We start from the raw sequence: 60,948 nt of genomic DNA on the forward strand, positions 1-60,948 counted from the left end.
GTATGTGTGCATTCTCTACAAACAGTGTGTCTAATGAATGTAGTCATTAATAAAAAATATTCACAAGACAAAGACCAAATCAATAAATGTTATTTTTATTTAGTATTGAATGGATTGTTTGCATTAATATTTTGTTTGTGTTATCAACTCTGGTAATAAGAATAGCTTTTGGTTGCCGTCTGCCACTGCTTTTGGTTGCCGTCTTTGCGGCTTTCCGCTGACGTTATAGATAAATGCCTCCAGCTCTGACTGCGCGTGCACGCTGCGCGTGCCTGTGCTTCTCCGTAGAGCGTGCGGACGTGCGTAATGCAATCTAGGAGCAGTGATTCGCCAAACCTCCCTTATTGCAGTCGCACACATTTCTTCTGATTTTATTTTGGAATAACGAAGATGCTTAGTGGAAATATAACCGAGTAAAAGTATACCCCGTAAAAGTTTTATCTAGGAAATGTAGTGGAGTAAAACTGAAAGTTGACATAAATTTAAATAGCGAAGTAAAGTACAGATACGTGAAATTTCTACTTAAGTACAGTAACGAAGTATTTGTATTCCGTTACAACACTGACCCTGCCATATGAAGAAATCGCCATACTGATGCTCACAATGTGTTAAATTTAAAATTTACTTTCATATTCACTGGGGGTACATACCTGTCCATGCCCTATTTGCTTGCCAACAGTTACTTAGGTTTAGTTTTAGTTTTAGTTTTAGGGATGGTTTTAGTTTTAGACACGGTGGCTTAGTGGTTAGCACGTTCGCCTCACACCTCCAGGGTCGGGGTTCGATTTCCGCCTCCACCTTGTGTGTACTCCGGTTTCCTCCCCTGGTCCAAAGACATGCATGGTAGGTTGATTGGCATCTCTGGAAAATTGTGCATAGTGTGTGATTGAATGAGTGTGTGTGTGTGTGTGTGTGCACGCCCTGCCCTGCGATGGGCTGGCACTCCAGGGTGTATCCTGCCTGAATGCCTGAGATAGGCACAGGCTCCCCGTGACCCGAGGTAGTTCGGATAAGCGAAAGGTAGGAAATGAGTGAGTGAGTGAGTGAGAGTGAAAAAAACGCCGTACCTTATCTGCAGTGCACAGGGTTTAGTCAGCGTTGCAGTGGATTGTCTTGTGCTAAATTCCTGTCCTCAGACGAGCACCAGAACACCAGCGGGGGTCAAGATTTTTTTTCTTTGAGCCCAGTGTTTTGAAGACATTTACCTCAGAAGACGTGTTGATTCGTTACGATGCTTATTAAGGAGAAATATGCCGCTAATCTCTCCCGTGGAGTGAGGAAGAGGTGGACAGTTGAAGTGTCCAATGGAGTTATGAGAGTTGCTCTCAAGCTATTTTCAAGACTTTAGATTAGTTAATAACTTGTAAAAATAACAGACCCACGTGGGGACTGACCAATAGCATCAATATGTGAAAAAATATGAAATTGACCAAATTTGGACATACGAGGTTTCCGCCCGACAGCGACGAAATGTAACTAGTTGCTGGAAGGTTGCAGGAGCATTTCAAAGTCCAAATGGTCTATCTGAGTATAGTAGAAAAACCTCATGTGTGGTGTCAGGAGTATAGATAACATAGCATATGAACATAACATGACATAACAAATCATTTCCAGGGCACCTTAAAAGTAAAGATGACAATGGTGTCATAAACTGTAAAAACAGCTTGGAGAAAAAGATAATTCTATCATCCTAACAACCTTAGGCAAAGTGGTACATTTTTTTTTTGCTTTAAAGTTACCAGCCTTCTTGAAATCGCATTTGAAAAACCTTAGGCAAATGTGAAGAACCACTTAAGATCCACTTAAAAATCCTTAAGACCATTTTATTTAGTTTGATGCTTAAATGTTCTGACCAATGGTGATCATAGGCTACCTAAACATATTGCCTGTAAACAGAAGGTACCAAAATCCGGAAGACACTGTCTAAGTCTTCATCACTGCAAGGTTACCATTTGTGCATAAGAACAACCTTTTCTACAAAAAATGGTACCTGTTTTTTCACCACCTCTTCAACATTAGACACAGATGAAAAATGTTTCCATAGGCTAGAGTCAGACTGTTGAGTTTCAATGACTTGCTTATGATCAACACATAGCTCACAAATCTTTAGGGTAGGAGAAAACACCACAGGCTCTGACAATGAGTCTGACAAATCAAGCACATCTTCCAAAAGATGTATTATAATGCATGGTGGGGTAATCATGACAGTTCATCTGTCAATAAAGAGTAAGCAGGGCTCTCCAGAATTCTTGGGAAAATTTCACTGACAGCTGTGTCATTCCCCAGAATAAATGTAATGATTCCACAGGTAAAGACTGCTATACAGCTATTTTATTATCACTGTAGCTAGACCTATATTTTAGGTCACCTGGTTCACAGGACATCTGGTACAGAGGAACCTTAATATTAATGCATAGCAATCAGTTTTGAAATGACACATTCCACAGCTAGTAAATCTCCAGCCAAAAAAATGGCCCAGTATCACAAGGCATTTTAAAGGTGCCCTTCCACACAAACCCGTTTTTACTTGGATTTTTTGATATGTGTTAGGTCCATACAGTATGTGTTTGTGTTGTGTCGTGAATTTGAAAACTAACTGCCCCGGTCAGTTCTAGCCACTTAAAAGAAATAAGGGGAGAAATCAGGTCAGTTGGAAAAGCTGCTCAGTGTGACGTAGTAATGATTGAGCTCATTACTATTCATGAGCTCTCCCACTTGAGACCGCGCCCCCAGAATTCGTGTAGCTCAGTGAGTTTCCTATACAGCAAGGATAGCTGAACGTCAACGGGCCTGTGAAGAAGCCATTCTGCCGCAATTCAAGGTGATTGTAAACAAATTTCCTCTAGCCTAGGCTACTTATTGCGCTGGGTGAATGAATAGTCATGCTCTCATATCCTAGCGGTTAGCCAATCGGAGCCAAGCAGCATTGCTCATTTGAATATTCATGAGAACTGGCGCAAATCGCTAGAATGGCTTGAAACAAGGTAACCAAGGCATTTTTTCCACAAAAAAAAGTTACAGAGTCCATGGTAAACATCAGACATTACCACAAAAGTAATGAAATACGTGTGGCAGGGCACCTTTAACAGTAACTGGGGTCTACCCCTTCTTGTTACCATTTTATATTTGTACAATTTGCAAATACATGGCCAGGCTTTTGGCATTGGAAACATACTAAGGAGGTAGGAAGCAATTTTGACTTGGTCTTAGACTACTGATCAGTCAGTAAAGGTGGTTCTACCTTTGTCTACCTTTGTTTGTACACTTGTTTGTACACTTGTTTGTGCATATTGTGTGTCAGCACAAATATATCAGCTAACAGAACAGCCAGGGATGAAAGCTCGGACAGGGATGAAATCTCTTTCTCATTCAGCTCTTGTAATGAGTAAATGTCTTTAGCATACTCAGGTATGTCCCATTTCCATCCTCTAGACTACTTGTTCTGAGCAGGTGTTGTCAGTGAACAGGCTGTAAAACTGGCTAAGCTGATTATCTGGGAAACATTCTCCAACAGCAGTCAAAATGTCATTGTCTGTGTCAAACAAGTTGTGAATTTGTTGTAACATTACAACAGGAGATCATGACTGTGCTCAAAGTGATGCTCGCAACTCCAGTGGTTTTCTCTGTGGGTGAACGAGGATGATGCTGAACAATTCCAGGATATGCTTTTTTTTTTCATTGGTTGTTGCGTTAAATCTTGCCCAGATACAATAGTGCTATTTTCTGAATGGCTATTGTCTAGCCTCCTTTTTTGATTGGCTGATAAGTGGCAGGTTGAACTAAGAACTCCAGGGGAGACGCGCTTGACTCTGTGTGAGAAATACAATGTGTGGTGAGAAAGTGTGACTGTGCATGATACTTGAGAGCCTTGAAAGGATTTTTTTTACATTATTTACATTCACATTATTTACTGTCCAGTGTCAGCCAAATAAGGATGGGTTCCCTTCTGAGCTTAGTTCCTCTCAAGGTTTCTAACTTATATCATCTCAGGGAGATTTTGCTTGCCACCATCCCCTCTGGTTTGCTCATTAGGGATAGATGTTAGAGATATATAGTAACTTAAATTTAACTTTAACATTTTTTATTCTGTTTCTTTACTTCTGTAAAGCTGCTTTGAGATAGTATTCATTGTTCAAAGCGTTATACAAATAAATTGAATTGAATTGAATTTGATGTCTGCTTCGGACATTCAAAGCTACTAATGACATGCAAGCCTACTAAGCTCACCAATCTTTATTGATAATGTAACTTATGATGGGAGCACCAGAATGATCCTGTTGACATTTTGTCTGACAATTTATAGAGAAATGGAGTAAAATGTATCATACATACAGCAAGGTGTGTGTATTTTTTAGACTAAAGGTTTTAGACTTGGCAAGTAAATCACCTGACTGTAACCCTAACTTAACATGCATTTTACCTGCTAAAGTGGGAACTGCAGAGTGAAAACTCAACAACAAACAAACAACAACTGAAAACATCACAAAAGAAGAAAATAACAATTTGGTGATGCCAGTGAGTCACAGGCTTGATGCAGTTATTGCTAGCAAGGGATATTCATTTATTCCTATACTTATGCTGGCCTAAACATTGGGTGGGATGATACAAAATGTTGTTTTATATTGTTTAACACACCTAGATGCTGGCCTAGTGGTTAAGGTGTTGGGCTATCAATCGGAAGGTTGTGAGTTTGATTCCTACGTCCACCAGGTTCCCACTGCTGGGCCCTTCAGCAAAGCCCTTAACCCTCAATTGCTCAGTTGTATAAAAATGAGATAAAATGTAAGTCACTCTGGATAAGGGTGTCTGCTATATAATGTAAATGTTTAGAATTAAACAATCTGTATTATATTGCAGCTATTTTTGTAAATAAATCTGTGCCCCAATAGGGTAGGATTGATTGTCATGTGGGGTGATTTTTTTTTTTAGAAAATATTTCACTCTGCTGAGGAATTTGACACCAATTTTATGAACCTAGGCCAAAAATCTAATTGCAAAAATATATTTATCAGGTTTTCATAAAATTGAATGGGGTGTTGAGAAATTTCCCCATTGTGGGACGAATAAAGTTATATCTTAAATGACATAAATAAAAGACATATTTTATGATTATGGATTTTAAGAATTACGAGGAGACATTTAGGATTATTTTACTAATAAACTTGATTTTCAAAAGGTTTTCTTTTGTTTGAAAAACCATGAGCCATCAGTGCCCAAGTTGAATAAGCTGCATGGCTTATTAGTGCTTTAGACCTTTGAGTTGCATCAGAGTAGGTTGGTGTTAACATTGTTAAAGGCTTGCAGAAATGCAACTTACACAAATCAAAATTTGTACATGATCGCAGTATCTGGTCTTTGATATGACTTTCAAGTTTCATGCAAATCTGTGACAATAATTTGAATTGGAGAAAATCTTTACATGTAAACAGTGCCATTGTTTAATTTTCCTGTTTTCATAGAGGTCAAATTACACTGTGGACAATAAAAATAACATAAAAATAAAATGTTTTAATAAAAAAGAAAAAGAAAAATCAAAATAGAAATAAATGTAGGAACCTAACCGATAGGGGGCAGTAATATTCTACAGCCTAATAAGCCTTATACAGTCGACGAAGAAAACGATTACGGTTATTACTGCTCTCGCTTTAGTGAACTGAAGGAATAAACAAACATGGCTCTCTTGTAATTTTCTTTTAGTCAATTCTTTAGATTTCGTAATTTTTTGTTCTGATAAATCACTCTTCGTTACATTTACTGGCCACCAGGACCTCTTTGATATAACTTACGGTAACAGTTTTCTCTCTAGACCGCAGCTGGTTGTTTGATTGCGAAGAGAACATATTTAAATATACCGTAAAAGGCGTCCCGAAGGATCGCAATTAACTTATTTTTTTATTGAGCCAAATGACATGCGCGTCACGCAAGTAAGTAATTAAAGTGTAATGACTGCACCCCTGTTTACTTGTGACCACGTAGTGAAGTTTGGAACCAAACTGATTTGTGTTTGGGAAGGTAACTGCTACCACCACCAGGTTGTTTCTTTAGCCTCGCACGTGTAATTACATCGGAAAGAGGTTGAACTTCTTTAACTTTAAAACGATTGTCTAGCGCTTGAACACAACACGGAACGTTGTACCTTTCAAACCACGGATGTTAACCTGTACCTTTATCATGTTTGACACCGCAAGTGCTCTCTCGAATATCATAAAGCAGGTTAATCCTCTGTGACAGGTGCGTGTGATTCTGCACACAACTGGAAACAATTCTAGGCCACTTGTGTTCATCGTGATCAATACGAGCTGAAGAAGCTCCTCTTCGTGATGGCCTGGGCTCTTAAACTGCCGCTCGCCGACGAGGTGATCGAGTCCGGCTTGGTGCAGGATTTCGACGCCAGTCTGTCTGGAATTGGGCAGGAGCTTGGAGCTGGAGCCTACAGTATGAGGTATAGTTTAACAACGAATGCTTAATTGAATTGCTAATTCTATTGATGGTGAAAGAAAAGCGAAATCAGCATCATAAATCAGCATCATAAATAAAGCACTAGATCCATTACCCATAGACTCAGTCATGCAAGATCACCTTCGATATTTAAGGGTTTTTTCACTCTTTCTCTTTTATTTTGATCTCTCTCTGCCATTCTACAGTGATGTGCTGGCACTGCCCATCTTTAAGCAGGAAGAGTCCAATCTGCCACCTGATAATGACAACAAGATCCTTCCCTTTCAATATGTTCTTTGTGCTGCCACATCACCAGCTGTCAAACTACACGATGAGACACTCACTTATCTCAACCAAGGTCTGTTTCTTCTGAAATACCACATAAGAGCATGTTTTTTGTAACATGACGACATGGCTTGGTTTGGGACTGCAACAATTAGTTAACATAACTGTTAATGTTGAATTTTAATAAACTACTTTTACTGCTTTTTGTCACTGATTGTTTTGCTGAAATATAAAAGCATGGTAAAGCACCTTGCTGATGTATACACATTTAAAAGTATTTGAAAGCTTTATATTTAAATATACTAAACAGTTACTATTATACAATCATATTATGTTTTATGGATGGGGAATTATATTTTTGCCAGTGTAGTAGTAGGATATCTATATCAGTTTCATGGTTTAATGATGCTGTTGTCTGATGAATTTTTGTTTATTAAGATTATTGATGAGGCAGTATTTGTGAATTAAAACAGTTTATGTAAATGTAAAGTGAAGTATATGTTAATTCACAATTATTGTATACTGTTTATGAAACAAATTTCTCATGCTATTTAAATTGGTATTATGTCATTTGATTGGCCCTAATGAAAAGTCAATACAATAACAAAACTTTAGGTAAATTGTTACAGTTCATTATATTACTTAAAAACCAATAAACAAAATTTTAAAATGGTATTTGTAAAAGCTGCCCTCATTTATAAGAAGCCTATAAGTTGATTAATTTGTTGATTTGCATTAACTTAATAAACCTTTTAGCCTTAGGTTTTTACCCATACTTGTGATTTACCATCATATAAATTTAGCTAAAATATTCTATTACCCAGAACAGATAAACAACTAAAAAAGACAAAAGACTGCTACAGTGAAGAGCTTTTCAGGTCATGGAGACAATGGGAGTGTATAATAATATTCTTAGCTTAGGTAATATAATCAAAGTAAATGTCCCTGGACTTCATTGTGACATTGTACACTGTCAGTTTAATATGATAAAATCCTTATATTGTGTAAGTCATTTTATATATATATATATATATATATATATATATATATATATATATATATATATATATATATATATATATATATATATATATATATATTTTTTTTTTTTTTTTTTGGTGGTCTTAGATTCTTATCTCTGCTGTCTACACAGTGGATATGTATGTTAACATTTTCCTCAACAGTTTCCATAATATTAGATTCCCCAGTAATGATGTGTCTTTGAAATAAGATGTCTTAAGTTGTATAAGTTGTATTTGCAGGGCAGTCTTATGAAATTCGAATGCTGGACAATCGGAAAATGGGTGAGCTTCCGGAGATCACAGGCAAAATGGTGAAGGTACGAATTTACTTTGATTTTTGTGACCTAGGAAGGTGTCATTGTGGTGGTGGTTTACTTCCTGTTGTCGTGGTTTTGCTCAATGCAGAGCATCATTCGTGTGGTTTTCCATGATCGGCGACTGCAGTACACTGAGCACCAGCAGTTGGAGGGCTGGCGCTGGAACAGACCAGGCGACCGGATCCTTGACCTAGGTGAGTACTATGATCATAAATTTGTGATGTATAGATTCATTTTGCACATGACAATAAACATCAATGGAGTATCGGTGGTACCTTCGACAATAAGGGTTTTTGGTGCTGAGTCAAAAATGCGGGCGTTTTCAGGCTTTTTTATATCAATTTGATATTGTACCGTTTCTCCTCTGTTTACATGTGATTTGTTACACAAATATTAGCATTAATTAAATGTTTCTGTTGACATTCTTAAAAGATATTCCTATGTCTGTTGGCATCGTGGATCCTAGAGCAAACCCCACACAGCTTAACACAGTTGAGTTCTTATGGGATCCATCAAAGCGGACTTCAGTGTTCATCCAGGTTTCTTATTTCCTTACAGTTTTTATTAGACGTTGTTGTACAAATGAGGCTATAACAAATGAAATCAGCATGTACAGTACTGTAAAAATGCTGTTTGCTTATTTTTAGGTTCATTGCATCAGCACCGAGTTTACAATGCGCAAGCATGGTGGTGAGAAGGGAGTGCCTTTTCGCGTCCAAATTGATACATTTAAAGAGAATGAAGCAGGAGACTACACAGAACATCTGCACTCAGCAAGCTGCCAAATCAAAGTCTTCAAGGTAGGAACAAAAATTGCACTTGTGTATTTACCCTTGGTACTTGTGCAAGTCTAATTAATTCAACACTAACTTTTAACTGGCTAAAACGTTTATGTACCAAAGCTGGCTAAATGTAGATTGTTTTGTTTGTAGCCCAAAGGCGCTGATAGAAAGCAGAAGACTGACAGAGAAAAGATGGAGAAGAGGGCACCACAAGAAAAGGAGAAATACCAGCCATCATATGAAACCACCATCCTTACTGAGGTTTGTGCTTTGGAATTAAGTAATATTTTGAACAATATTTTAGAGTTTGCGTAAGAAAATTTTTTGTACTTCTGTTATTCTAGGCCTGCAGTTACTGGTGATATCAACAGCAATAACTCAGCTACAGCAGTCATTCACAAAAATTAAAAATGAACACAGTTAAATTCAAAGTGTAAATAAGGTATTTCCAGACATTAAATTGAGGTAAATTGAGGTAAGTTTCAGGATGAGCTATCTTTTAGTAAATGAAGCTGTACCATTTCACAGTAGGTATGGTTGAGCAAGTGGCACCTACTGTATAAGTGTTTTAGGCTTATGCGTGATCAGCGAAAACCGAACATTGAAGTGTTAAAATCTGTAATATAAAATCCAATATGCTGAACAATCTAAGGGGGCACACGGGCAAGACCCCTTTGTTTCAGCCAAAGGATTACAATGAAACAATTTAAATAACATGCTTTTGTTTGAAAACCCATGAATAGTGATTTTCGTAGAATTAGACCTCTACATACCCTAACAAACTACACTTTGTGGACAACAAGTAGGTAAAGGTATGCTGAATCGTTATAAAACTGATTAATGTCCTTGCGATTAAATTTTCCCCATTTTTAATTTGAGAAGGTTAGCTGAAGCTCTTGATCTTAATCTGCATGTTTTTTTCCTTTGCAATGCTGCAGTGGAGCCAAATGTGATCATCTGCTCTTGTAACCCATCCACCTTTAGGTTTGATGTTTTGTGCATGATTTTCTGCTCAGCAAGGTTGTAAAGAATGATTTTCTGAGTTATTATATCCTCAAACCTATCTGGCCATTTTTCTCCAACCTCTATTCAGCAGTGTGAAATGTAAGGATAGTAAAGCTTATATTAAACTAAATATGAATTACTGAAATGGGTTTCTTCTCTAGTGCTCACCATGGCCTGAGGCTACATATGTCAACAACTCTCCATCACCAGGCTTCAGCAGCACCCACAACAGCTTCTCTACTGAAGGGTAAGCTCATGTGTTCCTGTGGTTTCTATGGTTATGCTATTACATGATGGATTTTATGTACATTGAAGACAGTGAATTTGTTATTATTTAAGCACCCGTGGCTTTTAAGAACCGAAGTTGAATGTTGTATAAACGACTCTACCTCTGGCATTAGTCACATGACATCAAATGTCCTTTTTATAGCCTCAAAGATATGCCACTAATTTCTAAAATCTTCTCAACACTGTTTTAGCAGAAGTATGGATGCTTCATGATATTTTAGTTTTTAGAAATTGTCAATACCTTTCTAAAAAAAAATCTCTTGGGCATGTGGATTCACAGCATCGTATTGAAGACCTCCAGTTGTGAAATAGCCTCTGGGAGAGACCTCTGGCCATATAGAGATGCCACCTGCAGCTTTCTTGCAAAGCCATCTGCCCTTCAGCAGCCTTTGTGCCCTTCTTCAAAGTGGTTATTGGGCACATGTGGCTATTCATGAACTGATAAAGATTCAATACTGCACCTTTGATTTACATTTGCAAATTAGCATATTAAATTGCATTATCAACATATTACCACAAGCTTCTTGCAATTAGGATATTAGTACTATAGTATACTTTCCATAATTACTGACAGTGTTGACAGGTTTTAAAGTTAAGGTAGTTCTCGGGTTGCTAATATTGCCACACTTTAACTCAATAAAAGGGAAATTGGGTTGAATTTGTGCTATAGTTTTGTTGTAGCTGTCATCTGACAGTTTGTCTCTCCTGTCTTTTTCTTTCATAAAAATGGGTTTCATTTGTGTCTAGGAATGGCTCGCCGAATCACCAGCCAGAGCCAGTGGCACAGGTAGCAGATGTGAGTGCCTTTCTGTTTCTCTATTCTTACTGTTTTTGGGGTCCATTTTAGTTCTTTGCTTTGCTATACATGTCTTAAGAATTTATTGTAATTTTTCCACAAGTTGGTTAGAAATTACACAATCACTTGTGTTTTAAGTACTATATCACATAGGTGTATTTGGTTTATGACTACACTCTACAGCAAGTGTGGGCAATTCATTTTTCCAAGTGGCCACATGAGAAACTGGGACTGTTTTGAGGGCTGGACTTAATTTACTCTATCATTTTTTTAATTATAAAATATAATTTTGGTTTATGTTAAGCATTAAATTATATGGTTTTGATTAACTGCTACTGGTTAGATTGCATTACAATAAGGTTATGAAAATGTAGAGTAGGTCAAATATAGCAATAAAAAATAGTAGAAATGCCACTTTCATTTTATTTTTAATATAACAACATACATTTAAACTTCACAAAAACATTTCTGAAAAGAAGTATGTAAAAAAAAAAAACAGCAATTCATTTATAGGATAAAAGTGTTTTTGAAGTTGTTGTTCAATCACACATCCAATTTGTCTTGGGCTTGAACATGTGCACTGAAGTCTGGTTGAATTACATGGATATGTGAATGTAATATGTAAAAATTAGGGCTGGTAAGCGATTTAAAAATTTTAATCTAATTAATTACATGATGTGGCGATTAATTAATATAATTAATCACATTTAATTGCACATAAATATTAGTTGAGAATTTCTTGCAAAATGTCATTTAAAATGATTGTGTTTGAGGAAGATTGAACCAATATAAGAAAAAGCAGTTTTTTTTATTAAACACAAGCCTATCACTTAGGCTACAATGGTCATAACATTCTTTTATTATTGAACACAAGCCTATCGCTTAGGCTACAATGGCCGTAACATTTTTTTATTATTGAACACAAGCCTATCACTTAGGCTACAATGGCCGTAACATTTTTTTTATTATTGAACACAAGCCTATCACTTAGGCTACAATGTCCTATCACTTAGGCTACAAACAGTAATTTAACAAGAAACCCTAATTTCTTATTTCTCCTTCAACCAGTTGCTAAGACAAATTAATTTGTTTACATTTTCTGAGTTTAAAGATGACCTCTTCTTTTGCACAATGTTGCCCGCCAGTGAGAAAAGTCTTTTCCATGGTACAGTGGTTGCAGGCTTGGCCAAATATTTGTGAGCTGAGGAAGACAGTTTAATATGGGCCTCTGCATTAACTGACCACCACTCTAAAGGACACTTATCCATCTCAATAGTGGGTTGAGCTCTGTAGTTTTGTAGCGCATTGCTAACATGATTGCTAACAGAGTCTGACTCTGAACCCAGCAGAAGGATTCTCCTTTTCTTAGCTGGCTCAAACCCACTGTCCGGAAGGCTAACAGTAATGGTCCTCTGCAATATGTGCGGCACAGGGGTTGTGATCAAACGGAAGTTTTCTTGCTGCTGCAACCATATTTCAAGCGCTGTCCATTCCGATAGTGGTCACTTTTTCTGTAATGTTCCACTTGTCTGCCACCGTTAGGAACTGTTCGGCACATGCATCAGAATAATGCCGCGTCTCTGTTTTAAGTACCGTTAACACGAAGGACTGAAGTGTCCAGTTACGATCGATGAAGTGAGTAGTAACACCTAGATAGTTGTGATTACTGATTGAAGTCCAGTGGTCTCCGGTCAGAGCAACATATTTTGCTTGAGTCAATTTTTCCTGTTTTGATAGTTTTTCGGTGTCATACAGCTGATTTATTCTCGAAAGTACTGTACGTCTCGCTGGTAGTGTGTAGCTTGTATCGGAAGATGCAATTCGAAAAGCATCCATTAACCCCTTGTCTTCCACAATATTAACAGGCCTACAGTCCATTGCAATCCATTTAGATATTGCATTTGTTAGTGTTTCTGAGGACGACTTACTTAATTTGCGGCGATTTTCAGTCAGCGTGGTTTGGTGGAGCTTGCCTGCAGCATCCGGGGTTCTGCAAACTGCAGAGCTCGCAGTATGTTTTGAGTTCAGGTGGTATTTCATGCTAAAACTACTTCGATGGTAGGCAAATTCCTTATTGCAGAGAATGCAAAGGACTTTGGTTTTATCAGTGGCTCCATTGGAAAGAGTTTTGAATTTAAATTTGCCCTTCAGAAAGCCAGGCAGATCTGTGTCGTTTGGCATCATGCTTGACTAACTCGCCACTACAGCTTATTGCAAGATGTGTAGTTGTTGGTACAGGTGTGGGGAGGGGCGGGGTGGGTTAAATGCGTTAAAAATATGAATGCGTTATTTTTTCTCATAATTAATTAATGTGTTAAATTACCAGCCCTAGTAAAAATGCAAAATTACTGATTGACTTAACATGGGCCAGGCAGAAACAAAGATGCTGCCTGGGGGCCGTAAATTGCCATGGTCTGCTCTACAGGGTGTCCCAAATGTCTTCATACATAGGGGAATATTAAAACTTTGTGAAGTGTATCTTTACAAAAAAAAAAAAAAAACAGCAATCATTAAAAAGCTTTATTGTAAATAAACACACTCATGATGACCTTGTGTTCACAGACCTGGTGCTATGCCTGTAATTGTAGGCCCATTGCAACAGCATCCTAGTCAAGCTATGAGAATGATTTTAATATGTTCTTTTGTTTCACTAAGGCATTCTTGGTGAAATAAACAATGGATAAGATTTGTAAGACATTTTGCTAAGAATTTCATTTCTCTTATATATGGAGACTTTGGGACACAAGGTACACTACATTCTCAAAAACAGCAACCGATTTATTCGGATATCTTACACTAACCAAGACACATGGGCAGTTTCAAGTACTTAAAATGAGTGTACAATTCTGTACAATTGCAGATATAGGTTTGGTAGAAGGTGGAGTTTCATCAATGAATATATCAAGTGCAGATTTTTAAATTGTATTCGTCACATGATACACATTATGATATGCAGTGAAGTGCATTGTATGACTGTCCTAAAAAAAAAAAGTAGAGAAAAGAACAAAAAAGGAATAAAGATAAGACACGTGACTACAATACATACTTAAATATATGTATTTATTTTTTATCAACTTTCTTTATCTCTCTATATATGTGTACTGCTTTTTTATAGCAGTATTCCCTTTACATAGTAATATTTCTTGTAAATCTCAACTTAAACAGTAATGTAATAAAATTACATATAAAGCCAAAGCTATTTGCGACTGTCTAGTTTGTTATAGAAAAAAGTTATGTTAAGAGTCCAGAGTCTCGATCCATAACATTGTAACAGGCACCTTCTGAGCAACAGCAAGTTAATATAAATCGTTTTAATTAAAAATAGTTATTTTTTTTGTTCTCTCTTTTTTTGAACAGGTACCAGCAGAAACATTCTGGAAGTGATTTAACATAAAAATGTACATTTAAGAGTTTGGTAGCTTTCTCTATTTTTCTGTCCCTATTAGTTTTTTTCTGTTCCGTTTCATGCCCACCCAAATGCTCTTATTGACAGAAGCGCATGATTATGCCTGTCCCTAGCCAGTACTGATCAACATCCCACCCCTCCTGTGACCCAGTTTGTCTATATGTATATTCATAGAGCCAGTGAGCAATGGACTTTAAAAATAATAATAATATTAATAAAAAAACTGTGTTAATGCATGAAAATAATTGTCAGGATTAATTAATGTTAACACAATAATAAAGCTCAGCCCTAATTAAAACATATAAAATATAATCAGAAAAAATATAATCAGAATAAAGTTAATGTAATTAGGCATGTAGACCCAGTGCTAGCGCCCCAATTTCTCACCCCTAGCATGGCTCAGAAAAGAGGTAGTGTGACGCAGTGATTTGCATACGGACATAAAAGGAAACAGTATATGGACATATATGTTAAAGTGCGTGTAGTGCAAATGTGTACCAATTTCTAATGTTGTTAGTGCTGTTAACTGCAGCTTTGAATGAGCGTAGAAAATGTTTATCTGCCAGAGAAGAGTCCACATTCACAAATCTGGAGGATAGTGTTTTGTAGACCGTTATAGTTCTTAGCCCCTGATAAATTCCAGAGGAAGGTAGAAAGTGTGACATTTGATAGTCAAGAGCTCACGTTTGGGTGAGCAGGAACGTGAAAGAGGTACAATGTTGTTTACCATCAGACACTCCACCACCCCTTGAATTCCCTGACTCAATTGTAATGTCAATGGGGTAAACTGAGAAGAACTCTGGTAAAAGGCTGGTTGGATGGTGTGGTTAGGTACTGCTGGGTTCAGCCATGTCTCTGTGAAGCAGAGGAGGTTGCAGTTACCCTGGCCCTGAGGTTGTCTTGTTCTCCAGTGAATGGACATTGGTTAACAGGATGCTAGGCAGGGGTGCCCAGTGGGCAAGTGCCCTCAATCTGTTCCTGATGCCGGCTTGTTTCCCACGCAGCCTTTTCTTTGGGTTGGGTAGTTTGTTGCTCCTCTGGATTTCACTCGGCCAGCTGGTACCGGGTTTAAAAACTGCGGAAAATGAGCGGATTTGAGATTTGAGAAGCACTAATAAATTAATCTGTAATCACAATGGCACTTGCTTATCAGAGTTGCATATGGACAAATCTGATTGTAATTTGAAAGCAAATTCCTCATTATCATATAACTGGATCCTCTCAAAGTGGAGGATCATTGGCTCTACTTTGAATCTAGTCACCCTGCAAAGAAATATCATTAATATAGTCTGCCCAGGCTCAGCCAGAAAAGCCAATGCGGCTGGGCTATGTGTGCATATACCTGAAAGGTCCAGAGAAGGGGACAGGTATGATGCTTGCTAGGTGGCAGATTAAAGTGGCGACAGTGTGACTAAATGGACTTTACTTTAATTTGTATACTGACAAGACCAGAGGGGATAGCACAGGTCCCTGAGGGGCACGGATGTTGAGTCTGCGACAGCTGAATGTGAACTTCCCCTCCTGCTCCCTATTGATACAGAAGTTTCTGATTTGATGTGGCTGCATGTATTTGAGAGGGTCCACAGCACAAATAGCAAAGAACATAAAACAAACAAAGCATGTAGGAGTATTAAGTCGCCATCCTCTGTGCCATCTTAGAGACAATTGAGAGTTTTTATATATAATTACTTAATTTTAAGTAACTGACAATTTTGGACAAAGTATAATAATATAATTAGTTTATTTTGCTCTGTGAAAGGTAATGGATACCAAAGTCACTCTCACTGATGGCCTGTGCAGTAGATAGTTAAATAGTTAAAAGTTGCAACTGGTAAAATTGCTTTCCTTTTAGTCTACATTTTAAAATCTTCATTTTTATGAGCTTTCATATTCTAAGCCAGAAGTTATATTCATGAATAAAATAGTTTGCCATGATTGCTGTTTGTGGCATGGTAAACAATCCCCCTGTGGTCATGAAGACCAGAGTGCTATGTCTGAAAGAAAAGCAGGTTTTGGGCATAGCCAGTACAACCATTTGGAACATACTGTAAAAGCAATAAACCAGTGGTGTACATCCAGGCATCAAACAAGTTGGCATCTAAAGCAAGAGCAGGTGATTTAAAATAACGGGGGATCTGTGAAGAAAACCCCCAAACTAGAGTCAGTGACTATAGCCCTATTCGGACGGGACTAGTTTTCCAAACGACGTTTGAGTTAGAATTTTTTTCAGCCGATGTCTGTCATTTCATGTATGGATTCGGACGGGACTAACATCTGTGTTTATTACGGAGGTAGGAGTGTCTGTGTTTTACATGTGGGCGTTGCACAAGACATGTCCAGGATGCGTGGATTGCGTATGGTCATATGACCAATCAATAGTTTATTAACATCATATGGTTTTATATAGAACTTCTTATAAACCCACTGGAATAAATACATTTTTATATAATTTTCACGTTATGTAATTGACTAGAAATGAAAGTACTCTTACCTGAAACTGATATTACAGTAGCCAGTCTTAACAATTTACGTGATTTGTCTCTTCTTGTTGATTTCATTTTTTTATTTCTTCACAGGGTAGCAGACACATTTACATCCATTATTGGTGTGCAGAAAGCAGAAACTTGAATACCGGTGCGCTAGGGTTAATACGGTAGTTCACGGTGACCAAAACAGACAAGAAAAGTTGTTTTGAAAAAAACATTTTCGGCAATCACAGACATTCGCATTCAGACGGGATTAGATTTCTCAGAGGAGCGCCGATTTTGCTGAAAAACAGTAGGTAATTTGCTCTGGAATTTGTACACAGGTCGTGTGAGAAAAAGACAAACATGGCAGATTCGGACGGGATTAAAATCACAAAATACGTCTGTGAAACTGAAATTTCTCTAACGACCCCCTGTAAAACTAGTCCCGTCCGAATAGGGCTTATGTCTGCCGTATTACAGTGAAGTGGCATTTAAAGTGAATGAGGCAAGACAAGTGGTTGAACTTAAACTGCTGTCCAGAAGAGAGGACGGAGAAATGTATGTGGGTGGTGACTGGAGTCCTTAATCATGTCTAGCATGCTTTTGTGAGGCAGTGTGTGGTTTAAATGTTCAACAGTACAATGTTTTTCCTGTATTTGTTCTATACAAATATAGTCTCCTATGATTAATCTATACAAATTAATTTCATATTTGTACTTACAAAAAAAATTATACATAAAATAATCTATTACTTTTGACTTTCTTTAGTGTACACTTTGTCTCTGGTACACATTTATAAAGAGATTTCTGGAGTCTCTCTCATTTATGATTTTGCAGGTAAAACCCTTCATTGTGTTTTGGTCATAAAAGTGGTGTATTTTGTATTTTAAATTCATTACTGGCATACAAACCTTTAACATTTCTGTAGCATTAAAATTTTTGGTAGGACAAGTAGCATTGAGAAATCTAAAATGTATTTATACTGACTTGGTAATGTAAAAATCATAAACATCTATAACAAGATTTTATGCTGGATGAATGTTGTATAAGATGAATGAATTTAACATTTAAATTAAACTAGTTTTAAAATCTAATTTTTAATGGGCTTGCTTCTTTTGGAAGTTTAAGTATTTGCTTAATAAAGGGAGAACAAGATTTAATTGGCTGTTAACAGGAACAGAAACATTCACTTTAATTAGCTTTGTGAGATTGGCTCTGAGATCTCGTTAAATATCTAAGAGGCAGCAGCCTCTTCTATATGCATAGGGGAAAGGGCTGTTGAATGAAATAAACTCCTAATGACGTTAAAACCCTAAGATGTTCCTGTTTTCATTCTGTCTGTCCTACACAAACAGAATCTGGTGCCCACAGCAACTCCGCAAGAAGCACAGCAATGGCTCCATAGAAACCGCTTTTCACCATTCAGTCGTCTCTTCACAAACTTCTCAGGTAACTCTAAATACTGGCTTCATAACTCACTACATGGCTCTTGTATCTTTGCTATTTTCTCTCAGTAACCTTAAGGTATTGTACATCAATACCGTTAAATTGGGTTTATTCTTTGTTTACAGAAATGTTACATGCTTAACAATAACCTGAATCTTATTATCACTTAGCTAATTATTTTTAGAACAAAATAATGTATCTATCTTAAGCCATTTATTGAGGTATATTGCTGAAATGTATGCATTCTCTTGGGATGTTGTCAGGGGCAGATCTGCTGAAATTAACTAGAGAGGATGTCATTCAGATCTGTGGCCCAGCTGATGGCATACGACTGTTCAACTCACTAAAAGGAAGGTGGAGATGTTTTCTATATAGAAACATTGCCACAGTATTTTTGTGAGAATATGTGTATTATATTCATGTATAACTATCATCTAGTTATACAGGGTGCTAATTATTAAGGTTAGGCTGTCACTACACAGGCAAAATTTTTCATGCTGCCGTTTTTGTAGCTGTGCAGTGACATTCATGTATGTGTTAATATTTGTGTGTGCCTGGCTGACTGTCTCTTTTTGTTTCTGCATGTTAAAGGGTGGTTCGCCCAAGACTCACTATCTATGTGTGTCAGGAGTCTCAGCAGGTCCGAGACCAACAACAAAAACATGAGAATGGAGATGGTGCTAGCAATACATTTTTTGGTGTGTCTTTGATTATGGGGAAATCTTGTGGGTGGCTGTACAACTTCATCACACCAAACTCAAATGAATTTTTTCCTGTGTTTAATCTCTATAGTGTACCATGCTATTTACCTGGAGGACTTAACAGCCATTGAGCTGACTGAGAAATTAGCTCAGCTTTTCAACATCTCTCCACGCCAGATCAGTCAGATCTTCAAACAGGGACCCACAGGCATTCATGTGCTTGTCAGCGATGAGGTACAGTTTATCATGTTGTTATACAGTCCCTATGAAAGTATTAGAAAGGCAAGGCTATTATTTTAATAATTTTTTTGCTACACACTGAAGACATTTGGATTTGAGATCAAAAGATGAATGAGATGATGGATCAGAATTTCTTTTTTTTTTTCTTTTTTTTTTTTTTTTAATATTTGAACATCTGACTGTCAGGTGTTCCTTGTTGCCCAGTTGCACCCTGTTAGAAAGATTGTTTATATCAGTAGTTATCAAACTGTGGTACACTCACCTACTGTTGGTACTGTTAGAGGTATTTGGAAAAAAATTATATTTTTAATTCATTAGAGTGCTAGCAATCAAAGCAAAGCCATAATATAAAGTATTACATGAGGATTTTTTTATTTCTAAGCCTCTGTCTTCAAGAACAGCAAGGAAACACGTGAGCTTCTGAATAGTTTTAAGAAAGAAAATCAGTTTACTGGAAGAAATGCTGTGAAGTTTGTACAGATGGCGCCAGGGCAATGACTGGTCAGCACAGCGGTGCAATTGCCCTAATTAAAGAAGTTGCCCAAGATGTTAAGTGGACACATTGCAGCATCCATTGTGAGGCCTCAGCAGTTAAAAAATGCCTATGGATTATATAAGTTCACAAATTTGGCACGTGTATGTATGTGTTATAGATATCTAAATATATATACAGTCATAAATGATTTTAATTTATAAATATTTGGGTGTTTGGATCAGCAATTTCATTTTGATCCATCAAATAACTGAAGGACACAGTAATATTTCAGTAGTGAAATGAGGTTTATTGGATTAACAGAAAATGCACAATATGCATCAAAACGAAATTAGACAGGTGCATATAAATTTAGGCACCCCAACAGAAAAATCACATCAATATTTAGTAGAGCCTCCTTTGGCAGAAATAACAGCCTCTAGATGCTTCCTGTAGCCTGTAATTAGTGTCTTTCCTCCTTACAAAACATCGTCAGTTCAGTTAGGTTTGATGGATGCCGAGCATGGACAACCCGCTTCTAATCACCCCACAGATGTTCAATGATATTCAGGTCTGGGGACTGGGATGGCCATTCCAGAACATTGTACTTGTTCTTCTGCATAAATGCCTGAGTAGATTTTGAGCAGTGTTTTGGGTCATTGTCTTGTTTAAATATCCAGCCCCAGCATAACTTCAACTTTGTGACTGATTCCTCAACATTATTCTCAAGAATCTGCTGATATTGAGTGGAATCCATGCGGCCCTCAACTTTAACCAGATTCCCTGTACCGGCACTGACCACACAGCCCCACAGCATGATGGAACCTCCACCAAATTTTACTGTGGGTAGCAAGTGTTTTTCTTGGAATGCTGTGTTCTTTTGCAGCCATGCATAACACCCCTTGTTATGACCAAATAACTCAATCTTTGTTTCATCACTCCATAGCACCTTATTCCAAAATGAAGCCTTATGGCCTTAACAAGAACTGTGCCTGTGGTCTTCCCTTTCCTCACTATGTTCCTCACAGTGGACACTGACAGCTTATATCTCTCCGATAACTTTTTGTAGCCTTCCCCTAAACCATAATGTTGAACAATCTTTGTTTTCAGGTTATCTGAGTTGTTTTGAGGCCTCCATGTTGCCACTCTTCAGAAGAGAGTCAAAGAGAATAACAACTTGCAAATGGCCACCTTAAATACCTTTTCTCATGATTGGCTGCACCTGTCTATGAAGTTCAAGGCTTAATGAGTTCACCAAACCAATTGTGTGTTCCAATTAATAAGTGCTAAGTAGTTACAGGAGTAGTTAACAGTAGTTTTATTCAAATCAACAAAATCAACAAGGGTGCCCAAATTTATGCACCTGTCTAATTTTGCTTTGATGCATATTGCATATTTTCTGTTAATCCAATAAACCTCATTTCACTACTGAAATATTACTGTGTCCTTCAGTTATTTGATAGATCAAAATGAAATTGCTGATCCAAACAGCCAAATATTTATAAATGAAAATCTTGGAAATTGTCATTGGTTCCTAAACTTTTGCATACGAGTGTGTGTGTATATCTATGTATGTATGTATGTATGTATGTGTGTATGTGTATATGTGTATATATATATATATATATATATACATATATATATATATATATATAATATAATTTTAACAATATTGGACTATTCAAGTAATACAACTAATCAAATAAAAGCAAAGAAAGCTCTGTTGATATGTTAGTAGCAGGAAAAATGGGCAGGCATAAGGATTTGAGTTTGACAACAGCCAAATTGTGATGGCTAGATGACTGGGTCAGAGCATCTCTAAACCTGCAGCGCTTTTGGCGTGTTCCCGGCCTACAGTGGTCAGTATTTATCAAAAGGTTGTTCAAGGAAGGAAGAGTGGTGACCCAGCGACGGGGTTGTGGGCAGGCATTGAGGTATTCCCTTATGGCAGTGGCCTCTTTCAACAGGACAATGCACCCTGCCACAAAGCAAAAATGGTTCAGGAATAGTTTGAGGAGCACAGCAAAGAGTTTAAGGTGTTGACTTGGCCTCCAGATTGAGCATCTGGGGATCATTGTACAACTTAAGGGGTTTAGTGGAGTCCATTCCTCAATGGGTCAGGGCTCTATTTGCAGCAAAAGGGGAACCAAGGAAGGTGGTCATAATGTTACACCTGATCTGTATGTGTATATGTAGTATGTATGTGTATATATAAATTTAAAACCTCTACTCTCATTTCAGCAACTCTACAAAATCAGATTTGGATGTACAGTCTATTTTAAATGTAAACATAGAAAAACATGTACATAAAGTTAATTTATCATGTTTGCCTACATATACACTACCAGAAAGAAGTCTTTGGACACCCCATTTTTTTATATATTACAAAATTGTGCAAATATTGTAATAATTAATGTCTTGCCACATTCAAAGACAGAAAACCTTTTTGCCTTTGCCATCAGGAGATCATTACAGTGTGACTGCCTGAAAGACAGTGACATGCAAGTCATATTTTTTTTGCAGATTTAAACTTTTTAAGACTATGGTCCAGCTAATGAACAGCCTGTTTGAGTTTAAATACAGCTTTCAATAAATTGCCTACTCTCTATTTCTCTTTCTCCTGCATGAAATGCGAATACTTGTAATGTTTCCTTCGTCTTAAGATTTTGTTCAGGAGTGTATGTATATGTATAGAAAATACTTGCATTTCTTGTGCGTGTGTTTGTGTGTATTCACATATAATGTATGTATATACAGACTAGAAATACAAGTATTTTCAAGTATACAAGTATTTTTATACGTGTTGGATTGGATGAGACTGTACATCCAAATCTGAAGTTGCAGAGTTAATGATACGAGAGTAGAGGTTTTACATTTTTTGGTGGTCTTTGAATCCATTGCATTCATTACTATTACTGGATGTATATAGTAACATATCAGAGAAAGAGATCAATTTGTGCCTTCTAAGCACTGAGAAATGTCTACTAATTTGTCTGTAGTATGACCTCACTTTCATTTTCTCCCATGCAGATGATTCAGAACTTTCAGGACGAAATGTGTTTTGTGTTGGACACAATGAAAGGTACTGCAAACCTGTAATTAATCACATATGTAAAGGTAATTGTTCCAGATTTCATAACATCTATTATATCTTTTTTTTTTCTCTCTTCCTGATTTCACAGCTGAGACTAACGATGGCTATCACATCATCTTGAAGTGAGAATGCAAAATCGGCTGAAGAGAGTTTATACCCATTTTCCAGCAGATTAATCTTGCTCAATATGCTTCCCAACAGACCCTGCCTTTACTCTTTCTGGATGTTATGATTACAATTGTTTTTTACAATTGTATTGCTCAGGCAATAGAGGCCACTGTGGTTATGTGTGAATGCATATGGCCTGTTCTGATACTTTACTATCTTACTCTCCACAGAGTGTCTGTACTGCCAGTACCGTCAGACAGATGATTTTATTATGTTGCATTTTAATGCTTTACTTAGACTTAAAATATTTTCTTTGTTGTCTATGCATCAAAGTATAAAGTTGTAAGCACTGGTGTGCCAGAGTCAGCTACCTGAGAATGACTGAATGCGCTGTTGTAGAATTAGCATAAAGTCTTTTTGTATCCTGTGCCTATATCGCACATTTCATCAGCATTTCAAGTTATTTTCCACCATGAGAGGCAAAAGTCATAATAAAATTGTAATCAGTAATTCCAACTGAGAAACCCCAGAATCGATGCCACACTGAAAAAATAGCTTCACCATAATCAGTATGTAAACTAATTTATAATGAGTGTTAAGTTTGTTATCAAAAAAAATCACTAACTTACCCCGGCTTGCTTAAGGAAAGTAGAAGTGCTGCATGAAGTTGGTTTATTATTCTGTAGCTCATTCATTAACAAGTATTTTCTGCAGAGTAACAAATCCTTTCTTTGTAAGTGTAGTTTTACTTCTAAATTGGCATAAAATCTAAATCTGAGAAACCTGAATCAGTTTCAGATTCACAACAGTACGTTCACACTACATTTTGTTGTATGATGTTCCATTACATTTTTCAGACAGTGGGATTACATGGCAACACCAGTCCATTACCTCCTCCAGATTATTTGTGCTTAATGTACTTTTTCTTCTTAAATACAGGATCATTCATTTATGTAAGAAAAACAACAGCTTTGTGTTGGTTATGATCATTGTTAGTCTGTTTTTTTTTTTTTTCTTCCTCTTGTGATCATTGTCATGCAAATCCATTTGGTGTGAAAAGCAACATGTTTTAGGATCTTGTGAAGGTCAAGCGGGTTAGCTGTGTTGGATGTATACATGAAAGCAAAGTCCCCATTTTCTTAAGTCAGTGCAACAATTAAAATAATTTTCCCATAAAAATAAATTTTTTTGGTGTGTCGGCCATGCTCAAACCACAGTTTGCAATAACTCATTTTATGCTAATATTTTGTACTGAGTGAATTACAAATGGATTTTAATTTTATCCAGATGATAAGTATAAGTATAAGTATAAGTATAAGATTATAAGTATATTCACATAAAACAATATTCACATAAAAAGGAACATTACTATTAACAAATCACATGATGTGTTCAAATGTTTGGGCAAAATTCTTTCCATTTTCCATTCCATTTTGGGAACATTTTCTAAATTAAATGCTTTTAAACACACACCCCACTCTCCCACTTTGAATTTAAATACTTGTTAATGGAAAGCATGTCTAGGGCGATGGTATACCTACCATTAAATTAAGTATTACAAAGATGCATGAATAATATCAAATTTATGACATTCAGGGCTTACACAAGGCAAAGGGATTCACAATAGTACTATGAGCTCAAGCCATACTAAATGTCTTAAGTGGAAGCTACTTAATATCAATGGCAATAAAAGCACATGAATGGAGCAATGCACATGCTGCATCCTGATAAGCCATTCTGACATGGTGATAATCATGTGGCGAAATGGCAAAACTTTTGACTTCAGTCATCCTGAGCTCTGGGAGGCATCGTACCAAAATCTGACTCCGGACAAATCTTTCTCTGCTCAGCCGTTTATTGATATTTTTTCCCAAAACAGTTAGCATAAAGAACCTACATGGAAGCCTTTTCTAAATTTAAATTATTAATCAGAAATTTGTTATTTTGCATAAAAGGTGCAAAAACCTGGCACGTCCAGAAGCATAAATGAGTGTAGTGCTGCCTGAACAGTGCTGTTTACATTTTTTAGTAAAGGCTTGTGTACGTTTAATGATTTGTGACTAAACAAAGGGGGCCAATGTGAGTGTGCACACTGATTCGTAAAACGGCAGGTATACAAGGAAAAACAGTTTGACTCACCATGTTAAAAACTTGCCTTCCATTGAGATTGGCACTTATGTTCGCGTGCCTAGAGCTGCTGAAGTTTAGAGTAAAACACGACTTGGTGGCGCTCATGGTGTTTTGTTGTAAAGTACTGTTATACTTTCCATTGCAGATACACAAGTATTTTATCAAAATTAATATTAAATCGCATATAATCTTAATTTTTATATCTAAATTTTTTCATGAAAGTACATGCTTTATATAGCGTTCTCATAAACAATACACTATATTCCCATACATTATGGGTGTCCAATCTTAAGCAGAACGGCCTTAACCAGACGTTTTTTCCTTCAAATCAAGCAACTTGATTTCACAAGTTTATTCAGTTGACCTTAGCTTTAAAAATACTGTGAGTTGCTTAGGTGGTGTGGCTTTTGCATGGTTGGAGTGAAAACTTGCTTCCACACCAGCACTTTCTGGATAAGACTGTACACACATACCATACATTAAAATGCAAGGCAATGTTTGCAGTGTTACAGCAGGACTGTAGATGATGTACTACTATGATCTACAGAAACCTCAAATTCTTTTTCTGAACTCATTATTATTTTGCAACACATTAGGGCCCAAAAAGCTTTGTCATGTTTTTAATCAGATTTTTTCCCCCTTTAATTTTTAATTTTTTTCTTGTATATCTAATGAGCCTACAATTGAACTAATGGAAACAATTACTCTGGGGACGGAGCTGAAAAAATTGTTGCCATGTTACTTCTTGTAAATTATAAACATGTAAATTGTTGCCAGGAAGCGATAAAGATTGATGAATCCATGCAGTGGTTTAATACAAATTTTTTGAAAGACACTCAACATTTATGTTGCTGACATTGTTATGCAGGAAAAGCATTGGACTTCAGCTACAATAGGAAACACCAGGGGTGAGCATAATTTTCACACTGGTTATGTTATGCCCCTGAAATAGTATTTTCTGTAGTACAAAAAACTGAGGTTTATTTTGGCCATTTAAGGGTTAATCCACACTGATGTGACTAATAATTCGGTTTTGCCTTTTTTTCTGGGAGAATGCCATCTACAGCTCTTTGTAATGCTGCAAAGGTTTAATTACCTCATATAATAAAATATAAAAGAAAATGTTTAAGATTATATCCACATTTGTATTTTTCAATGACATTCAAGTGCAATTGGAGGAGTAAAGAAAGAGATAGATAGATAAATAAATAGGTACATACATACATACCTTTGGGAAATTAACAAATTCCGGCAGTATCCACAAACCTGGGAGATAAGGCATAAAATAAATTCTAAAAATATCTAAAAAGTAATACAATTAAATTTAAGCTCATCCAGATGATAGGTGTCCTTCTTCTTGATGCTCTCTCCACACTGCTGCATTGAGGGCACTCACCACAACAGTCTGATAGAACATCTGCAGCAGCTTTTTGCAGATGTTGAAGGATGCCAGCATTCTGAGGAAGTACATCAAAGGCTTTGGTTGAGGTCTGGGCCTCCTGAAGTCCACCACCTTCTCCCTGGTCTTTGAGGTGTTGAGGTGCAGGCAAATTAAAAGTTTACTTTTAAGTCTTGTGTTCTGGTGGAGACAAGTCATCATCTGAAACTCTCTTTTGGGTGAGTGTGAGTTATGACAATACCAGGGTATTTAAACATTACTAATGTGCATACTTCTTTCCAATTACAGGGTAAGGGCTGATACACGTTTTTACCGCAGTCCCAGTACAATAGTCACCCCTGCTAACTTCAGACTGATGAATAAGGGAGCACTCTGCCGGTGGGCAGGTCCCATCCTCTGAATATGGGTAATATAAGTGAGTGCATCTGCTGATTGTTACATTTCCTAGAGTTATGTTCCCTGTTCCTTCAAAGCAAAGTGTATATGTGTATTTTAGTTAGTTCTCTGATGGAGAAAGTCTTAGCTTTAGAGGTGCGCATCCAAACACTAGAGAGGGATAGTGATAGTAGTGTAGTTTCTTTAGGGAAAATCTGGATGTCTTAAACAGAGTTAGTAACGAATCCGCAACAAAGTGGCAAAGCCTCTCCGCTTCACGTGTCTCACAGATTTGCTCTCCTCAGTGAAGCACCCGTTGAAAAACCTGAAAGAGCTCTGGTTATAGGAGCCATCTTAAGGCATGTGAAATTAGCCAGGCCTTTAGGGGCTTCAGCAGCACTGGTTAGGTGTATTCCAGAGCCAGGGCACTGGAAATAGCAGGTAATCTTAGGGTCTTACAAAAGCATAGGTACTCGAAGATAGTTTTCCAAGTAGGAGCTAATGAAATACAACTTCATCAGTCAGAGATTACTAAGAGTAATTTTGTAGAGGTGTTAGCGAAGGCGATGTCTGATGCTGTAGTATGCTCTGGCCCCATCCCAATGTGGCATGGCGATGTAGCTCACAGCAGGTTATGGTGGATGTCCAGGTGGTGCTCTGAAAAGGATGTGGGCTTCATAGATAATTGGAGCACTATTTAGGGCAAGGCCGGCCTGAGTTTGTCCATCCCACTCGGGAAGGTGCTTCTCTCATTTCTTGCGGCATAGCACATAGTTTAAGAACACGCTTAGTTAATTGGTGACAATCTGGAGCCAGGGCCAGGGAGCAGATAAGCAGGCTAATCTGACTGTCTGCTAGCTGCACTGAGTCGTCAACCAGGGTTCAGAATATAGAGACTGTGTCTGTTTTCCGAGATAAACAAAAACTATAAACACTCAGAAAATTTGTTTTAGTAACCTTATTAGCATAAAATTAGATCATAGTGAATGCACAGCCAGCACCTTTGATCTGAAGCTAGGACTGTTAAATATAAGATTCAAATCATATAGCTCTGATGGCTAATGAAATGATTACTGATCAGAGGTTTAGTGTTCTGTGTTTAACAGAAACATAGGTCAAAACAAATGAGCTTGTCACATTAAACAAAGCTTGTCTACCTGGTTATAGTTATATCAGCCATGCCTAACAGGCAGGGGAGGAGGTGTCGCAGTTATTCATGATTTAAAAGCTAGGCATCAAGCAAGACATATGTTTATATATCTAGACATTTATAGACTGTTTAACTCATTCGAAGTTCTTCATACTGACATAAAATATATAGCCACAAACCTCCTGGACCATATTCGGAATTCCTCTGTGAATTTGCAGATTTTATTTCAAACCTAGTTGTTTCTTTAGACAAAACCATAATTGTTGGAGACTTTAATATTCATTTTGATAAGTTAGGAGATCCTCTGAGAACATCAGTTATTTCCATCTTAGATTCAGTAGGGGTTAACCAGAATTAATAATAGGACCCACTCATAATGGATGCCACACTCTTGATCTTGTTCTAACCTTCGGATTAAATATAGAAAATATAGTCACAGTGCCTCAATCAGAAGCTATCTCTGACCATTATCTCATTTCATAAAATTTTGCTTCGGAAATGATATTTGCAATTTGCCACATCATCCGGTGTTAAACGTACATTTAATTTATCTTAACTTTATATAACATCAGCTAGGGAATTAGAACGTAAATGGCATCAAACTAAATGATCAGTTTTCCGATTAGCATGAAAGCAAAGCCTTCATGGCTACAAAAAAATCTCTTAGTGCTGCTAGATCGGTGTATTTCTCCAGCCTTATTGAAGATAAAGATAATCCTAAATTTTTATTTGATACTGTAGCAAAATTAACTATGAATAAAAACACTGTCGAAATGTGCACACCATCTATTTGTAACAGTAATACATTCATTCATTCATTCATTCATTCATCTTCTACCGCTTATCCGAATTACCTCGGGTCACGGGGAGCCTGTGCCTATCTCAGGCGTCATCGGGCATCAAGGCAGGATACACCCTGGACGGAGTGTCAACCCATCGCAGGGCACACACACACACACACACACTCTCATTCACTCACGCAATCACACACTAGGGACAATTTTCCAGAGATGCCAATCAACCTACCATGCATGTCTTTGGACCGGGGGAGGAAACCGGAGTACCCGGAGGAAACCCCCGAGGCACGGGGAGAACATGCAAACTCCACACACACAAGGTGGAGGCGGGAATCGAACCCCGACCCTGGAGGTGTGAGGCGAACGTGCTAACCACTAAGCCACCGTACCCCCCTATAACAGTAATAATGTTTATGAATTATTTTAATGGAAAAATTGATAACATCAGGCAGAAAATTCAGACCATTAATTTAATACCAAAAAATTTGATAGATAATGTCATAGATAATATTTGTGTTTTTGATCAGTATTTAGACCATTTTAATCCCTTTCGAGAGACTGACTTATTTTCACTGATTTCTTCTTCAAAATGATCAATCTGCACACTGGATCCCTTACACACATGTTTCTTTAAACAGGTGCTACCAGTAGCTATCCAACCCATTCTAAAGATAATAAATTCTTACCTTTGCACTGGCTATGTGCTGAAATTTTTTTTTCAGGCTAGTGGTTATCAAACTTTTGATTAAAAACCTGACCTCGACCCAACCCAGCTGTCCAACTATAGGCCAATATCAAACCTCCCTTTTATCTCCAAGATCCTAGAAAAAGTTATAGCTCAGCAGTTATGCTCATACCTACATAGGAATAATATTTATGAAATGTATCAGTCAGGATTTAGGCCTCATCATAGAGGAGAGACAGTGCTGGTTAAAGTTGTAAATGACCTGTTACTGGCATCTGATTAGGGTTGTGTCTACTTGCTGGTATTGCTTGATCTTAGTGCAGCTTTTGATACCATTGACCATGCTATTCTCCTTGATCGGATAGAACATGTTGGTGTTAACGGGACAGGCTTCTCCTCTATCAGGTATTATTTGAGGAATCAATATCAGTTCGTAGATCTGTAGTAGGTTCTGTTTTAGGCCCATTGCTTTTCTCTCTATATATGCTACCCCTTGGTAGAATTTTTGATAAACATGGTATTGGCTTCCAGTGTTATGCTGATGACACGCAGCTTATTTCAGCTACAGTAAGTCAGATGTGTTTCCATACTTCTGCAAAGCTGCTTTGAGAATATTGGAATTGTTAAAAGCGGTATGCAAATAAATTGAATTTGACTTGGACGGAGGCTGTGCAAGTGTTGACCTGTGTTTGATTTATGTGCCTCAACAAATGCATTAGACTGTGTTGACACACTGTGGCATTGGTCAGGTTAGTTTTCCCAAGACCGCTATTTTTGCAATAAGGGAAGCTGGTGTATTCATCACCAGATTTATGTGTGTACCATTTGCTACTTCAGAAGCATTCTGCTCTGGATTATGGCCTGCAGCCCGCTACCATTTCTCTTCATCGGGATAATTGAAGGTAGGTCACAGCCATGGGAACTATGTTACACACATACTATTACTATGACTAATTTGTAATCATAATGGCAGTATAGTTAGCAAATTGCCAGGATGTGTTTTCATACACATCTCTTTGAGATTTTCTGCATTCTTGTCTGTTAATAGGCAGATCAACACAATTAAAACACCCACACTAAGACCATCCAAATGACTTTGGGGTGATAATCAAAAGGGTTCCTCATTCTAACAACAGGATTAGCTTTGTTCCTAACTTGTCTATGATATTCAGATCTGTCTGAATGAGAGTGTATTGTAGTCAGTATGTTGTACTATGTAGTAGTCTGTTTACGTATTTGTCTGTCTGCAGGTGTTTACTTTACACATGCTCATACGTGGGTTATGTGGGAATCGCCGAAGTCGACTCTCAAATGCAGAATCCTGCCGACATTACACCAACTTGCTGTGGAAGTTTTTTGAAAAATTAGCACACCGGTATGCACAATGCCTGATCATCTCCAGATCAGGATAACCTTACCAAGGTCATTAGCCTGAGACTTGCCATATCGTCTCCAGCTCCTTCTGAAACTCTACTATTTTACACAATCTCTGGTAATAACAGTTTCTATCCACAAACAACTTCTATTCTCATACACACACGGACAGACCCTTACAGTACAAACAACTTCCCAAACAGTCCCTAAATACCAGTCCATCACCAAGAAAGCCCAGCATAGTTTCTACTTTCTACTGAGGCTGAGGAAAGCCCACCTCCCTCCCCTTATCCTGACTATGCTCTACAGAGGGACCATCAAGAGCATCCTGAGCAGCTGCATCACTGCATGTTTAGGCAATTGCACCAGTTTACAACCAAAGCATGTTTACTTACACTTTATAAGATGGAATATTGATAAGTGTTGCTCTCTGTGCACCATTTTTTTGTAGTGGATTGTCCATCTCATAGTATTTTGTGCTGCCTGTTGTCTTTGCACAGTCTGCACAAGTTTACACACATGCACTTTATATGGAATTGTCTGATTGTACCGAGTTCCTTGATGTTTAATTTAGCTTTATGTCTTTCTATTGCCCCAAAGCCCTGGAGGAATGATGTTTCATTTCACTACAGACTGCAACAGCTTTTATATGATTTAAATGACAATACAAAACATGACATACTGTAGGTACACATTCACATGTATGAGTGAAACCTTAAAGATTAAACAATCACCCTCTGAAATCTCTTTTGACATTTTTTGTTGTTGCTGTGCACATAATTGGGCACTGTTTTTTAAATAGTGGTCCTATTATACACCTAACAATTGAGTTTGCAGAAACATTAGCTCATGATAAATAAATGATCAAATAGGATGGTTACACAAAATAATGTGTCAAATACAAGACACATTTTAGCTTGGCTACTAGGTATTTCAGCTGTAAAACCTTTGAAGACATAATGCAGCTCTAGACACACCTCGTGGGTAGAAATATTTCTGAACCTACACAGCTTTTTAACTAAATTAATTTTAGTAATTAGCAGTCATATAGTCAATAAGCTACAGTTGACTTAATAGACATCCAACATTTTTAATCCAAAGCCCTATGATAATGTTTTGGTTTGTTTAATATGGGGCATTGTATTTCAAATCACCCTCATACTACAACCCTACAAGAAGTTCAATATTGACTTTTTTAAAATGACATATTTTGAAATTGCCTGACATACTACCAAAATGACAAAGCTTAGTGTTACACTAGCTGCCACTGAAATTATGAATGCATGAGATCAATTATCCATAAAACCATCAAATAATATTAAATATATGCACCCAAAATGTAGGGACTGTCATAAAGGTAAAGTGCTATGATGAGATAATGTGATAATTGCATGTGCAATTGCCTTCTCTTGAACAGTAGGGCTACATACATTCACTTCTCACTTGAAAAATATGCAATTTTTTTCTCAGCACCTTTTGCTCATCATTGGTCAGTTTCTGGTTACATGACGCAATATCTCGTGTCACCCAACTGAGGATGGCTTCCCTTTTAAGGGGTCCTTTGGTTTTTCGTAAAATCGTAAAAGGTAGCACAGGCACAATAATCCAAAAACTAAACAGACAGACTAGCAAAATGGTGAGTTTCCTCTCTTTCTCCTTGAGGGTGATGAGTGTGGAACGCCACTCTGATTGGTCTCAGAATTCTTGGCAGGCTTTTTGTCACCATGCTCTGCTACCGCATGCTCTCTGGCTATCCATAACAATCATGGTGCTGAACTGACACTGTCCTTTCTGCACTTCTGTGGTAGTAGCGGAAGGAGCGATAGAATGCTCCCTGAGATGATATGAGGAAGAAACCTTAAGTGAAACCAGGCTCAGACAGGAACCCATCCTCATTTGGGTGATAATGGACAGTAAATATTGTAAATGTAAATAATGTCCTTTCTACAACAGTTTAGAATAATGCAACTGAGAGCTCCTAACGAACTAATGGGTCAGCACAACTCTGAGTTCACCACTGACCTAACACCAGTGCTGTTAAGTGTCACGCATTGAGAGTGACAGTCACTCATTTGGGTTTTTTGTCACGCTCTCCCTCCACACATCGTATTTCTCACGCAGAAAAACTTTTTGACTATTTATCATATATTTAATATGCCGCAGCGGCCAAAATGTATCTGTCCGCACCGCTTAGTCGACCCTGACACTTATCAGCCAATCAAAAAAAAGAGGCTTGTGAAAAAGAGGCTATGTTCAGTGAAGGTACCTTTGTTAGTGAAGTGAGCAAAACAACACTATGTGGAGAGGAATATGTGATGTATGCACTCAATGTTTTCAGTGCTCTAGAGGGCACTATAGCTTATTTCCATTATTTTGATTTGTTGTACATGAGGAGACAGTTCTCAGTAAAAGGCTATAGGCTAAAATGAGTTAGCATGGCAATTGTCTCTGTGTATCATTGTGTTATATAAACCCTAAAATATAACAGAATGTACAGTGTGAACGTTGGATAATAAACACCCAGGATTAACTGCAAACCCCGGGTAAATGATATGCAGTGTAAAGTATGATAAAAGACAATCCCAGAATTGATTTTAGAATCGTCTATACTGCAAAAGGACTTCAGTTCCCAGCAGTCTCCAAGGCAGCGTACCCGTGACGTCACAGTAGGTATATAATGCTATCGAGTAGCGTTTCATTCTCTATTGTTACGTTATAACGAACTGGAGTAATGCGCAGCAGTGCCGGTCCTCTGGCATAAAAGGAACGACTTATTGTTTTTAAACTACACCTTTCGTGCTGGCTAAAGATTTTAATGTTTGCTCCGGTCACCGGTTGTTAAAACGCCCATTTAAAAAAGAAAATGGACTCGAACCGGCCTGTTCTCGGTTTGATCTATTTTAACACAGCTAGCTGTTTGCTAAAGCCACCTTCTTCGTCATTTGTTTACTGCATGTTCTCGTAAAGTATTACCTTTTTAATTTAGCTGACCGAGATTATTGTCTGACGTTCTTTTCCATGTTAAAAAACTCCACCTACTGCCTGCACCATTTAAGTCATAGCCTTCCATTCCTGTATCACAAACTAAGTAAAATACAAACTAAACAAAACCAAGTGCTGCATTATGTTCGCTTTGTTCATAGCCTAATATGCCTACATGTTGCTGCATAGAGAACCGTGGCTCAGCAAATCGGTCTTTCTCTTCTGACAAGACCACTTTCTCTGGGCATAAGTCGCCTTTGTCTCTCATCTGCTAACCCTGTGGACCACCGGTGAATTTTGCTAATACCGACGGACCGGACAACGATTTCACTGTCTGGAAGGCTTTCTGTTTGTAATTCAAGGTAAGGACTCACCCTGGCTTGGCTTCCTATAGCATAGGAAAAAAATCACCTATACGACGGCCATCAGCCTGACTGTTCTGCTCGCGAATAAATATTTGCCTTGTCATAGCCTGCTGCGCTCATGTCTTTCAGACCGCTGTAATATGGGGTTAAAGCAAAATGCAGCAGATAGATGGCAAGGCATGCTGACATTTTCAGCTATTGTAAAGCCATTGCCGCTTGCCACCATGTTGAACCCTGTTCAGATCTCACCTGTAGTGATTTTTTTAAACACAGTTCCACAAATGCGTACGATTGAGAAACGTGGATGAATTTTGCGAAGTTGTTCGACGTCACGTCACCACATCGCGGCCGGTTGGCTGGGAGAAAGCGTGACGTGTTCATGCACAGGACACATAACATAATGGCATAATTATCGGTCTTATTACTTCTTATTACTCCGCACGGTTTGCAATGTGCTCCAAGAATATGAACATATTGCAGCTTATCTCTGTCGAAGTGTAGTATAATAAAAGTATGATGCCCTGGACCTGAGTAAAGCTTTTAACAGATTTCATGAAATTATTTTGTTCACAGTTACTCTAATTTCTTGAAGTCGGTTTATTGAATTTAGGAAAAACACTACATCTAATATAGTATTATTATTATTATTATTATTATTATTATTATTATTACTATTATTATAAGATATTGTCATTTTCAGCATGTGCAGAACCAACCACAGAGGACAGACTTGCCCAACAGACAAAAAGGTTAAAGAACCAGAAAAATAAAATAAACCAGAATTCCCACTGAGCTTTTCAAAACGAAAGATTTTTGTTTACGATTATACTACACAGTTTCTTTTAATGTGAATTTATACACTGTAGTGTAGTGATGCACAGCTATATTTTGTGAGCTGTAAATGTATACATACGATTGGTGAGGCTTCCCATGCTGCTGATTCTAATTGGCTATTGTGTTTATTCTGTTGGAACCAAACACGATTGTTATTTAAGATTTCTGAAAGGGGAGGCTCCAACTTGAATCCAGGCTTGTTGCAACTGACTTTGGTTAAATAATCCTCAAGTGTGTGGTGTCAATGTGGTTATTTTACTGCTCCTGATTCAGGTGGAGCATCCCATGATCACAGGAGGGAGCATATTATACCCAGAATCATGTGTAGGCAGCCTATTCCAGCTTAAGAAATTGGAGTCAGACATGATACAGTGCACCTGGAGCAGAGAGGTTTAAGCGCCTTGCTCAAGGGACCAACAGCGGCAGTTTGGTGGTGCTTGGGCTTGACCAACAACCTTCAGAACAACAACCCAGCGACTTAACCGCTTGAGCCACTGAGTTGGCCCATGCCTTGCCATTTTGATCACCTCCATGCATCTGGGAAGGCTTTTGTATCTTTAGTAAAATATGTTGATTTTTTTTTTTTTTATTTAAAATGTTTACAAATTAAATTGCACAATGTGGGATCATCGAAAACACGAGTGTGTCGTTGGCCAGTCTGAAAAGTTTTTTCTCATCCAGTGTCTGTGCCTAATATCCCCTCATCTCTTTCACTACATAAGCAAAGCTGCAACCACTGAGTGCATGAAGTGTAGACATTAGGGACTTCAACTAAAATGTTTTAAGAGAAAGAGTGTTTTAAACCATAAACTGCACACCAGAGCTGAAGGTGCTGTAGGATCACCATCTGTCTCCTAAACATGAAAAAGCTCCTGAGCTTTGGGTAAAATTTTTGATTCTAAAGAAACCACTAAAGTGATAGTGCATTTTCTTTTTCATTTTGTTGACAAAATCCCTGCAAAGGATCTTTTCGAAGCTCCAGTGAAAACTCCAAACTCTAGTGAACTCTCATTTCTAAGTTGAGCTGTTGGAGAACAAAGTTAAATGTTACTGATAATATCTGTCTGTTCAAAATAGTAGCTGATTCAAATAGCTGTGCTCATGGTTCACATATAGTTGCTAATAAAACTGAATTTAGCTAAATGTTTTCTATAAACATTTCTGATTGATTTAAAGTGTAGATGTGCTTGAAAATGAAAGCACTTAGTTATTGCAGATCATTTCAATTAAAGATGTCTGAATGTCAGCAGACAGGAGTTCATGTCTTTCTTCCCACAGACTTGTACCAGAAATCATGCACAAAAGAGGAAATCCGCAGCATTACTTACAAGTTGCAAATTACGGTTACATTCATATATAATATTACATATTTTTTGTAATGTTAAATTAATCAGTGTTTGTTCTTTGTTTAGAGAACCAAGGTTCATCTCATTAAAGAAGCTTGACTGGTGATCCTGCTGGTTCTTTCTCAAACCCTATCTGATTTATTGACGTTAGAGTTCGGAACAGACTCCCTGCAGTGATTTGATCTAGCCTGAATCAGCAGCTTACAGACATATTTTCAGCGTGTGCCTTAATCATGAATCTGTTTTTAAAAAGTTTCAGTATTTGGAAGCTGAAAACCTATGCACTATGCATTAGGGACACATTTCTATCTGATACAAAATCAGACTGGCTATTGGGGGCTTCATCCTCTTTGCTTACATAACCATATCTCTTAGAGATGGGGAATAATATTGATTATCATGTTAAAATGGCACCTGTCAAAGAATGGGATAAATTAGACAGCAAGGAAATGGTCATTCCACAGTTGTTAATGTGTTAAAAATGGGAAAATGTAAGAATCTGTGCCAAATTGTGATGGCTAGATGGCAGATGCATATGCGTTGCTTACAGGGCTGTGAAAATGTTTTGTTTTTTTTTGTTTTTTTTTAATAGGTCACACTTAATTGATTGAAATCATCAAAGAAATTTAAATTTTATACAGATACTTGACTTGAGATAACCTGAGTAAATACAAAAGGTAGTTTTTAAATGATAATTTCATTTCTTAAGGGAAAAAAGCTGTCCAAACCGGCCTACTATAGCCTCTACTCACAGAGCATTTCATAAAAAGAATATCATACCAACAGTCAAAAATAGTGGTAGTAGTGTGATGGTCAGCTTCCAGACCTGGGAAACTTGACATAATTGATTGAACCACGAATTCTGCGCCCTACCAGAAATTCCTGAAGGAGAATGTCTTTCCATCAGTTCATGATTTCAAGCTCAAGCACGCTTGGGTTATGCAGCAGAGCAACGGTCTTAAACACACAATCAAGTCCACCTCTGAATGGCAAACAAAATAATTGAGGTTTTAGAGTGGTCAAGTCAATCTCCTGAATTAAATTCAATTGAGATGATGTGGTGTGACCTTAAACAGGCTGTTCTTGCTAGTAAAACCTCCAGTGTGGCTGAATTGAAACAATTTTCCAAAGAAGAGTGGGCTAAAATTCCTTCAGTGATAAGAACGTCACATTGCCAGTTATCACATATGTTTGATTGCAGTCATTAGGTTTTGGGGCAATTACTTTTTTAATTAATAAATGAAATGATCATTTCAAAAGAGCATTATGTATTAACTTGGGTTATCTTTGTATAATATTAAAATTTGCTTGATCTAAATCATTTAAGTGTCAATTATGTAAAAAAAAAATCTCGGAAGAGGGCAAATACTTTCTCAGCACTGAACCTATGGAACCTTGGGTTTTGGCATTCATCTGGATGTACCGTTGATGCATACCACCTACATTAACATTGTTGCAGACCAAGTGAGTTTGGGTTTGCTTATAAGTGAAAGTGATTCAAATGAGGGCAGTTCAACCAGGTAAAAGAGATTTGTCTTAGCTTCAATGATTACAGTCACTATTGTGTACTATCCCAGTGGACCTATTGCCTGGTGGCCAACATTTATTTAGTTCATACTAAACCCCTTGCTGATGCCAGGGATGTGAATTCAACTTATTTGATTAATATATGGTCTTTGATAAGACAATATATTTTTGAGTGTGTAAAGCAGTTCCATTATTGTTGGATCATTGGGATGGGTGCTTTAATGTATAGGTTCCCTTTCGATACTCCACTCATACTGCGTATGGGGAAAAGCTCCTTTTTTCCTCAATACTGAAGCCTTTTTTCAATAACGCAGTGCAACTGCACTGTCATTGGTTTAATATGAAACTTTTTTTAAAACCAATGACGGCGCTGCGTAGCTGCGCGAGCCTGTGGCGATGCAGCGCGCCAAAGCCCGCTAAAAAAGGGGGCGGGGCGTATAGCTATATAAGCAGGCAAATCGCCAGAGGAAATCAGATCTTACTCCTTCAGCGACGACTTCTCTTCGCTGAATTTCCTCTGAACGCCTTCGCTGGCTTTTCGCCGTTGAATAGGCACCGCAGCGGACCAGCTGAGACCGCCGACCGCTTGCAGCGCCGGCGCTCTTTAGACAGCCGCGTCTCGCGCCGTTCTCGGGCTGCCGGCTTCCTGCTTGCAGCCGCTTCTCAGCGATCTCCTGCCGCCATCCGGCGATCACAAAAAGAGCTTTCCAGCGGTTTTCACCGCTCTAAAAGAGCATTTCCAAACAAACGCCGTTTTAACGGCGGCGGCCATGCCGCGTCACAACTGTGGCACATGCAGAGTCCCTCTGCATGACAATGACGGCCATGAGGAGTGCGTTTCCTGCCTGGGTAAATCCCACGCTGAAACTGCACTCACTGAGTCCTCATGCTGCTTCTGTGAGAGCATGAGTCTCGCCTCTCTGCGCTCGCGGATCGCTTTCTTTCATGAAAGTGACTCCGCCCCTCACGCCCCCCCGTCTTCTTCCTCCCGCGAGCCGGCCAGGAAGCGACAGCGGGGAAGAGGGGCTCAGCGCCCGGGTTTGGGTGAGCTCACGCCGGCTCTTCGCCCGCGTGCCTCACTCTCTCCAACGAGAGAGCCGTCCCCCGTCCTCTTCTCACGCCCAGAGCAGCGTCCCTCAGCTGAAATGAGTGACCTCGTCTCATTTGGCGGATCGGAGGACGAGCCGCTTGACGACTCCATGTCACTCGCGGCTTCTGAAACGGAAGATTGGGCCGGTGATCCTAACCCCGCCCACTTGCCGTCGCGAGAGCCCATCGACACCAAAGCTGGGATGGATGCCGAGCTTCTCCGCATCCTCTCCAGAGCTGTCGAAGATCTCCATCTGGAGTGGGCCGCCCCTGAGGAGCCGACGCGCAGCAGGCTGGACGAGTGGTTCTTGCCGGGAAGCCGCCAAGCCCCCTGCCAGCGTTCTGCCCCGTTCTTCCCTGAGGTGCACGACGAGCTCACAAAGTCGTGGCGCGCCCCCTACTCGGCCCGCCTACGCACTTCTGCAGCTCTCGGTGCAGTAGATGGCTCTCAGGAGAAGGGCTATGAGCAATTGCCGCCCCTGGACGATGCCGTGGCTGCTCATCTCTGCCCCCCCGCGGCTGTGGGGTGGAAAAGCAAGAGAGCCCTTCCTTCCAAGCCCTGCAGAATGACATCTGCCATGGCTGGCAGAGCTTACACTTCTGCGGGCCAAGCCGCTTCAGCACTACACACCATGGCCATTTTACAGGTGTTCCAGGCAAAGCTTCTCCGTTCCCTGGATGAGTCGAGCCCTAGTGAACCTGCTTTTTGCGACCTCCGCAGCGCCACAGATCTGGCCCTGCGCGCCACAAAAACCACGGCCCAAGCCATTGGACGATCCATGGCCAACCTGATTGTGCTGGAGCGCCACCTCTGGCTCAACCTCACTGAGATTAAGGAGAGCGACAAGGTGGCCTTTCTAGATGCCCCAGTCTCTCCATCCGGTCTCTTCGGGCCGGCCGTAGAAGGGTTTACGGAGCGCTTCACCGCAGCACAGAAGTCGTCCCAGGCTATGCGGCACTTCCTGCCCAAGCGCTCCACCTCTGCCCCGAGTCGCCCCAGGATTGCGCCGACTCAGCGCCAGAGCAAACCTGTCCCTTCTGCCCCCCAGGTGGCGCCCCCTAGGGAGCAGCGCCCAGCTCGCCCCACTAAGCGCGCTAAACCGCCTGGACGTCAGGGCCCCCGGCAGAGGATTGTGCTGGACCCGACGCCCTCTAAATCCTCCTGATCGTTGGGGAAGGAAGAGGAAAGAGCAAAGTCCCGCCACGGCCGGACCACCCCAGAAGCTCTCTCGCCTGCCAGCTATGCGACCTGGGCCCACCGTCGTTGCGTCCACGCAAAGTGCTGTTATGGCAAACACAATAAAGATTACACATTTTCTAAAAGAGAGCACTTTTCCTCTTCCACACTTGTCAGTGTTCAGGCCCCTAATCGGTGGCCTGCCATCCGACACTATCCAGCCCCTTGTCACACGGGCCGATGCCTGGCAGGCCATCCCCGGAGTGTCCAAGTGGGTGTTGGGGATAATAAAATACGGCTACTCACTGCAGTTCGCCCGGAGACCCCCGCGTTTTCGCGGGGTGATTCCCACTTTGGTAGAGCCGGACGACGCCCAGGTCCTCCGCACCGAAGTGCTGACGCTGTTGAGGAAAGGAGCCATAGAGATGGTTCCTCCCTCAGAAAGCGGGTCGGGGTTCTACAGCCGTTATTTCCTTGTCCCCAAGAAAGATGCCGGTCTCAGACCCATCTTAGACCTCAGACTCCTGAACCTCTCCCTCATGAAACGGAAGTTCAGGATGTTGACACTAAAGCAGATCCTCACGCAGATTTGCCCCGAGGACTGGTTCTTCTCGCTGGATCTGAAAGACGCTTACTTTCACATCCAGGTAGCCCCACATCACAGACGATTCTTGAGATTCGCGTTCGAGGGTGTGGCTTACCAATATGCAGTCCTTCCCTTTGGGCTGTCTCTAGCTCCACGCACTTTCACGAAGTGCATGAACGAGGCACTTTCCCCTCTGAGACAGATGGGAATCCGCATTCTGAATTATCTCGACGACTGGCTCATTCTAGCCCAGTCGCGAACCGAGCTAGACCGCCACAGATCCGTGCTCCTGAGCCACTTAGAGTGCCTAGGACTCAGGGTCAATTTTGCCAAGAGCTCACTGCTCCCCAGCCAACGTGTTGTGTTCCTGGGAGTGGTTTTCGACTCGGTCCGCATGAGGGCAGTCATATCACCAGAGCGCGCTCTGGTACTTCAGCAGCTCGCGGCCTCTGTCAGGAACAAAGCCTGTTTCCCTCTGAAGTTCTTTCAGAGGATGCTAGGGCTGATGGCTTCCGCCTCTCCAGTTTTGCAGCTTGGCCTCCTACGAATGCGGCCCCTGCAATACTGGCTGAAACTCCGGGTCCCACCTCACGCTTGGCGGCACGGCCGCTTTCAGAGTCAACCAGGCCTGTCTAGCAGCCCTGGAGCCTTGGATGAACCCTGTTTGGTTCAGCCGTGGAGTGCCCCTACAGGCGGTTTCCAGAAGGACGGTGGTCTCAACAGATGCGTCCAACCTGGGTTGGGGCGCTCTGTGCGAGGGCAGACCAGCCTTCGGCTCGTGGTCGCACGAGGACAGCCATCTTCATATCAACTGCCTCGAAATGCTGGCAGTGGAACGAGCCCTTCGATCTTTTCAGGCGATCCTGGAAGGGCGCCATGTCCTAGTCCAGTCGGACAGCATGACAGTGGTGTCCTACATAAATCACCAAGGTGGCCTTTCGTCCAGCCGCCTCTACATGCTGGCAAAGCGCCTCTTGGAATGGGCATTACCCAGGTTGCGAACGCTCAAGGCGACACACATACCTGGCAAGTTGAATCTGGGAGCAGACATGCTTTCACGGAGCAACGTCCCCTCGGACGAGTGGATGCTCCATCCCCAGACGGTTCTCAAAATCTGGGAGATTTTCGGGAAGGCAGAGGTCGACCTCTTCGCCTCAGAAAGCAACTCTCATTGCCCAATTTATTTTTCAAAGGACACAGATGCGCTGGCCCACGACTGGCCCAGCCTCCTCCTTTATGCTTTTCCCCCGATCGCTCTGGTCCCTCAGGTCATCAGACGAGTCAGGGAGGACAGGCACAGAGTCCTCCTGGTGGCCCCACTCTGGAGGAGCCAAGTTTGGTCCTCGGAGCTATTCAGGCTTTCCATGAAAGCCCCATGGCCAATCCCCCTGAGGCGGGATCTCCTCTCTCAGGCGAACAGGACAATCTGGCACCCGCAGCCAGAACTCTGGGCTCTGCACGTATGGTCCCTCGATGGGAGCCTCTGAGCCTCCCCGAGGACGTGCTGCATACCATTGCTCAGGCTAGGGCCCCGTCTACGAGACGCCTCTACGCCCAGAAATGGTCAATCTTCGTTGACTGGTGCTCCGCACGGAACGAAGACCCTGTTGAGTGTGACGTATCTCCGATACTGTCATTTCTCCAAGAGCGTCTGGACAAAGGTCTCACCCCTTCCACGCTCAAGGTGTACGTAGCAGCCATCGCAGCATTTCATGCTCCTATTGCTGGCCAATCGGTGGGTCGAAACGGCCTCATTGTGCGTTTCCTGAGAGGTGCTAGGCGGTTGAAGCCCCCTCGTCCTCTCACCGCTCCCACTTGGGACCTTCACACGGTCCTTGAAGCGCTCAAGGGACCTCCCTTTGAACCGCTGCGGTCGGCTGGCCTTCGGCCCCTAACGCTGAAAACCGCTCTGCTACTTGCTCTAGCATCGGTCAAGCGTGTTGGCGATTTGCAGGCCCTCTCGGTGAGCCCTGCATGCCTTGAGTTTGGGCCCAATGACTCAAAGGTCATTTTAAAACCCAGGCACGGCTACGTACCTAAAGTGCTCTCAACGCCATTTAGAGCGCAGGTAGTTTCTCTCTCGGCTCTGCCTCTGTTGTCAGGTGAGCAGGAGCTGAATTTACTCTGCCCAGTGAGGGCTTTGAGGGTATACACTGAGCGGTCACAGCCGTTCAGGCAATCTGACCAGCTTTTTGTCTGCTTTGGTGGCCGCACCAAGGGGTCTTCGGTCTCAAAGCAACGCCTCTCGTGTTGGATAGTCGACGCTATCGCTCTATGTTACTCTTCTATGGGTCTTGAGTGCCCCATGGGAGTAAGAGCCCACTCCACTAGAGGGATGGCCTCTTCTTGGGCCTGGTCTAGTGGTGTCTCTATCAAGGACATCTGTGAGGCGGCCAGTTGGTCCTCGCCGTCCACTTTTGTCAGATTCTATAACCTGGACATCCCGACTTTGCACGCTCGGGTTCTTTCGGTTTGATACGACGGCCTCTTCAGACTCCGTCATCATACCACCTCCAGGGAGCTTGCTCCCTCTTAGCAGTGTTGCGTCAAGGGTTCGACGGCTCCGGCCCTCTCACTTATCCTCTGGGCCCCAAGGTGTTCAAGATAAGTCTTGTCGTTCTCTACCGTGGCACGGCGCGGTTGAATTCGTTCCCCATACGCTTTTAATAGCTTGAAATCCACTTCTTTCCTGTTCATTGTACAGAGGTCTTTCAATGTTTCCAAGAATTAAATGATTTTTTTCCTTCTAGAATTTAGTACATAACTATGGCAAAATTATCTGAGAGTGTACAGTAGCTGGGCTTATTTCATAAAATTACCAGTTCCTTAAACTGAAGAAATGATTCTTTACTTTGGGTAGCTGTATGTGCTTCAGTACATTGGAGAGTCTATTTTTTTTTTTTAGCTATGCCTTTAATAGAGTTTTTTGGGTCATCACTAAATGCAAATCACCTCTGCTATGCACAGGCCCTTTAATGTATGAGTGAGTTATCAGCTTCATGCCAATACAAAAGAAAGTCAAGGTTGTTTTCAAAACCTTTTAGGCATTATGCTGATTTGCTAAATCCAGCAGTCCCATTTGTTTTTTCCCCACCTATTCATTACAATTACTTTTAATAGTCAGTGTCTGTACTAATTATAGCCTTATATAATGCCTTTGTGAGTGAATATATGAGGATATTAGTTTGCCCAAGTGTTTTAAATCATATTGTGTATCACAAAAGAAAACATTTAATTGGATCATGGATAGTTGGACCTCTTGCTGACTAAAAGTTATTTATATCTGCTTAACTCCCTCAGTGAAGTGTTAAAAGGTGCAAACCTGTGCTGTTATTAAAGGGAATTGCTATTTATTTGTCTGTGTCTATATCATTCATCCTCCAGTACATGTGAAGTTTAATCCACGTTGTCATGTAATTATTTCATTCTACCTGATTACATGATGTAACATTTAAATTATACTTCTCACCCTTGGAACACCATTTAAGATATCATGTTTTTCACCAGATTACAGTTTTAGCAAAAACAAATACCTCAAACCTGCAATAATAATAATCATAGAAAGAATTAAAACAGATGCAAGCAGCAATGACGGAGTCAATAACCTCAGGGCCATCATGCAGACATCTATGTACATGGACACATGGATGTTTAAACTTGTTTTTTTAACACCTGAAAGTGGCAAAGAAAGTGAATATAACTCTAGAATATTTTAATATATGGTTTGGACAAAATCAAAGATGAATGAAACACAAAATGGCTTACAGATGTCCTTAATTTTGATGAATAAGAAATTTAGTTGAAATATCTGCTTTGGTGCCAGAGTAATGGAGAAGTGACAGTTTTTAAAATGGTTTAGTGCCTCCAAGTGGCCAACGTTTGTGAAATGTGGTGCATACCCACACTTGCTAATACCAACAAAGTGTTTGGCATCAGTCAAACAAAGCGCTCTTGAGGTAGGACTGTAGCAATATCATTTGAACTAAAAACTTTTTTGCTTAAATTGTGATCAGAGCCATCTTTTGACATGTAACAAAATTGGTGGTAACAGGATGAACTGTCTAGGACTAGTTTGCAAAAGTTACATTTTGAAAAATTAAACATTTCCAATCCCATGAATCCAATACAATGTATGAGTCTATTCCGTCCATTGTGACCCATTGATTCAGCAGAAAACTCTAGGACGAACATTTTAAAAGTTGTAATCTGAAATGTACTCTGAAATTTGGCCTGTTGGAAATACAGAGATTGCTGGATTGACTACAGTGGATACCAGATTCCACCAACACCCATCTAGGGCTTCTATGAATCATTGAATAAACAATAATACCAAAATGGCTGAAAAACGCAGGTTTCATACTTTTTCTAGCTCTCATTCTTTACTGTCATTATACACAATATGTTTGGTTGAAACACCTGCTTTGGTTCCAAAGTTATAGGCATTTTTTTTCTAGTACAGTACACCCATGTAGCCAAATTTCATGAAACTTGGTGGGTACCCAATATTCCCACTAGTAATAAAGTACACCAAATTGGGCATGACTCAAATGAAGCATTGCTGACATGTAGCTCACTTCCTGTTTTGATGCCTTAGCTGTGGCATTTCATTGGCTGACAGTGGCCAAATAGTTCGACCCAGTAAATTTATTTGAATAACTTTAGTAGGAACACTCTGAAGCTGATACAAACAAATTTGGTGTTAATAGGATCAACAGCTCATAAAAGTAGTTTTTAAATTTTTTTATTCTTTTTTTTTTTTCAAAATGGCAGAAAATCCAATATGGCAGATTTTAACCGAAACCGGTGCATTGAGATTGCCTGACCCGTGGATTCTGCTGGAGAAAAAACACTGGGATGCCTTCTCTGGGATGCCATAGACTACCAGAGGAGAAAGTGTAGTAATAAAAATAGTAAAAATTATAACAATTACACTAGGTGCCTAGCACTTTTATTTGGCTAGCCTCATGTGCCTTTGGCAAGAAAGAGTTGCCTGATGGGTGAGAAAAAAATATTAAATGAATACGTATATTTGTAACTAACAGAAGCAATAGGCCCTTTCACACCTTTGGTGCTTGGGCTGTAAACATAGCAAGCAGCAATCTGCAGGCCTCTTAACAAATATCACCTCCTGTGGTTAGTACTTGCCAGGTTACAGAACTATAAACCATAGATAAACATACTTATCAAGTTTTGTGATGATAGCACAATGTTAACGCTGTAAAATGCCTGCTAAAATCTGATTATCTAAAGGCAGCCATGTTTTTGAAGTAATTCAATGAATTATCATTCTGTTATTAAATAAGTTACAGATGTGCACACTGATGCCACCCCAAATTTCATCCTATAAGACTCGGTGGTCTGGCCTTATCTCCACCTCCTATTGATGACCATGCGCCAACCACTTCAGACTTCTCAGAACCTTGTCCTGGACCTGCCTTTCAGGTTTTGTGCAAACTCATTCAACCATTCCTATGTTACAGCTGTCTGAGTAAACCAAGCTCCACCCTACTAAGATTGATTGGTGTGTGTTTATTACATTGTTTTTGTAAAAATATATAGATAAAATTGTTGGACTAGATTGAAAAACTAGGTTTGGTCTTTTAATCAGCTTAACTCAAAATATAAGTATCAATTCATGAGCTTAAAACTAAGACATAAATCCTTGTGCTTGGATCCCTAATAATTATATTTACTTTCATGGCAACTTTTGACTTTTGATGACATGCTTTACTTAAACCTCAGAACAAGTTAAACAAGTAAGCAAAAACAAACTTTAAAAAACGCACTGCAACCATTTGAGGGCAATGTATTAAAATAATCTATGAGATGATTATTAATCTTATTTTGGTGTCACAGATTTGATGAAGTACTGTTATCTAACATTTAGTTGGAGTACTTATGTTATTATTGTTACTATGATTCAGAGATAAATGGACTTCTGCTGCATTTATTTATCTGCTGTGAATCACGGGTTAAGTATGTATGTCATGTCCTCAGAACATCAAGTTTCCATGGAGACGGTATCAGGTCTTGGCCTAAAGCGCAGATTTGAGGAGGTGGACAGCGGCTCACCATGCTCGATGCTCAAAGTATCAGATGATGATGTCTCAAGCAGTGACAGTGTGGATAGCTGTGATAGCCTCAATGCCCCCTCCAGCTCCCTCACACGTAAGAGCCACAAAGGGTTATAGTGTCATTGCAACATTAATGCACACAGACCTTGATATTTGCTTAGTAGAATGAGATTATTGGTCAAGTCATCTGAATTAAATGTAAATGTAAAATATGTAAAAAATGTAAAAAATGTAAATAAAATATATATATATATATACAAATACACATATTTATATAAATATGTATACAGTATAAAAGTAGTTTTAGGCAGATGTGAGGAAATATTTCTGAAAACATTCTTACTTTAAAGCGTATTTTAATTGTTTATTTTTATCAATTTACAAAGTACAAAGTGAGAGAACAGAAGAAAACAAACACCAGTGTAGGAGGCTTAAAACTGGGTGAGGAGCAGCAAATCTCTGCCACTAAGGTGAGGTTGTGGAAGACCGTTTCATGTCACAGGTTTTTGGCAAGACCTGTGATGGCAAGACTGAGCACAGCAACAAGACACAAGTTAGTTATACTGCATCAGCAAGGTCTCTCCCAAGTAAAGATTTTAAAGCAGACTGTGGTTTCAAGCTGTGCTGTTCAAGCTACAGTGCCATCAGCAAAGAACTGGTGGAAACCAGTGGGAGCCAGGTACACACACTTTCTTCTGTCCAGAGAAGTCTGGCCAAAAGTGGTAGAATGGAAGAATTTCAGCCAAAAAGCCATATCTCTGACATAGAAATAATTCTACGTGACTCAACTATGCACGGAAATATTCTAACCAATGTGCAGAAAAATGACAGCTTTGGACTAATAAGTCAAAATGTTAAATATTTGGAAGTAGCAGGAAGCAGGCTATTTGCTGAAGGGCTGGAGTGTGGTACAATAATGAGTGTCTGCAGACAACAGTGAAGCATGGTGGAGGTTCCTTGCAAGTTTGGGGCTGTATTTCTACAAATGTAGTTGGGGATTTGTTCAGGATTAATGGTTTCCTCAATGTTGAGAAATACATGAAGATATTTTTCCATCATGTAATACCAACAAGGTCTGATTGGCCCTCTGTTTATTCTGCAGCAGGACAGTTCAAGAGGTTTATTGTCATCTGCACAGTGAAAACACAATGATTTAGACCATACAATGAAATTTTTACTTTGCACGTCTCACTTACAAAAAGAAAAAAAAACAGCATATACATATTCAGACTTAAGTAAGGTGCTCAGTGTGTTGTGTGGCAGCAGTCAGTGTGGGGTTTTGGGGTGTGTGGTGGTGTTAAGCGTTGTTCAGGAGTCTAACGGCTTGTGAATAGAAGCTGTTTGTGAGACTTTTTGTCCTTGATCTCACACTCCTGTAGAGTTTCCCAGATGGCAGAAGTGTTAAGAGGTTGTGTTGTGGATGTGTATTGTCCTGATGATTTTATGGGCCCTCCTTATGATCCTAATGTTATAAGTGGCCTGGAGTGATGGGAAGACCAATCCACAGATGAACTGTGCAGTTTTTATGACATTCTGGAGAGGTCACTGAAATAACTTGAATATGACAAACGTAATAATAAATAAATATTTACTGAAATTATTTATTGACCAATCAGACATTGCTTTTGAATTGTGGTTCACAGAAGCATAAAAAACAAACTAATGAAATTAGTGAAAAATTATTACACTTAACTTAATATTTTGTTGCACAACCTTTTTAGGCAATCACTGCCATCAAGTGATTACTTTAATTCTCAATGAGACTTCTCTAGACTTTGGACAGATGTTTAATAAGATTAAGGCCACTTCAGAATAGTCCAATATTTTATTCTTAGCCATTCTTGGTTGTTTTTAACTGTATGCTTTGAGCTGTGACTGAGACTAAGACCAAGATTTCTGACACAGGGCAGCACATTTCGCTAAAGAATGCCTTGATAGTCTTGATATTTGTACCCTGCTCAGATTCAAGTCACCCTGTGCCAGATGCAGCAATGCAGCCCCAGAACATAACCAAGCCTCCTCCATGTTCCACAGTAGGTACAGTGTTCTTTTTTGTGGCTGCTCAGCATGCATTTTTGCAAATTCCAGTCTTGCTTTTAAAGATTTGCTTTCAATATTGGAGGAGTCCTGTCATCTTTCATTAAGTCCACTTTGTCTCAGACAGTGACAGATGGTTCGACTGATGTATCTTGACTTTGAAGTTCACCTCTAATCTAGTCTCTTCTATTTGTCACCAGTTTTCCTCTTTCAGCCATGTCAAGGGAGGTACCTGGTATTCATCCGTCCTTTCGAAACTACAGACATGACTGCTACCCCACTTAACTTGTCTGATCATCACCTGGTATCCATCACTCTCCCTATCCTACCCAAAACCAACTTTCAGCATCTCTCTTTTACCTGTCCTAACCTCCACTCTATCTCCCCTTCTACTGTAGCTTCTGGCACTCTTTCATCTCTTAGTGATCCTGACTTCTCTTTACTACCCTTGGACTCAGCCACAGACACTTTCCTCTACTCTCTTTCTTCAAACATGGACCATCTCTGTCCTCTGACTGCTAAACCCAAGAAGACTTCTTGTTCTGCTCCTTGGCTATCAGATGTGTTGCACAGCAATCAAAGAGAACTAAGATCAGCAGTGAGAAAGTGGAAGAAATTACAACTTGATGCAGATCTTGCCATGTGCTCCTGGCCAAGTTCTCTTTAGACCTGACCTCTGCCAAGGCTTCCTTCTACAAGAAAAATCTTAAAGCTTCTGCACAAGACCCTCGTAAGCTCCACAACATCATCTGGTCTCTACTCAACCCCCCAGCACCACCTGCTTCATCCACCCTGACTGCTGAAGTCTTTACCTCCTTGTACAATGAGAAGATTGTGAAAATCTGCCAGACCTTTCTTTCTGATCAACTGTACCTACATTTCACAGCCGGGATTTCCATATTCCTCTATTGTCACATTTGTTAACCGTAGCAGCAGAAGAAATTCTACAACTCATCCAGTTTTTTAATTCTACCACCTGCTCATTGGATCCGCTCCCGTCCACTATGCTCCAGACCATCTCATCAATGGATCCTAACATCTGTTCATGTACCAACTACCTTCAAGAAAGCAAGGGTTATTCCCATCCTGAAGAAACCTGCTCTGGATCCATCAGACATCAAAAACTACAGACAGTATCACTTCGCTCTTTCCTTTCAAATCTTTTCGAATGCATTGGGTATAATCAAATGTCTGTCTGTCTCTTGAAGATCAACCTTCAAGATTCCAACCAGTCTGGCTTTAAACCAGCTTTAGACCAGGCCTCCAGTCCTCGGTGTCACCTGATACCGGAGACCAGGGGAGGGGACGGCAAAAGCGGTGCGCGCGGTAAGTGGGCGGGTGTCCGTGCTAGGCTAAAAACAAACCCTAGACGGCCGGCTCTACCGTCCATTCTACTAGCCAATGTTTGCTCTCTGGACAATAAACTGGACTACATCCGACCTGAACGCTCTACACGGCGAGAGATTGGTAACTGCTGCGTGTTTGTTTTCACGGAGACGTGGCTTAGTGACAGAGTTCTGGATCCCGCCATTCAGCTGGACGGGCTAACTTCGTTTAGAGCCGACAGAAATGCAGCTCTGTGCGGTAAGACTCGCGGTGGTGGTGTGTGTGTTTATATCAACACGGAATGGTGTAAGAACTCTGTGCTTATTTCTACTTACTGCTCATTGTCAGTGGCATTTGTGACTGTTAGATGCAGGCCATTTTATTTACCATGGGAATTTACTGCTGTTTATATTGTCAGAGTTTATAAGTGAGCTATACGGAGCTATTAGCGACCTGCAGAATGTTCACCCCGACGGACTGTTTATCATCGCCTGAGATTTCAGCCATGCAAGTCAGTGCTCCCTAAATTCCATCAACATGTGGACTTTGCTACTAGAGGTGAAAACACGCTGCATCTTGTTTACACAAACATGCAGGAGCCACCTCTGCTCTTCAGGACTGCTTTGAGTGCACTGACTGGAACATCTTCAGGGAGGCTGCAACCAACGGCGACTTCATCAACTTGGAGGAGTACACGTCAACAGTGACCAGTTACATCGGCAAGTGCATTGATGACGTGACCGTCTCCAAGACCATCACCACACGCTCCAACCAGAAGTTGTGGATGACTGCTAACGTTCGTGCGCCGCTGAAGACTAGAGACCTAGCCTTCAGAAAAGGGGACAGGGCGGCCCTAAGAACAGCAAGGGCCAAACTGTCCTGAGCCATCAAAGAGGCAAAGCGCACACACGCCAAGACAATCCACAGCCACTTCCAAGACAGTGGGGACACCCGGCGCATGTGACAGGGCATACAGGCGATCACGAACTACGAGACAGCTTCACCTGCTTGTGATAGCGACACCTCCCTCCCAGATGTGCTCAACGACTTCTTCACTCAGTTTGAGGTGCAGAACGTAGCGGCAAGGAAGACCATCCCTCCCCCCGATGACAGGGTACTCTGTCTATCCACGGTCGACGTGAGGAGAACTCTATGCAGAGTTAACCCACGGAAGGCTGCTGGACCAGACAACATTCCTGGCAAGGTGCTCAGGGAATGTGCAGAACAGCTAGCGGATGTCTTTACTTACATCTTCAACAGGTCAGGATCTTGCAATATCCCTGTACAACGATCTGATCTCCCCTTTGGTCACAGCTCGCAACCTTGGGGTAACCATGGACAATCAACTGTCCTTTTCCACGCATGTTGCTAATGTGACACGCCCATGTCAGTTTCATTTCTACAGCATCAGAAGCATTTGGCCATTTTTGTTCACACATGCTGCCCAGGTACTTGTTCAGTCTCTTGTTATTTCAAGACTGGACTACTGCATCTTACTGCTGGCAGATCTACCTATGAACACAATTCATCCTCTGCATCTTACTGCTGGCAGATCTACCTATGAACACAATTCATCCTCAAAATGCAGCTGCACGACTTACTTTCAACCTGCCTAAGTTCATACCTACCACTTCACTGCTTCACTCCCTCCAATGGCTTCTGGTAGCTGCACGCATCACATTCAAAACACTTATGCCTGCCTACAAAACCAAAAACGGACCAGCTCCCTCTTATCTCAAAGCTTTTATCACTTTGCACACTGCAGCTCACTCCTTCAGATCTACCGGCATTGCTTGACTGGTCCCACCATCTTTCAGGGTAAGAGGTAAGTATACAGCAAATATTTGAACTAGCACTTTTCCCTGTTTGTTGTATGTGTATATAAAAAACCCTGAACAGATATTTAAGTTCATGGTATCCTAAGTCTGTAACCTAGTGAACCAGTGTTAATATATTCATTGAGACTTAAAAGCACTGTTGTAAGCTGCTCTGGAAAAAGGCATCTGCCAAATCCTGTAAATGTAAGTTCCTTCAAAACCTGTGTGCAAGAGTACCTAGAAGAATTGATGCTGTTTTGCAGTCTAAGGGTGGTCTCACCAATTTTTATTTTTATTTGGATTTCTTTTCTGTTCATTTGCATTCCATTTCGTTTCTTGATAAACTATTAATACTTCTATTTTTGAAAGCATTCATATTTTTCAGCATTTTTTTACACCTGCCTAAAGCTATTACACAGTTCTTTATGTGTGTGTTTATATATTTATAATATAATATAAACAAATAGCAAATAGTGTTCTTATGCAACTCTTTATAATCACTTTTCTTCAATTTCTCCTCTTAGCCACTTCCATTCTTAGACGACAGAAAACCTCTCTGGGCCATAAGCGGGTGCGTTTTGATGCTGTGACAGTTTACTATTTCTCCAGAAGGCAAGGCTTCACCAGTGTCCCTAGCCAAGGTGGAAGTTCATTGGGCATGGCACGGCATCACTGTGCCATACGTCAGTACACGCTGGGAGAGTTCGCCCGAGAGCAGGAAAGCAGCCACCGCAATATCCTACGCCAGCACCTGCGCCAAGAGAAGCTGAATGCTCGCAAGATGAAGGTTCAGACTTCTTACTCTTTAATACAAATTTGTGGTGGTTTATTTTATGTTTTATATATGCTGCATTATATTTCAGGAAAGTTAAAAAAATTATTTTACAAAATTTTGCGAATTTTGCTAACAAAAAAGGTGTTTTGGGGTGTTTCACAATTTAATCAAATGTGTGTATGGTTTAGAAGCTTTTTTCCACCTGTTGATTCTAATGTGAATTAGGCAGTAAGCGATATTGTTGTAATACATTAGATCACTGTGCCTGACCATTTCTGCTGTGCCATGTAGTAGGGCTGGGCGATATGGCCGAAAACTGTACCACGATATCGGTGTTTCATATCGGTCGATATAGATAATTATTGAACTTTTTTATGGCCCATTTAAAATAAGGACCAGGAGAAAAATATTACATTTAAACATTTTTATTTTAAGCTAAACCTTCCTCTTATCGTAATCCCTTCAGTTATTAAGACAGAAATGTCAACAACCAGGAAAACTCAAATAATTATAATGTAAACATAAGTCTAAAGTCACAATGAACACTTAACAATTATCTCTTAACATTTAAGGTGCAAAATGAAAGAAAATGTAAGAAATGCTTAATAAAGTGTAATAAAATAGTGCAAAGTGTTAAATATAAACATAGAGAAACCTAAGAATTTAGTGCAAGTTTAGTGCTAGGAAGTTCACTAGCTGTTCACCTTCTGGTGAATAAAGTCTTTTAAAATTTGTGCAGTGTTTTGTAAACATAAATAAAACTGAGGTAGGCTGAGATACATCTGTAATATAAAAAACAAACCTGATACAGTACAATAACATTGTTTGAAATATAAAACCTGCAGAAATATGAAAAAGTAACTCAAGCTATTCTTACTCTAATCATACTTGAAGTTGAACTATTCAAGTATATTTTCGTAGACTTATAATTAGGGCTGCAGCTATTGAATATTTTAGTAATGAGTATTCTACCAAATATTTCACCGATTACTCGAGTAATCTGATAAAATGTATTTTTGCTTAATTAAAGAGCAATATAAAATATACAAGAGAAAATAAGACGGGTCTCTTAAAATGAATAACTAATTGGTTTCCTTTTTTTGAAAAATTAACTTTTATTTTTTAAATGTATAGTTTGCAATGCATACAACATTTTCTATCAAAAATAAACATTTAGATATTACCCATTGTTTCTCTGTCTACTTGTACTGTGAACAATGACAAAGTTGACTGAGAAGAATTAAGTACATTTAAGTGCCAAACATTCTGGGTTTTAAATGAACCCTTTTCTGAGATGCAAAAACAAAAAAATAAATTATAAATTATATACATTAAAATAAATAGCAATAATAATGCAAAAATACTGCCTTTAAGTCATGCAACTTAACTTTCAGAACTATAAGATTCAAAATCTACAGCTCAGGCATAACAAACCTTTACTGTCTAATTTGGAATGCTTTGTGGTAATTAAGAGGCAAAAACCATGGACTGGAACTTGGACCTAGAGACCATGCATGGTTTCACACTGAGTGCTTTAAGCATACTCTCAACGTGTGTGCTTTAAAAGTCTTTAAAGGAGCATGTGATTGCAACGAAAAAAGGTACTTTTTAGAAAAAACAGGAGAAAACGACAGAAAATGTCCAAGTTTTGGGACACTATCAGAGCGTCCTGCTGCTGAAAACGGACGCTCTGGTAGTGTCCCAAAACGTGGACATTTTCTGTCGTTTTCTCCTGTTTTTTCTTCTCTAACCCTAACCCTTACATTTTGCAGCCCACACGCGCCCTCAAATCAAAAGACTGCTAACTCCTTGCGTCTCCTTCCGCTTTTACGTAAGCGCGTTGTCACACACACACGCGCGCGCGCGCTTACATACACACACAAAATAATTGCACAAGAACGTGACGTGAGCTTTAAAATGAATTAAAAGAGGCTTCGAGGCAGAGGAATTAGCACATTTTATATCGCTATCGATCACGTGTCTATCGCGATACATATCGTTATCGTTTTATCGCCCAGCCCTACCATGTAGCCACCCCAAGACAGTTGAATCAGTAAAAGTCACGTTTGGAAGAAGAAGGGGCTAAAAAGTGAATATGAAAGAGATTTTCCGAAGACTAAAGTGATTAAAAAAAGTAGATCTTTGTTAAAATAGATAAAATAGATCTGTGTTATGACTGAGTTTAACATCAATTCCCAGTTAACACGGAATGGCACAGTGCATTGTGCTCAAGCAGACCTGCTGACACTGGATGACGTGTCTGATGAGGATCTGAATGTGGAGGGCGTCGAGGTGGATGATTGTTTCTTCCTACAGCCACTGCCTACCAAGAGGCGACGGGCACTATTGCGTGCATCCGGTATTGCTCGCATTGATGCCCGAGAGAAAATGGAGCTCCGTGCCATCCGGCTGTCACGTGAGGAATGTGGCTGTGACTGCCGCTTCTACTGTGACCCACACCAGTGTGGCTGCAGCAGAGCAGGCATTAAATGCCAGGTCAGAGTTTTGCTCTCCGTTTGTGTGTAAGAAATTAATGTTCTTTGCCCAAGAACAATATGTGAGCTACTAGCGTTGCATTAATGAATAAGCAAGGCATGTAGTTTATAAATTGGTCAAATAATTTTATAACACTTTTTCATAATATTCCTGTCATGAAATGCTTCTTAAAAAGAATAGGTGGCATAAAAGAAACATATTTTTGATTTTCTAAAGAACATTTCTGTTGATGGATCTAGTATTTTTGTGCCACAGAGAACTTAAAAAGAAAACAGGAGCATCTAGGTTTCTAGATACATTGTGTTGGAGTCTTGATATGGCAACTTTACCAAGTAACCAAGTATTAGCATTACAATTTAACATTGACAAGTCAATTAAAATAGACTGCATGGTTAATATTCTGAGCAAATCTTCCAAATTTGATATAATTTGTATAGGTGCTCCACATTTTAACATGTGCCTCAACAGATTATTCTGTTTTCTGCAGATGATCTGGTCGACATATCTTGTATAATTGACAACTGGTCAATTCCTGAGTTCTGTTACACCACTAATTCTGAACTATGTGCATAGCTATTTGATTGTGCATACTACTGTTATAAAAAATGTTTACTTTAGGAATATTGGACATCACTGGGTTATCAAACAATTAGCTAAACTCATATGTTTGTTCACATGCACTATATATTAATAGGCTGATATCTTCTTGACAAGATGCCATCTCCAAGGAAAAAACACTTCAGTGTATATACAGTATTACTAATCCACAGGGATTCACTTCACAAAGCAAAAAAGCAAATGTATGGTAAATTTCTGGGTTTTTCTTTTTCTTATTTTATTTAAAACTGAAAGTGTTTTTATTTGCAGGAGGCAGATAGAGATAATATGGTAGCTAACCTCCACATTCAGCTCTGGTGGATAGTTTATCACCTGCTCTAAGAAAATTCTTCATTTATGGCAAACCATAATAAAACAAAATGTCAGCTAAATAGTTCACTGGAATACTGAAAAAAGAGTGTATATAAATGTACTGTTTTTTAAACAGTTTACTTGGGTTGGCAAGTCTGTCTGTTGTTTCTCCATTTTTCTATTCGCCATATCTCCGTGCCAGGTGAAATGGATGCTTGTCATGCAATAATTTTACATTTTATATTACATAAGACACACACATCATTCACTGATCTTCCTAAATTAATCCTTATTATTTCTTTTATAAATTGTAGCAGTTATTATACTTTTCCATCTCTCTATCCCAGGTGGATCGCATGTCATTCCCATGTGGCTGTTCTAGAGATGGCTGCCATAATGCAGCAGGGCGGATTGAGTTCAACCCCGTCCGTGTTCGCACTCACTTCTTGCACACAATTATGAAGCTAGACAGGGAGAAAAGACATCTGCTAGGCTCTAGATTTGGAGAAGACTTTAAGAAAGAAACTGAGCTGACCACTGGTCCTTCATGTGGTCGCTCTTCCATGGACTTGGGAGTAGAGGTGAAATCAGAGATACTAGAAGAGCAATGCCATAGCCTGGAGCATGAGAATGAGACCGCTGTGCTCCACCTGCAGAGTGCTGAGGAGCAGGAAAGGAGAAGGGAGCAGGAAGAGGAGGAGGCACACAGAGAGGATGTGCAGAGTCCAAAATTGTGCCTTTTGCATGAGGAGTTGAGCAGCCAGGAGGAAGCTGGGAGTATGGTTGCAGTAGACCAAATGTTCTTTCAGGACACTTTTCAAGGAGGAGCAACACTGCTATGCATAAAAGAAAACCAGGAGGATGCTCTTAGTCTGAGTGAGCCATCTTCTGTCTTCTATTATCAGATAGACCATGTGGAGACTGCAGCATTTAAGATTCCTGACAAGCAAGAGGAGGAGCCCAGAAAAGGTGAAGAGCCCCAAGGTGGACAAGAAGAAGGAGAGGCCAGGAGCAAATGCCACAATACCCAAACCTGCATGCAGGATCATGCGGAGAGCTCCATGTTTGAGCAACTTTCTCCTTCATGTCCAGAAAGTATTAAAGAGGCTGAAGAGGGCCACTCTATCTCTGAACATGGCCAAAGTAGCATAGATTTTCAAGAGACTTACCCACTGATAGAAGATGAGGAAATAAAACTTCCTTCAGAAGTTTAGAGCCTGGCAATGCTGCAGATATTTTGCACAAGACTTGTAGTGAAGATCAAGACAGCCAATTCTTAGATTAAGAGACACTAACAATTACTGACATTGGTTTGTTTTTAGAAATAAGCATGCACTCTTTTTGAGGTAATTTCAATTTTATTGAAAAAAAAAATAGAATAATAAATTATTATTATATAATATATGAAGCAAAGAGGGAAGACTTGATGGAACTGGAGGGATTGCATATTTCTTCTGCTGCAGTATCAATTTAGTATGTGGTACTGGTGGAAACTGTGGCCTTTATGCCTAAGAGCAAACAGGATGACCCAGGTAGGTCTTTGAAGCTTTGCTGATGCCTTGATTTTTTCCAGTGAATTTACCCAATGATCCATTCAGACTATTAACCATAAAACAGTAGCTTGAAATGCTCCATGGGTGTTTGTGGGATGTCGGTAATAAAGCTGAACAAGGGCCCCTGATGGATGCGATCTCCACATTGCTTAAATTCTTGTTTTTTACGTTTACTCTTTGCTACATGCAAATAAAGCCTTGTGTACTTTAAAAACATTAAAGTTAATCGGCATGATAAATGATTGTGCAATTATTTTGCACATGTATTATATTATATAGTCAAATGTTTCTGGACACCTGTTGCAACAGAAGGTATACAGAAACATTTGACTATATAATGGACCTAGCCCAACAAGTTTCCAGCATGATCATTCCCTATGAGAGTGCAAGGACCATTAAGACATGGTTTGCCAAGGTTGAAGTGGAAGACCTCAAGAGGCTTTCACAGAGCCCTGAAGTCAACCCCATAGAACACATTTGGGATGAATTGAAATGCCAGTTGCACCCCAGGCTTCCTTGCCTGACATCAGAACCTGACCTCTTTTGGCTTCTTAGACAAATCCCAGTTTATTAAGGGGAGAGTGATTATGAAATGGGATGTTCAAAAAGCACATATGGATGCGATGGTCAGGCGCCCACAAACCTTGCGCATATGAACATATATTAGCAAATAGTATGAAGATGTATGATAGAACATATAGTGTGAACTGGTGTCAGATGATCACCACCTGTTTAAGAAACGTCTTTTTGGTGAAACAGATTACATTTTACCACTGTTAAAAATATGTGTTTGGAAAATAAATCAAGTAAAAATCAAGCTAAAATGCCACTGTTATTTCATATATGTAAATCACATGTAAATAATTTATATTGTTAATATCATTGCTAAAATACAGTCTTCATTTGACTTTTTTTTCAAATTTCAGCTGTGATACTTCCAGGGAACTGCCTCCTTCTTGGTGAAAACTCTCCTGTTAAGTAATTCTTTATTCTGAATATGGTCTCCAGTGGGTCAGGAGAGTGACTTTTGACACTCTAAAGTAAATATTCATACAGTAGCTACAGGTTGTGGATGGATTGCCAGTTATGATGAGGTGTGTGTGAGTATATTTATAGTGTCAAACATAATGATTTAGCATAGAATAACCGACCATGTTTTTCCAGAGTCATTATGGCAATGGCAACTATTTCAGTCACTCATTATCATATAATATTTTTGGTTAACGAAATTTCATTTATTTATTTGCACATATGGTCTGTGAAGGTATGTGGATAATGAAGTTTTTCTTCTTTGTATATGCTACTTGTGTGTTCACTCCTCTGGTAAAAACCCAGACATTTAGGATGACCAGCAGTTAATATGGAAACTTGGAAATGCTGTGACTAGTTGTGATAGCTTGGACAATAGCGGGCAAATGTGGTATAGCACTATTTCTGACTAAGTGCCAATAATATACCATAAGTCTGCAGCCCTTTTTAGTGCTCTAAACAGAGGGTTTTACACTTGGGGAAAAAAAATTCTCTTCTTTTATCACATATATTAATTCCTTACCCCTTCCAATGTTGTAGGAATTTCTCGACAATGACAGCGAAAAAAATCTGTAAAAAATGTATTTGTATTGTGCTTTTAAAAATTGATGTGTAAAGAAGATTTTTATACAGTATCCTGTTTTTTTTAGCACCCATTAAACATATTTTAGCTGGTAATATAAGAAGTAAAATACAAGAAAATATGTGTCTGTATACACTATATGTAGAGGAAGAATGGGTGTGTATGTGAATGTTTTAGCATATATTCATATGAATGTGTATTGAAAGTTAGGTTTGTATGATGGGGTGTCCTGTTCAAAAAGGTGCTCTTTGTGGTAGGTTTACATATTAGTACAAATGCTCTGTAAAGAATAACTTAATAATAATAATAATAATAATAATAATAATAATAATAATAATAATAATAATAATAATCCCCTGGTCACAGAGATAATCATATTTGCTGGTAAAGCTACAATACATTTTAGGTAGCACTACAAACCTTTTGTCCACAGGAGAACTGTACAGATTTCTCAGTGTATGTATTCAGCTTTAGTTATCCATATAGCTAGGCATGGATAATAATGAGTCTTTATTTTAATTTACCACTCAGTATTGAGTAACTTGGTTGAAGATCATGACCTTTGTGAGCACATAGAGCTGCTTCTTCATCTCACAGCAGCTTCTCGACGCTATTTTGAGCCAGTCGTTACATTTAAGGCAAACCCTGCAATAATAAACATTTTGCAAATGACTAATCATAAGAGAAAATATATTTGATTTGTACTGTCATGGTGTGACTGAAAATGTATTTTTGTTTTGTCCTTTACTGTGTATCCCGTATTTGTATATGTTACTTATTCCATGTTCAGTCTCTTTCTGTGTTCAGTCTTTATCACGTTGAAGTGTCACACAGTATATGCCTGAAAGTGATACATTACACCGAAGATGTGAAGTGATGAACTGCTACAGACCAAACCACAGCAAACTGAGGGAATATGAGGAAAGTGCTTAAAGAGTATCCAGTCTATTTTGTTTATTTCTATTTGTTTTGTTTTGTGTGTGTGTGTTTTTTTTTCCCTACAAAACTCTTTGTTGTCTTTATGTAAAGTGGTATTAGACCAGGATTTGATATGAAAATGTTTTTGTTTATGTTCATGTTATTACTAGTTTGTCTCCTTTTTGCTTGCTCTGTTCTGGGACAAGTGCACTAAATGTAATCCAACCTGTATGTGTGAGAGATCAAGAGAGTGCTTAATAAATAAAATTGAATGTTGGAGTTAATGTACTCTAATGCTAACTGTTGCCTAAGGAGCGGGGGAAATCATTTTATATGAAAATGTGACATAATAAAGTACAAATTAATATAACATTTGTTCTTCATTGAATATATAATTTATTTAATACAGTCCCTTTCATGCATTTTGTTGGACATATTGTTATGCTTGTTTTCACCAACTTTCATCATTTATTCTTTCAGTTTGTTTGTCTTTTTTGGTTCACACACCTGCCCACCTCATATTAATTTGATTCATTCTGTGAATCACCACAAGTTGCTTTAAATAAATAAATCAATTTTCATTAAATCTCAGTAAACTTTAAGATGATTGCATGCAAATTGCTAATTTAAATGCATTTGTATCCAAAGCTACCAAAAGGCTTGGTTGTGTTTATAAGAATGTTATTATATTAAAATCTGAACTAAGTAAATTAAGATCAGTAGACTTCTCAGTTTTCAGTAAATTAT

At 39.4% G+C, this 60,948-nt stretch overlaps 2 protein-coding genes across 7 annotated transcripts; both read left to right on the forward strand.

Annotated features, from left to right (window-relative positions):
- The first annotated feature begins 5,618 nt into the window (after positions 1-5,618).
- Positions 5,619-24,079, forward strand: tfcp2 (transcription factor CP2). 2 transcript variants are annotated; one of them, XM_060893712.1, is made up of 16 exons: positions 5,619-5,924; positions 6,232-6,442; positions 6,645-6,796; positions 7,986-8,062; positions 8,151-8,256; positions 8,495-8,601; positions 8,710-8,862; positions 8,995-9,105; positions 10,011-10,096; positions 10,885-10,933; positions 18,163-18,256; positions 18,517-18,607; positions 18,845-18,951; positions 19,046-19,188; positions 22,697-22,748; positions 22,849-24,079. In XM_060893712.1, the coding sequence occupies exons 2-16, from the start codon at positions 6,321-6,323 to the stop codon at positions 22,884-22,886; spliced, it is 1,488 nt and encodes a 495-aa protein (XP_060749695.1). In that variant the 5' UTR covers positions 5,619-5,924; positions 6,232-6,320; the 3' UTR covers positions 22,887-24,079. The 2 variants fall into 2 exon arrangements, with proteins under 2 accessions (XP_060749695.1, XP_060749694.1); XM_060893711.1 differs by having other exon boundaries at positions 5,619-5,787.
- Positions 24,080-33,373: 9,294 nt separating this feature from the next.
- Positions 33,374-60,571, forward strand: csrnp2 (cysteine-serine-rich nuclear protein 2). 5 transcript variants are annotated; one of them, XM_060894251.1, is made up of 6 exons: positions 33,374-34,122; positions 45,988-46,205; positions 46,682-46,852; positions 52,463-52,725; positions 54,913-55,209; positions 56,466-60,571. In XM_060894251.1, exons 3-6 carry the CDS (start codon positions 46,696-46,698, stop codon positions 57,330-57,332), a joined length of 1,584 nt encoding a protein of 527 aa, XP_060750234.1. In that variant the 5' UTR covers positions 33,374-34,122; positions 45,988-46,205; positions 46,682-46,695; the 3' UTR covers positions 57,333-60,571. The 5 variants fall into 5 exon arrangements, 4 of the variants coding, with proteins under 4 accessions (XP_060750234.1, XP_060750235.1, XP_060750236.1 ...); XM_060894252.1 differs by having other exon boundaries at positions 45,988-46,126; XM_060894253.1 differs by lacking the exon at positions 45,988-46,205.
- The last annotated feature ends 377 nt before the right edge of the window (positions 60,572-60,948 follow it).

This window comes from Tachysurus vachellii, chromosome 19 (genome assembly GCF_030014155.1).
Source record: "Tachysurus vachellii isolate PV-2020 chromosome 19, HZAU_Pvac_v1, whole genome shotgun sequence".
Lineage (NCBI taxonomy): Eukaryota > Metazoa > Chordata > Actinopteri > Siluriformes > Bagridae > Tachysurus > Tachysurus vachellii.

Bases quoted from the DNA above. Each gene is read 5' to 3' on its own strand.
- tfcp2 (XM_060893712.1), top strand. From the start codon at position 6,321: ATGGCCTGGGCTCTTAAACTGCCGCTCGCCGACGAGGTGATCGAGTCC. The intron at 8,602-8,709 runs GTTTCTTATTTC...GCTTATTTTTAG, and splicing joins GGACTTCAGTGTTCATCCAG to GTTCATTGCATCAGCACCGA. The intron at 18,952-19,045 runs GTGTGTCTTTGA...TAATCTCTATAG, and splicing joins TGCTAGCAATACATTTTTTG to TGTACCATGCTATTTACCTG.
- csrnp2 (XM_060894249.1), top strand. From the start codon at position 46,663: ATGTATGTCATGTCCTCAGAACATCAAGTTTCCATGGAGACGGTATCA. The intron at 46,853-52,462 runs GTAAGAGCCACA...TTCTCCTCTTAG, and splicing joins CCCCTCCAGCTCCCTCACAC to CCACTTCCATTCTTAGACGA. The intron at 52,726-54,912 runs GTTCAGACTTCT...ATCAATTCCCAG, and splicing joins TGAATGCTCGCAAGATGAAG to TTAACACGGAATGGCACAGT.